The following is a 72,089-nucleotide window of genomic DNA, read 5'->3' as shown; positions in this document are numbered from 1 at the left end:
TTTCTCCCACTCTAGCTCTCTCATGACTCTCTTTCTGTTTTGATTGTTTCTCTTCTACTAACAGCGTTAAATGTGGCTTCAGCAATGAAAACCTCGTTCTGGGCTGCCAGCCATGAAACAATTCAGCTGGCGTTATACTGTTAGCAGTGTGAGGGGTGTTACCATGGATAAACAGAAAGTTCATCAGTCTGTGATCCAATGATAACTGACTTTTGTTCAGATTGATATCCAGCATTTACTTGACAAGAGCATGCTTAACAATCTGCACTGTGTGCTCTGCTGCTCCTTTGGAAGCAGGATGATACAGTGGAACTCGAGTGTATTTTATGCCATTTGTTCTCATGAATTGTGAAAACTGTAATGAAGAAAACTAAGGTCTGTTTTCAGACACAGTTTCCTCTGGGAACCCATAAGCAGAAAACAAACTACACAAAATATTTGGAGTTTTGCCAGTTGTTCCTCGATTCATCGGAAACCCATCAACCCACTTCGAATGTCTCTTTCTCAATGAACATCTGTTGTCCTTCTAATTCTGTGAAATCTATGTGCAGCCTCTGCCACACTCTAGCTGGCCATTTCCATGGCTGAAAAGGTACCGATGGCGGCTTCCTTTCTACTGCTTGACATGTTCCAGATGATTTCATTATGTTTCCAATGTCTTTCTCTAACTCTGGCCACCAAAGATATCTCCTCACTAGACTCTTCGTCAAACATATCCCTAAGTGATCATCATGAAGATCACATAGCAACTGCAATATGTACTTTCCAGGGATTACAACTCTAGCTCCCCACATGACATAAATTTGATCAACTGACAACTCATTCTTATGCATAAAAAATGGCCTGTATTCTAAATCCATTATCTGTGTTTCCCACCCATTTGTGATATAGTGGTATACCCTTTGCCAATATGGAGCCCCTACGAGTTGTTCTATCAATGTCATCTGCTGTGACTGGAAACTCGTCTTCGTCTGAAGGCCACATCCCAGGAACGAGTAAAGAAAAACTGCTCTGTATGGAGAGGAATCACATGCTAGTTTAATCTCTTTGAGCACATCGTAATGCATAAGCATCACACCCTCTACAAGTTGACTTTTATGCCATTTGAATGCCTCATCACCCTCCTTTGTCCAATTCCACGGAAACCCTTCCTCAAGAGTTCATTCAATGGATGCAATAATGTTGCCAGATCTGGTATGAATTTACCGCAGTAATTTATGAGGTTCAAAAAAGATCTGAGATCAGATGTGTTCTGAGGGTGTGGCGCATTTCTAATTACTTGATCTTTACACTTGGTAGCATGCAACCCGTTCTTGTCTACTTTGTGACCCAAGTGCATTACAGAATTTTGAAACATTTCACATTTGTGTTCTGTCATCCAAACTTCATGCTTTTCGAAGCGTTGGAACACCTCTTTCATCTGCCGTCATAGCTTTGCTTGTTTGGAGCACGAATATGATTGTCATCCAAATAACTTACTACTAGCTCCATTCCTTACAAATTTTGGTTCCTCACCCTTTGGAAAATTCCACGGACTGAAGAAACACCAAATGGCAGCCTGTGAAACTGAAATAGACCCATGTGTGTTACGATAGTCAAGAATGACTTCGACTCAGCGTCTGACTCAAGCTGCAGATAGGCATTTGTCAGATCGAAATTTGAAAAAGTCTGGCTTCCTGTCAACGTCGTGAACAGATGCTCCATGTTTGTCAAGTTATTGGGTGGATTACATTCCAGTATCTGTTGAAGGTTACCTTATGCTCAGAGCATACTCTTACACTACCATCTGACTTTGGTACTACCACTATGGGAATAGCACAATTACTCTGCTCTACCTTAGAGATATTGTTCACAGTCTCAAGTCATTTCAGTTCTTGCTTCACCTCCTCTCTTAGAGCATAGGGTACTGGATGCAGCTGACAATACAACGACCTTGCATTCCCCCGAGCTTGTATGTTAGCCTTGTACCCTTGAATTGATTTGCAGATTTCACTGAACACCTTAGGGTACTTCATGTTGAGATATGAATGTCACCTCAATACAAAAAAGCTCGCTCATATTTAACTTAAATGCTGCTAGCCAGTTTCTTCCAAACAAGGCTGGTTTTTCACCTTTCACAACAATGATGGTCAATTTCGCACACTGCTCATTGTGTGTGACCACAACCAATACACTTCCAATTTGGGAAATATTCTCTCCTCCATAACTGTGTAACTCTACTCATGATTTTTCCAGGGGATGTTGACTCAACTTTTCACGACACAGTGACTCTGAAATTATACTAACTGATGCACCTGTGTTGACCTCCATGTTGTATTTAGTCGTTTGTGGGACGTGGGCATCGCTGGCAAGGTCAGCATTCTTTGCCCATTCCTAATTGCCCTTGAGAAGGTGATGGTGGTGGTGAGCTTCCTTCTTGAACTGCTGCAGTCATTGGGGTTTAGGGACACCAACAGTGCTGTTGGAAGGGAGTTCCAGGATTTTGACCCAGTGACAATGAAGCAATGGTGACATACATCCAAGTCAGGATGGTGTGTGGCTTGGAAGGAAACTTGCAGGCGGTGGTGTCCCCATGCATCTGCTGTCCTTGTCTTTATAGGTGGTCGAGGTCACGGCTTTGGAAGGTGCTGTTGAAGGAGCCTTAGTGAGTTGCTGCAGTTTACTGGAGCTTCATCCAACGATACTGGGACCACGATGCTCTGTGAATTTTCATTGGACATCCTTGTGCATCTGATCACATGGATCTCAAATGATAACTCATCCATCTGCTGCTGTTTGACAACCGAATGCAGTGAATGATGTTTCCTCCTGCCTGTGTTTTCACCGATGACCTTCTTGCGACATGCCTTGGCAAGATAACACTTCTTCTTGCAGCTATGGCACTCTGCCTTCACAACGGGACAATTCTGGGCTCAATGTTGGCCTCAGCACCGGTAACAGGATTTTATTTAACACTGCTACTACCCTGATGGCCTCCTCCCATTTTCTAACTAGCAACACCCACATGACCACCACCAGTTGCCATCACTGGGACCTTCTGCTTACTTATATGCAGCTTATTTACTTCAGCAGATGACTGACGGTTGTTAACTCTCACTTCTCTCGAGTGAAATTCAGCCATGTCCATTGACAGTGCTGATGAAAAGCTATGTCAAAACTCACCTTTGGCAATGTCATCAACTTACTGTGAATGTGCTCACCCTTTAATCTGCAACCAAATCTGTCACACAACACACGCTCTTGAAATTCTCCAAAATTTACAATGAAGTGACAGCTTTTGGAAGGCCACAATAAACTCCCCAATGTCCTCATTGGGCAGCTGATTCCTTGTTCCAAACTGATAGATTTCTGCAATCTTCAATGGTTTCGGATTGTAATGCTGCTCAAGCTTAATCAAAATGTCCTTCAGCGGCGTGTCCTTTGATTTTGCTGGGGTGAGAAAATTATTGAGCATCTCATACATACCGGGCCTGCTTCAGTCAAAAATATCCCTCTGTCTTTTCCCACACTGCCTGGTTGACAGCTACATTATCAGGATCTTCGAGGGTATTGTTAACAGTGAAAAACATCTCTATCCACTCCACGTACACACTGAAAGACTCTCAGTCATGGTCATACTCCCTCAATCACGCAATAATTCCCTTAGACACAGCCATCTTGGAAGGTCAGTCCAATAATTTAATTACAATCCGACCACAGAATGTAATTTGTAAGCATTAATTTGGGCTTCCAATGGCGGGACTGTTACCCAGCATTCCCAGCGATCTACGAATATGCCCTATTCATTCCACAGGAGCACAGCGCGCAGGTGCAGTGCTAGCCAGTATTTCGAGCATGCGCATTGTCTGGATGATCACAGCCGTGTGAGTTCTCTGGAGGACGCATTTGCAGCTGGTAAGAGATGATGGGGCACAGGAGAACCGGCGGGCGGCCGAAGAGGCTTCAAAAACACCTGGTGTAGGCCTCAAGCCCCGAATAAGTAGCTCCAGTTCCAGCATTTGCGGCTCCGGGGTATTCCCTGAGTTGCCCAGGTTAACGGCTGCCACCTCTCTGAAGGAAGCCAGGAAGGTTTAGGCGCCGCCATCTTGAGCAGAGAGAGATGCGCATGCGTCTCCATCTTATTGCCGGCACTGAGAGTGGGCGGGGCTTCACTGTCCCAGTGAGCAGGAGGGAAAATCATTGACTCTTTGATTTGTTTCTCACTCAGCAAATAGGGGCTGGAATACTGAACCCAGCCAGAGTAGAGGGAGGGAGAAAACTGTCAGCGGAGCAAAGAAATCGTGCAGATGATGCCATTGGTTTGGATGCCCAGGGAGGAGGGAGAGCTGTGAGACGGGGATTTACAGCTTTGGGGAACAAAAGAGGAAAAATGTTGCATTGAAGCTGGAATTGTCTGCTCTGAATTTCTATCCTGCACTTGGAGTGATGACCTTTATAATCTCCTTTATAACAGGGTATTAGAAGAGAAGGATTAGCAGACGGGAAAACTTAAACCAAGCATCACATCAAGATCTGAAAGAATCATTCGATTCATCAGCACCTGAATATCATCGGACTTTGAATGTGGAACAAGAAATGTTTGTTCTGTCTGTGGGAAAATATTTCAAACATCAGTGTGACTGGAAAAACTGCAAGGCACCCACACCCGAGTGAGAGTGTTCCAGTGCACTGACTGTGACAGCGTTCACCAGTCACACAGCCTGAAAAGACATTACACCATTCACAGAGAAGAGAAAACATACACGTGTTCTGTGTGTAGATGAGGCTTCAACTGATCATCCAACTTGGAGAGACACAAGGACATCTGCACCATGGAGAAACCTTGAAAATGTGGGGACTGTGGGAAGGGATTCAATTAACCATCTGAACTCGACTCATCAACGCAATCACACTGGGGAAAAGCTGTTAACCTGCCCTGTGTGTGGGAAGGGATTCCCACCTGCTGTCACACCAGCGAGTTCACACAGAGGAGAGACCATTCACCTGTTCCATGTGTGGGAAGGGATTCATTCACTCATCTAACCTCAATGAACATCAGCAGCTTCACACTGGGGAGAGACAGTTCACCTGCAATGAGTGTGGGAAGGGATTCACTTGTTAACCAACCTCAATTCACACCAACTTCTTCACACTGATAAGAATCTTTTAAATGTTCTGACTGTGAGAAGAGCTTGAAAAGCAAAAATCACATGATGCAGCACCAGCGAGTTCACACTGAGGAGAGACCGTTCACCTGCTCTGAGTGTGGGAGGGGATTCGTTCTGTCAATCAACCTGCTGAGGTTCACAAGTGACTGCAGGGTTTGGATTCTGCTGTTATTGCTGCTGTTAATCACATCCAGGACTGAACCATTTTCATTCTGATAGTTGGGGTTTGTTTTTGCTGATGTTGATTATCCCAGTAACTGGGCTGAAGTTTAATATTTGGATATATCTTCAAGAAATATTAATTTCTTCAAGATAAGTGGAGACTAATTGATGAGGCAGGATCTAACTGAAATGTGCAGCGGGTTTGAGGGGCTGAATGGCCTGCTCCAGTTCTATATGTACTTTCTCCCCAGACTTCCCCCACTCTCTAACTCTGCTCACCTGCTTGTTTCCAGTTGCAGTGCCTTCTCCCCAGTTCTCCCATGACTTTCCATTCATCAGTTGTGTTTCAGTCCAAGTCTATTCAGGACATAGAAACAGGAATCGGCCTTTTAGCCTCTCGAGTCTGTTCTGCTTTTCAATGAGATCATGGCCGATCTATGACTTTACTTCATTATACCCAAATATTATTTTAATACTGGCTTCCCCAGTCTGTTACAATGGGATTTAAAAATGCCTTTCATTTACACTGTACCTTTAAAGTAGGAGAGTTTCTGAAGGTGCATCTCAGAACATAAACGGAAAAATCAGACAAAAATTGACACTGAGCCAAAGAAGGATAATTAGAAGGACTGACTAAAAGCTTGGTCAAAAACGTAGGTTTTTAGTAGGGTCTTAAAGGAGGAGAGATGTGGACTGGCAGAAAGGTGTGAGGACGAAATTCCAGAGCTTCGGGCCGGTGACTGAAGGCACAGGCAATGGGACAGAAAGACAGTGAGGGGTGTGTAAGAGGCCAGAGTTGGAGGAATGCAGAGTTCTCTGAGGGTTGTACGGCTGGAGGAGATTACAGATATAGGGAGGGGTGAGGCCTTGAAGAGATTTGCAATGAGAATTTTAAAATGGAGGCATTAGAGGACCTGGAGCCATTGTAGATCAGTGAGCTCAGTAGTGATGGATGAGTGGAAATTTGTGATGCTTGGAGTAAACAGCAGCAGAATGTGAATGAGCTGCAGTTTATGCAGGGTGGGGGTGGGGGGTCAATCAGAAGAGCATTCGAATAGACAAGCAGGCTGACAACACAGAAACACTGGAGGGGTCAAGAGAGGTGGTGGTGATGTAGAGATATGTGACATCAGCACACATGTGGAACCTGATGTCATGTCTTTGGATGATGTCACTGAGGGGCAGCAGATAGATGGGGGATAGAGGCGGCCATCGATAGATTCTTGGGAAACTCCAAAGGTAATGGGGTGAGAAGAGAAACCATTGCTGGAGATTCTTTGGCTATGATTGGATAGATCTGAATGGCGCCAAGCGAGGTCAGTCCCACTCAGCTGAACAGTGGAGGAGAGGCGTTGGAGGATGGTGTGGTCGACTGGGAGGTGAAGATGTTTGAGGAGCGATGGTGCCCCACATGCACAGAGAATGTCCTTTGTGACATGGATTCGAGCTGTTTCAGTGCTGTGTGATGGAAACCTGATTGGAAAGGTTCAAACATGGAATTCTGGGAAAGGTGGACACGGATTGGGGGCATAGAGACATTCAGTGACTTTGGAAAGGAATGAGAGGGTGAAGATGAGGTGGTAGTTTACAAGGACAGAGAGGTTGAGGGTGGGGGTTTTGAGGAGGTGGGTGATAATGACAGTTTTAAAAGGGAGCAGGAAGTAACTGAGGAAAGGAAACTGTTTACAATGTCAGTCAGCACGAGGGCCAGGAAGGGAAGTTGTTTGATTAGTTTAGTGGTTACATTACAGGGACAACCATTAAAAGCACGGTTCACTGGCCCATATAGATTGATCAAAAGATTGGATACGGTAGATTACTTTATTAACACCCCTGATCACCGGGAGAACTGGTTGTGTCACATTAATATGCTCGAACAACATTACCACAGGGAGGAGAATAAGCCAATACAGGTATTTCAGTTAAACGGGACTGTTGACAAGGAAATGTATTGTGAGGATGAGGCAAAGGCAGGCCTAAGAAATTCTCCGAAGTTCCAAAGAAGGGTCACTGACCCGAAACGTTAACTCTGCTTCTCTTTTCACAGATGCTGCCAGACCTGCTGAGTGGTTCCAGCATTTCCTATTTTTATTTCAGATTTCCAGCATCCGCAGTATTTTGCTTTTATTTTAGTGTTTAATTCACTGCCACTTCTCTTCCAGGAATGCCTACCTTGAAGAAGTTCTGCTCTTCTCTCCGACGGGATTTTCGTTTGTCTCTTTTACCTTGTTCACCTTCATTGCTTTCTATTTCCCTCCTGGTGTTTGATAAGGTGTCTACCAAAACTCGTTTTCACAGCCACATCTCCTTCCTCAGTGACTGTCTCTGGCTCCATCTTATTCCACGTGGATTCCAACTGCAGTTTCACCCATCATGCTTTGAATCCACCCAGGATCACAGGTATCTCCGAGAAATACAACGTTCCTCGCACTGCTACTCTCGCCACATCCTGAGATCCACACTCAGTGCTATGCGCCGCCACATGCACACACTGGACCTCTCTCTCCAGCAGCACCACCTCACCTTATCTCAATGCTGTTCTACTCCGCAGTTTCATTTCATCTTTCGTCTCATCCGAGTTCTGAAGAAGGGTCACTGACCCAAAACGTCTGCTTCTTTTTTCACAGATGCTGCCAGACCTGCTGAGTGCTTCCAGCATTTCTTGTTTTTATTTCAGATTTCCAGTATCCGCAGTATTTTGCTTTTATTATATGGTGTAAAGAAGGCAGACTCCTACCCAAATTCTCATTTAAAGGACTGCATGGACAGAGTGGGCAACACCATATGTCGTAAAGAGACAGATGTGTTGGAGGGATACTGTCAAATTCCTTTGACACCCCAGGGTAAGACAAGATCAGCTTCTGTTATCCAGGACAGGGTTTTCCAGTGTCACGTGATGCCACATAGGTTAAGGGGTACTCGAGAAACTTCTCAGAGAATAGTGAACACAGTAGAGGTCAGTGCTCCGAGCTCTGCAGTGCACCTGGCTGAAGTGATGGACAATAGGGACACTTGGAAGGAAAGCACGAAACAGCTGGAAGACTATGCTTGGAAATTTGAAATGGGTTAATTGGGACAATCTTTGAAAAAATTTAAACTGAAAATGTTCTGGTGGAACTTGTTGCTGTCGTTCCAATATTCTTGAAAAGTGTATATCTGTAAATGTGGACGAAAATGTGTTATCATTTGTTTTTGCAATTTCATTTTTTACATTGTAATGAAACGCATTATCGGAATGGTATTTCATTCCACCAGGGGTGGAGATGTTATGATCCTACTTATTTTTTTTTGGGTCGCGGGGGGTGGATGTGTGCAGTGTGTCTTTAAGAACAAAGAAAATTACAGCACAGGAACAGGCCCTTCAGCCCTCCAAGCCTGCGCCGATCCAGATCCTCTATCTAAACATGTCACCTATTTTCTAAGGGTCTGTATCTCTGTACTTCCTGCCCGTTCATGTATCTGTCCAGATACATCTTAAAAGACGCTATCGTGCCCGTATCTACCACCTCCGCTGGCAACGCGTTCCAGGCACCCACAACCCTCTGCGTAAAGAACTTTCCACGCATATCCCCCCTAAACGTTTCCCTTTTCACTTTGAACTCGTGTCCCCTCGTAATTGAATCCCCCACTCTGGGAAAAAGCTTCTTGCTATTCACCCTGTCTATACCTCTCATGATTTTGTACACCTCAATCAGGTCCCCCCTCAACCTCCGTCTTTCTAATGAAAATAATCCTAATCTACTCAACCTCTCTTCATAGCTAGCGCCCTCCATACCAGGCAATATCCTGGTGAACCTCCTCTGCACCCTCTCCAAAGCATCCACATCCTTTTGGTAATGTGGCGACCAGAACTGCACGCAGTATTCCAAATGTGGCCGAACCAAAGTCCTATACAACTGTAACATGACCTGCCAACTCTTGTACCCAATACCCCGTCCGATGAAGGAAAGCATGCCGTCTGCCTTCTTGACCACTCTATTGAACTGCGTTGCCACCTTCAGGGAACAATGGACCTGAACACCCAAATCTCTCTGTACATCAATTTTCCCCAGGACTTTTCCATTTACTGTATAGTTCACTCTTGAATTGGATCTTCCAAAATGCATCACCTCGCATTTGCCCTGATTGAACTCCATCTGCCATTTCTCTGCCCAACTCTCCAATCTATCTATATTCTGCTGTATTCTCTGACAGTCCCCTTCACTATCTGCTACTCCAACAATCTTAGTGTCGTCTGCAAACTTGCTAATCAGACCACCTATACTTTCCTCCAAATCATTTATGTATATCACAAACAACAGTGGTCCCAGCACAGATCCCTGTGGAACAATACTGGTCACACGTCTCCATTTTGAGAAACTCCCTTCCACTGCTACTCTCTGTCTCCTGTTGCCCAGCCACTTCTTTATCCATCTAGCGAGTACACCTTGGACCCCATGCGCCTTCACTTTCTCCATCAGCCTACCATGGGGAACCTTATCAAACGCCTTACTGAAGTCCATGTATATGACATCTACAGCCCTTCCCTCATCAATCAACTTTGTCACTTCCTCGAAGAATTCTATTAAGTTGGTAAGACATGACCTTCCCTGCACAAAACCATGTTGCCTATCACTGATAAGTCAATTTTCTTCCAAATGGGAATAGATCCTATCCCTCAGTATCTTCTCCAGCAGCTTCCCTACCACTGACGTCAGGCGAACGGTCTTTAATTACCTGGATTATCCCTGCTACCCTTCTTAAACAAGGGGACAACATTAGCAATTCTCCAGTCCTCCGGGACCTCACCCGTGTTTAAGGATGCTGCAAAGATATCTGTTAAGACCCCAGCTATTTCCTCTCTCGCTTCCCTCAGTAACCTGGGATAGATCCCATCCGGACCTGGGGACTTGTCCACCTTAATGCCTTTTAGAATACCCAACACTTCCTCCCTCCTTATGCCGACTTGACCTAGAGTAATCAAACATCTGTTCCTAACTTCAACATCCGTCATGTCTCTCTCCTCGGTGAATACCGATGGAAATAACTCGTTTAGAATCTCACCCATTTTCTCTGACTCCACGCATAACTTTCCTCCTTTGTCCTTGAGTGGGCCAATCCTTTCTCGAGTTACCCTCTTGCTCCTTATATATGAATAGAAGGCTTTGGGATTTTCCTTAACCCTGTTTGCTAAAGATATTTCATGACCCCTTTTAGCCCTCTTAATTCCTCGTTTCAGATTGGTCCTACATTCCCGATATTCTTTCAAAGCTTCGTCTTTCGTCAGCCGCCTAGACCTTATGTATGCTTCCTTTTTCCTCTTAGCTAGTCTCACAATTTCACCTGTCATCCATGGTTCCCTAATCTTGCCATTTCTATCCCTCATTTTCACAGGAACATGTCTCTCCTTAAGGCAGCAAATGATCAGTACTGCTTTAAGAACAAGCAAGCCTCAGGAGTTAGAGAAGGTGCATTCTGGTTGCTGTTGGATACAGCCATACAGAGAGGGAGAACAAGCCAGCCTCAGATGTTACCAAGGAAAGTGCATCTTGTTTGCCCCAGATACAGCCATTATGCAATGCTGTAATTTATTACAAAGGGAATGGAATATAAAAAATGTTTTGCTACAGTTGTACAGGGCATTGGTGAGTCCAAATCTGGAATATTCTGTACAGTGTTGGTCTTCTTACTGAAAGGATATAGTTGCATTGGAAGCAGTTCAGAGAAGGTTCATTCGACTGATTCCTGGGAGAAAGGGTTATCTTTTGAGGAAAAGGTGAACAGTTTGGTTCTGTATTCATTGGAGTTTAGAAGGATGAGAGTTGATCTCATTGAAATATATAAGATCCTGAGGGGACTTGACAAGGTGGATGGTGAAAGGACGTTTCCCCTTCTGGGGAAGGCGAAAACTGGGCAACAGTTTAAAATTAAAGGCTCTCCCATTTAAGACAGAGTGACGTGAGAAATTTATTTCTCTCAGAGAGTCGTGAGTCTGTGGAACTCTCTTCCCCGAACTCGGTGGTGGTAGGGTCATTGAATGTTTTTAAGGCAGAGGTAGACAGAGTCTTGACAAACAAGGGAGTCAAAGGATATCGGGGGTCGGCAGGAAAGTGGAGCTGAATCCACAAACAGATCAGTCATGATCTTGTAGAATGGCGGAGCAGGCTTGAAGGTCTGAATAGCCAACTCCTGCTCTTCGATCATGTGTTCATATGTTCGTACATAGGTCAGACTGAGAGCACGGTAGAGAATTAAAATGAGAAGAAACAGGAAGCACAGGGCCATGCTTGCGGACTGAAGGGAAGTGTTCCACAAAGCGGTCACACAGTCTGTATTTTGCCTCCTCAGTGTAGAGGAGACCACAATTATCTACCACTGTGTCGTGTGATTTGCTTATTTTTTAAGCAATTAGGCACTAATATTGGCTGAAATCCTGCAAAGCTTTTTAGGTCCCAACTGTTGCACTGCTGTGTTTTTTACAGTGAATGATTATTATGATGGTTGTAGGGTTACTAATTCAGCAAATTACTGAGGAAAATTACTTCATTTCAGTCAGCATGCTCAGTCTTGATCAGTTCCATAATGATCTGTATTATCTCATCATCTTCAATTGACTTGTAATTACAAATTACAATAAGCACCTGGTGATAAAACTGTCTCCACTCAAGAAAGTTCTCAAAGAGAACATGCCCTCTTCTAATTTTTTCTGTGGTATTTTAAGATGAAACTATACCATATAACATTTTGATGTCTTAAAAATATACAATTACCCCATCACAGAATATAACCCCAGTTTCTCACATGGTAGACAGGGGCACGCAACATGCTACCAACAGGAACTAATAGGTTCACCACTTGTGCATTACCTACAGTGGTATCAGACCAGAAATCAGACACTGTTATCAGACCTGGACTCATCCAATTGCCCCAGGAGGAGGATTTTTATTCCAGTGTTTGATCTGGGTGAGTGGCACAGCAGCACGAAGGGCCAAATGGCCTCCTCCAGCTCCTATTTCTTATGTTCATTAAACCTCAGTCTGGTTCCTCTCGAGCTGCCGAGTGAATGAATTAAATCTTTCTTGACAAATCACCAAGAAACCAGACTGCAATTCATGCCCGAAACATCACTTATTGGTTACAAATCACATTTGAGTTAAATCTGAGTAGACACATCATGGACATGCATAAAGTGTACCATCTACAAGAAGCACTGCAGCAACACACCAAGGCTCCTTAGACAGCACCTTCCAAACCCACAACCCCTACCATCTAGAAGGACAAAGGCAGCAAATGCAAGGGAACACCACTACCTGCAAGTTCCCCTCCAAGTCACACACCATCCTGACTTGGAACTATATCGCCATTCCTTCACTGTCGCTGGGTCAAAATCCTGAAACTTCCTTCCTAACAGCACTGTGGATGTACCTACCTCACATGAACTGCAGCGGTTCAAGAAGGCAACTCACCCCCACCTTCTCAAAGGCAGTTAGGGATGGGCAATAAATGCTGGCCTAGCCAGCGACGCCCACACTCCATGCATGAATTTAAAAAAGCACATATAAATGTAATCAGAGTTATCCAGCAGTTGAGCAATAATAAGGAGAGTATTTCACAAAAACAAGTTAGAAATGCAAGGGTGAGTGGCCAAAGATCAAAAAGTCTGAAAATTAGTGGCTGAAGACAAAAAGTCAGAATTTTTTTCTGACAAGGAATTATGTAATTTTAGCACTTTTAATGAAGGAAACTAGTTGTGTCATGGTAATTTTGTACAATTTTGCATATGTAATGAATAAAATTGCACTGTACTCAGAATACAATTTCATGAGACTTACCTGACAGCTGATAATTGGGTTTTACAGAGCTTCATGTTCTCAATGTCCTGCTTCTGCCGAATTATAGATTTTTCATGTAAAAAGTGTTCTGTGAAGATGTGTCAACTTCACTGGAAAGCAACATTTAGAAGCATACTAGACTGCACATTCTGCACCTTGGTAAGTGATGTGCAAAAATCAATAGGTATATAAATTAATAAAAACTAAACATTTAACAGATGTTGACAATCCAGAAACTTGACGATAAGTGGGGTCCTTTTTCTTACTTTGTGCTGAGATAATCAACTGAACGAAGCAGAAAGCAAAACCAGGTGCACGACAGCTTTTCCAGATAATCTTAAGCGATGTCAAACCACACGTTAAAAAAAGATGGCCAGAGTTATACTCCTTATCTTCCAGCACTGTGGTGTAAAAGACAGCTTCACACAGACTCCAGGTTTACAGTGTGACTGGGTCAGTAGACAGTGAAAGTGGAGATGAACAATGAATGGAATTCAGCCATACACCTGAGCAAACCGATAAGTGGAAATTCCAGATCACTTCAGTTGCTGCAATGCACAGGACATAGGAAGTTTATACAACTCATGCTCACTGCAGGATATTCACATGCAGCAACCAGTTTGTACAGTGTTTTCAGAAATTACTTTGTATGTACACAGCAGTGTGTGTCTAAACATACAAATTAGGAGCAGGAGTCGGCCACTCAGCCCTTTAAGCCTGCTCTGTCATTCAATAAGCTCATGTCTGAACTGATTACTCCACATTTCCACCTACCCCCGATAACCTTCCACCTCCTTGCTTATCAAGAATCTATCTACCTCTGTCTTCAAAATATTCAAATGTAAATGGAACCAAGTTTCAAATGCCTATTGACAGACCAATGTTTTTGCTGCAGACCAGCGACTTGCCAGCTACTGATCCTGCACCATTAATTTTAAGCCATGTCAAAAGAGCTGTGTCAGTTCTCAGGTGGTCTCTGCGAAGATATCCCATGAAGGCAAAAACAAACATTGGGAATTGGTCTGTGTATACACACACCTCCTTTTTGGAAATTTACAGAACACTAACACACAGAAGTTGTGGAGGAGTATGCAGATCCACCCACTTACTATCCTGCTTCAAGTTCCTTTCCACCGAGTCTAAACAATAAACACAACTTAAAAACTGGTAAAAAGACCACCGAGCAGTTTTGTATTTGGTCAACTTTAAAAAAAGAACATTAGAACTGACTGCTTGATTTTTTGTCACGGTCGGAAAGGGAGAACCTATTGTTGGATTTCCAAAATCCCAATGTTGGAAATCTGCTGTTTCATGGACATTTCTCAGCCCTGAGTTACTTGTGAACTCGCTGGTGTGTCAGCAGGTTGGATGAAATAGTGAATCTCTTCTCACACTCTGGCCTCTCACCAGTGTGAACTCGCTGGTGTGTCACAAGATGGGATGGAGTAGTGAATCCCTTCCTGCACTCTGAGCAAGTGAATGGCCTCTCCCCAGTGTGAACTCGCTGGTGTGTCAGCCGGTTGGATGAAGTAGTGAATCCCTTCCTACACTCTGAGCAGGTGAACGGCCTCTCCCCAGTGTGAACTCGCTGGTGTGTCAGCCGGTTGGATGACTGAGTGAATCCCTTCCCACACTCAGAGCAGGAGAATGCCCTCTCTCGAGTGAGAGCTCGTTGGTGTGTCAGAAGATAGGATGAAGTAGTGAATCCCCTACTGTGTTCTGAACAGGTGAACGGCCTCTCCCCATTGTGAACTCGCTGGTGTCTGAGCAGGTGGGATGAAGGAATGAATCCTTTCCCACACACAGAGCAGATGAACGGTCTCTCTGCAGTGTGACTGCCCTGGTGTACAGTGAGTTCAGATGATTGCTTGAACCCAGCCCTGTGATAAGAACACCTAAACGGTCTCTCCTCAGTGTGAACACGTTGATGGGACATCAGTTCAGTGGAACATTTGTAGCAATTCCCACAATCTGGACATTTCAAAGGTCTCTCCCCAGTATGAACTCGCTGGTGTTTCAGCAGGTTGGATGACTGAGTGAATCCCTTCCCACACTCAGAGAACGTGAACAGCCTCTCCAGAGTGTGACTGCATGGATGGGTTTCCAGCTCAAATGGATGATTCAATCCTTTCCACAGTTCCCATATTTACATGGTTTCTTCCCAGTGTGACTGCACTTGTGTTTCAACAGGCCCGATGATCGGCTGAAACCTCTTCCACACACAGAACACGTGTACAGTTTCTCCCCACTGTGATCAGTGCTTTTTCCTTCCATGTTCAAAATCCAGTGATATTTGGGTTACGATAAATTGGCCAAGTCCTTCAGAACCAGATCAAATGTTTGCTTTGCATTTCACAACTGCAAATCCTCCTCTTCTAAAACCCTGTGAAATTGCTTGAAAACGGAAAAAATGTCTGAGAGAGGCCACAAAAACACAAAGGTTGTGAAATGGAACTGAATGAATCTGGTAATTCATGGGACTGGCAATAGGAAAAAGTGACCATGAAAGCTGCTGGATTGATGTACAACCCCAATTGGTTCACTAATGTCCTTCAGGGAAGGGAACCTGCCAACTAGTCTGGACCTACACAAGACTCTGCCCTCTATAGGAGGAAGGAGGGAGAGGAGAGAAAAGAGAGGGAGGGAGGAGAAGAGGGTGATTTTATGTATGTACAATTGGACCAGAACTTTGACCATAACCTCCCAAACCCTCAACTTCCATCATCTAGAAGGACCAGGGTAGCAGGTGTATGTGAACACCATCACCTCAAAGTTCCCCTCCAAGTCACACACCATCCTGACTGTCTGACATCCAGTATTGGATGAACAGAAATTTCCTCCAATTAAAGATTGGGAAGTCTTCACTTCCTGCCACGAACTTCACTCCCTCGGCACCAACTTTATCCCTCTCCCTGGCAACTGTCTGAGGCTAAACCAGACCATTCATAACCTTGGCATCATATCTGATCCCAAGATGAGCTTCCAACTGCATATCAGCACCATCACTCAGACTGCCTAGTTCCACCTCAGTAACATCGGCAGACTTCACCACTGTCTCAGCTCATCTGCCACTGAAACTTACATTCATGTATTTGTTCCCTCTCAAATTGACTATTCTAACACATTCCTGGTCAGCATCACACATTCTACACTCCATAAACTTTAGATCATCCAAAACTCTGCTGCCTGTGTTCTTACTCGAACCACGTCCTGTTCGCCCATCACAACTGTGCTCACTGGCCTACACAGGCTCCCAGTTAAATAGCACCTCAATTTTAAAATCCTCATCCTTGCTTTCAAATCTCTCCATACCCTCACGCCTCACTATCTCTATAATCTCCTCCAGCTCCAGCAGACAGAGTTTCGAAACACTCAGCAACACAACTCCAGTAAAACATCCTCAGAGGAAAAGGGGGTGCAGTGTGTGATACAACTCACAAGGACCTTCCACGCCGCCATCACTCACACTGCTTGGCATTTCGCTTCCGCGAAAAGCAGTTCGGCACTGCGCATGCTTCGACTCCAATGCCGTGAGCCGTGAACCGTGAACATTTTTTTTTAACGCCGATAATGTTGGGTTGAAGCCCCGCCATTGAACTTCCCAATATAAGCGCTGGAAGGGAGTGGGAGAGCGGAGAGTCATTGAAAATGACGAATCAAAGGGCATCGGAGGGAGCGGGGAAGATAAGCTGTGATTGAACATGAAACTGAATGCGGTGATTGAAGCGAAGATCATGGGAGGGAGCAGGGACCTGGATGCGACCATTGAGGCGGTTTGGATTTCAGTCGTGTTTTGTGTCAAATTCAGCAGCGCCATCTTTACTCCTGGCAGCTGCCTGAGGCACAGTCACGTTTCAGTCGATGCATTTGCGCATGTACCAGTGATGCAGCACCTATTTGGTTACGTTGCTAGCAAACGCGCCATTAATATATGTTTGCTGCTTTATACCATTTTATTTTTCTGAGTATGAACCATGAACTACCCGTCCATTCCCCGACTGGTAAATGGCAGCCTATACGGCCCAGAATGCACCGCGCGCAAAAATACGACCTATCTCCACCCCAAGAACAGCAACACGCAGGCGTCAGAAGGCTCTGCCCCACGGAGTCCGCTTGTCTCCGCGGAGCATGCGCGGTGCCGCTCCCGGAAGCTGAGCGCAGCCTCGGAAACACCGAGTTTCAACGGCTCTCAGGCCCTGAATCAGAGCCGCCGGGTTCGGCGGACGTGCGGCGAGAATCCCGGGGGAAGGGAGGGGCCGCATTGAAGTGATGGTGCAGCGACTTCTCTATCCGAGCCGCCACTTCTCAGTTTCTTCTCCCGTTTCCTCCGAGTCAGGAAGCTTGTGAGTTGATTGGCTGGTAAGTTTTGGAACTTTGTTTCCCTTTCTCCAAAGTTCGGAAGTTTGTCCAAGGAGCTGGAAATTAAACATTCCAGTTTTCATCAGAATAAGGGGCAGCTTCCTGAGATTTAACTGACACCAATAGAAGGGAAGTGAGTAGCCGGTGAGTAGTCTTTTATTTTTAAGTATTGAGGTTTATTATTTATTTATTTAGAGATACACCGAGTCTGTGCCGACCATCAACCAGCCATTTATATTAATCCTACATTAATCCCATATTCCTACCACATCCCCTCAATTCCCCTACCACCTACCTACACTAGGGGCAATTTACAATCGCCAATTTACCTATCAACCTGCAAATCTTTGGCTTTGGGAGGAAACCGGAGCACCCAGCAGAAACCCACGCGGTCACAGGGAGAACCCAGAATCGCTGGAGCTGTGAGGCTGCGGTGCTCACCACTGCGCCGCTCGTAGTAGCAAGTTTATTACCTAATAGCTGGAGCAATTGCAGGGCTGCTGCAACCTCTGCAGTGAACATCCTGTGCAATAGAAAATAGAAAACATAAAACATGGCAGGCTATAAATAAAGAGCGGGGCTCAATGCCCTTACTTATCTGGTAGCGGAGCGACGAATGGTGGACCTGTGAGGAAGCTGATCCAGAGCGACGACAGGCTCCCTGTGCCTCTTGGCATGCGCTGAGACTTGAAAGAGGGAAAAAAAGGACTTAGTGATATCACGGGAAATTTTCAAGATGACGGAAAGCGTCACAGACGGGAGTTTAAGAGAAGTGGTTGCACCCAAAGTGCAGGCAGATAGATGGGTGACCGCTAGAAGGGGCAGGCAGTCAGTGCAGGAATCCCCTGTGGCTATCCCCCTCTCTAACAAGTATACCGTTTTGGATACTGTTGGGGGGGTGGCCTATCAGGAGAAAACAGCAGCAGCCAGAGCAGTGGCACCACGGTTGGCACTGTTGTTCAGCAAGGAGGGACAAAGTGCAGAAGAGTAATAGTTATAGGGGACTCTATAGTCAGGGACACAGATAGGCGCTTCTGTGGATGTGAAAGAGACTCCAGGAAGGTATGTTGCCTCCCTGGTGCCAGGGTCAAGGATGTCTCTGAACGGACAGAGGGCATTGTGAAGTGGGAGGGTGAACAGCCAGAGGTTGTGGTACACATCGGTGCCAATGACATAGGCAGGAAGAGTGATGTCCTGCAGGGGGAGTTTAGGGAGTTAAATAGTAAGTTAAAAAATGGGACCTCTTGGGTTGTAATCTCTGGATTACTCCCTGTGCCACGTGCCAGTGAGGCTAGAAATCGGAAGATAGTGCAGCTAAACACGTGGCTGAGCAGCTGGTGTAGAAGGGAGGGTTTCAGATATCTGGACCATTGGGCTCTCTTCAGGGAAAGATGGGACCTGTACAAGAAAGACGGGTTGCATCTAAACTGGAAGGGCACTAATATCCTGGCTGCAAGGTTTGCTAGTGTCATTCGGGAGGGTTTAAACTAGTGTGGCAGGGAGGTGGGAACCAGAGCAGTAGGACAGCTAGTGAAGTAAATGAGGAAGACATAGTAAATAAGGCCAGTGGGACGAAGAGGAAGAGCAGGCAGGGAGATGTTGCTGAGCACAGCGGGACTGATGGGCTGAAGTGCATTTGTTTCAATGCGAGAAGTATAACAGGTAAGGCAGATGAACTGAGAGCTTGGATTAGTACTTGGAAATATGATGTTGTTGCTGTTACAGAGACTTGGTTGAGGGAAGGGTAGGATTGGCAGCTAAATGTTCCAGGCTTTAGAAGCTTCAGGTGGGATAGAGGGGGATGTAAAAGGGGTGGGGGAGTTGCATTACTGGTTAAGGAGAATATCACAGCTGTACTGCGGGAGGACACCTCAGGGATCATACAGCAAGGCAATATGGGTGGAGCTCAGGAATAGGAAGGGTGCAGTCACAATGTTGGGGGTTTACTGCAGGCCTCCCAACAGCCAGCGGGAGGTAGAGGAGCAGATATGGTGACAGATTTTGGAAAGATGTAAAGGTAACAGGGTTGTAGTGGTGGGTGATTTTAACTTTCCCAATATTGACTGGGACTCACTTAGTGCTAGGGGCTTGGATGGGGCAGAATTTGTGAGGAGCATCCAGGAGGGCTTCTTGAAACAGTATGTAGATAGTCCAACTAGGGATGGGGCCATTCTGGACCTGGCATTGGGGAATGAGCCCGGCCAGCTGGTCGAAGTTTCAGTGGGGGAGCATTTCGGGAGCAGTGACCATAATTCCATAAGTTTTAAGGTACTTGTGGATAAAGATAAGAGTAGTCCTCGGGTGAAGGTGCTAAATTGGGGGAAGGCTAAATATAACAATATTAGGCAGGAACCGACGAATTTAGTTTGGGGGCGGCTGTTTGAGGGTAAATCAACATCTGACGTGGGAGTCTTTCAAACGTCAGCTGATTAGAATCCAGGACCAGCATGTTCCTGTGAGGAAGAAAGACAAGTTTGGCAAGTTTCGGGAGGCTTGGATAACACGGGATATTGTGAGCCCAGTCAAAAAGAAAAAGGAAGCATTTGTAAGGGCTGGAAGGCTAGGAACAGATGAAGCACTTGAGGAATATAAAGACAGTAGAAAGGAACTTAAGCAAGGTGTTAGGAGGGCTAAAATGGGTCATGAAAAGTCATTGGCAAACAGCATTAAGGAAAATCCCAAGGCTTTTTATACATATATTAAGAGCAAGAGGGTAACCAGGCAAAGGGTTGGCCCACTCAAGGACAGAGATGGGAATCTATGCGTGGAGCCAGAGGAAATGGGTGAGGTGCTAAATGAGTACTTTGCATCAGTATTCACCAAGGAGAAGGACTTGGTGGATGATGAGCATAGGGAAGGGAGTGCAGATAGTCTCAGTCATCTCATTATTAAAAAGGAGGAGGTGTTGGGTGTCTTGCAAAGCATTAAGGTGGATAGGTCCCCAGGGCCTGATGGGATCTACCCCAGAATACTGAGGGAGGCAAGGGAAGAAATTGCTGGGACCTTGACAGAAATCTTTGCATCATCATTGGCTACAGGTGAGGTCCCAGAGGACTGGAGAATAGCCAATGTTGTTGCTTTGTTTCAGAAGGGTGGCAAGGATAATCCAGGAAATTATAGGGCGGTGAGCCTTACATCAGTGGAAGGGAAATTATTAGAGAGGATTCTTCGGGACAGGATTTACTCCCATTGGAAACAAACGAATTTATTAGCGAGAGGCAGCATGGTTTTGTGAAGGGGAGGTCGTGTCTTACTAATTTGATTGAGTTTTTTGAGGAAGTGACGAAGATGATTGATGAGGGAAGGGCGGTGGATGTTGTCTATATGGACTTTAGTAAAGGCTTTGACAAGGTCCCGCAGGGCAGACTGGTGCAAAAGCTGAAGTCACATGGGATCAGAGGTGAACTGGCAAGATGGATACGGAACTGGCTCAGTCACAGAAGACAGAGGGTAACAGTGGATGGGTATTTTTCTGAATGGAGGGATGTGACTAGTGGTGTTCCGCAGGGATCAGTGCTGGGACCTTTGCTGTTTGTAGTATATATAAATGATTTGGAGGAAAATGTAGCTGGTCTGATTAGTAAGTTTGCGGACGACACAAAGGTTGGTGGAGTTGCGGATAATGATGAGGATTGTCTGAGGATACAGCAGGATATAGATCAGTTGGAGACTTGTGCGGAGAAATGGCAGATGGAGTTTAATCAGGACAAATGTGAGGTAATACATTTTGGAAGGTCTAATGCAGGTGGGAGGTATACAGTAAATGGCAGAACCCTTAGGAGTATTGACAGGCAGAGAGATCTGGGCGTACAGGTCCACAGGTCACTGAAAGTGGCAACGCAGGTGGATAAGGCAGTCAAGTAGGCATACGGCATGCTTGCCTTCATCGGTCGGGGCATAGAGTATAAAAATTGGCAAGTCATGCTGCAGCTGCACAGAACTTTAGTTTGGCCACACTTAGAATATTGCGTGCAATTCTGGTCACCACACTACCAGAAGGACGTGGAGGCTTTGGAGAGGGTACAGAGGAGGTTTACCAGGATGTTGCCTGGTCTGGAGGGCATTAGCTATGAGGAGAGGTTGGAAAAACTCGGATTGTTTTCACTGGAACAATGGAGGTGGAGGGGCGACATGATAGAGGTTTACAAAGTTATGAGCGACATGGACAGAGTGGATAGTCAGAAGCTTTTTCTCAGGGTGGAAGAGTCAGTTACTAGGGAACATAGGTTTGAGGTGCAAGGGGCAAAGTTTAGAGGGGATGTGTGAGGCAAGTTCTTTACACAGAGGGTGGTGAGTGCCTGGAACTTGCTGCCAGGGGAGGTGGTGGAAGCAGATACGATAGCGACGTCTAAGAGACATCTTGACAAATATATGAATAGGAAGGGAATAGAGCGATATGGGCCCCGGAAGTGCAGAAGATGTTAGTTTCGGCAGGCATCAAGATTGACGCAGGCTTGGAGGGCCGAATGGCCTGTTCCTGTGCTGAACTGTTCTTTGTTCTTTGTTTGTGATTGGTTGGGTAATTAACAACTGTTAGTCAATTTAATTAGCTTTAAAAAATAAGGGGAAAGTTGTTTTTTGTTTGAAAAAAGACCTCGAGTGATAAAGTGAGTACTAAGAGTGTGTTTTTTTTCAATTCGAGTAATTTAGATTGTCGTGGGTAGTGTTTGGAGTAGAACAAGCCTCCAGTGTAATTAATATCTTTTAAAGGGAGTAACTAATCAATCTAAAGGTAAGGCATGGCAGGAGAGCTCAGCCCCGTGATATGCTCCTCCTGCGCTATTTGGGAAATCAGGGATGCTTCCAGTGTCCCTGACGACCATGTGTGCAGGAAGTGGATCCAGCTGCAGCTACTGACTACCCGCATTATGGAGCTGGGGCTGCAGGTGGATTCACTGTGGAGCATCCGCGATGCTGAGGACGTTGTGGATAGCACATTTAGAGAGGTGGTCACACTGCAGGTAATGGCTGCACAGGCAGAAATGAGATGGGTGACCACCAGATGGAGTAGTAGGCACAGGCAGGTAGTGCAGGAGTCCCCTGTGGCCATCCCCCTCTCAAACAGATAGACCACTTTGGATACTGTTGGGGGGAATGACCTCCCAGGGGAAAGCAGCAACAGCCAAGTTAGTGTTACCACGCATGGCTCTGCTGCACAGCAGGGGAGGAAAAGGACTGGAAGAACTATACTGATAATGGATTCTATCGTTAGGGATACAGATAGGCATTTCTGTGGCCACAAACGTGACTTCAGGATGGTATGTTGCCTCCCTGGTGCTTGGGTCAAGTTAGTCACGGAATGGCTGCAAGACATTCTGAAGGGGGGGTGAACAGTCAGAGATCGTGGAACACATTGGTACCAATGACGGAGGTAAAAAGAGGATGAGGACCTGAAACAATAATTGAGGGAGCCAGGTAGCAGATTAAAAAGCAGGACCTCAAAGGTTGTAATCTCTGGATTACTCCAGTGCCACATGCTAGTGAGTATAGGAATAGGAGGAAAGAGCAAATGAATGCGTGGCTGAAGAGATGGTGCAGGAGGGAGGGCTTTAGCTTCCTGGATCACTGGGTCTGTTTCTGGCAAAGGTGGGACCTGTACAAGTTGGATGAACATCCTTGCCGGGAGGTTTACGAGTGCTGTTGGGGGCAGTTTCAACACATTTGGCAGAGGAATGGGATACAGAGTGGAGGTATAGGAGCGGGTGATGCTCAGTCAAATATAGAAGAGAAACTGAGTCAGTCTGTTAGGCAGAGCAAATATAGACCTGTTAAGGCACAAGTGACAAATGCAAGGTTGTATTGCATTTATTTTAATGCATGACAGATGAATTGAGGGCGTTGATTAGCACATGTGATTATGATATAGTTGCTATCACAGAGATGGTTGAGAGAAGGGCAGGACTGGCAGCTCAATATTCCAGGCTATAGAATCTTCAGGTGTGACAGGAGAATGGATAAAAGAGGAGGTCGCATTGCTCTGTTGATCAAGGAGTCAATTACTGCTGTAAGGAGGGATGATATCTGAGAAGGTTCTTCACATGAGGCCAGATGAGTAGAACTTAAAAACAAAAAGGGGGCAATCACTTGGCTGGGAGTGTACTACAGGCCTCCAAACAGTCAGGGAGAGATAGAGGAGCAGATATGTAGGTAAATCTCAGAGAGGTGTAAAAATAATGGAGTAATAATATTAGGGGATTTCAACTAACCTGATATCAACTGGGATGGTCTGAGTGTAAAAGACTTAAAGGGGGCGGAATTCTTAAAATATATACAGGAGACTTTTTTGAGCCAGTACCGAGAAAGTGCAACACGAAAAGGCGCAGTACTGGACCTAATCCGAGGGAATGATGCTGGACAAGTGGTAGAAGTGTCAGTGGGGGTGCATTTCGGGGATAGTGACCATAACTCTAAGAAAAAGACAAAGGCGGGCTGGAAATAAAAGTACTGAATTGGGGGAAGGCTGATTTCAATATGATAAAACAGGATCTGGCCAAAGTGGACTGGGAGCAGCAACTTGTAGGAAAGTCTGCATCAGACCAGTGGGAGTCATTCAAAGAGGAAATAGTGAGGGTTCAGAGGCAACATGTACCCGTAAAAGTGAAGGGTAGGACCAACAAGTCCAGGGAACCCTGGATGTCAAGGGATATAGAAGATTGGATCAGGAAAAAAAAGGAGGCTTATACCAGATTCAAAGTGCTGAAAACAGCAGAGGACCTGGAGGAGTATAGAAAGTGTAGTGGGGTGGCGGCGGGGGGGGGGGGGGGGTGGGGGGGGGGGGGGTAAAAAAAAAGTAATTAGGAGAGCAAAGATGGGGCATGAAAAAACACTGGCGGGCAAGATCAAGGAAAATGCGAAGGCATTTTCTAAGTATATTAAGGGCAAGAGGATAAGCAGTGAAAGAGTGGGGCCCATTAGGGACCAAAGTGCCAATCTGTGTGTGGAGCCGGAGGACATAGGTGAGGTTTTAAATGATTACTTTGCATCTGTTCACTATGGAGAAGGATGATGCAGGTGTAGAGATCAGGGAGGGGGATTGTGATACACTTGAACATATTAGCATTGAAAGTGAGGAAGTATTAGCTGTTTTAGCGGGCTTAAAAGTGGATAAATCCCCAGTCCCAGATGAGATGTATCCCAGGCTGTTATGTGAGGCAAGGGAGGAGATAGCAGGGGCTCTGACATAAATTTTCAGATCCTCTCTGGTCACAGGAGAGGTACCAGAGGACTGGAGGACTACGAATGTGGTGCCATTATCAAGACGGGTAGCAGGGATAAACCAGGTACTTACAGGCCAGTGAGTCCAACATCAGTGGTTGGGAAAATATTGGAAAAAGTTCTGAGGGACAGGATTAATCTCCAGTTGGAGAGGCAGGGATTAATCAGGGATAGTCAACATGGCTTTGTCAGGGGGAGATCGTGTCTAACTAACCTGATTGAATTTTTCAAGGCAGTGATTAGGTGTGTAGATGAGGGTAAAGCAGTTGATGTAGTCTGCATGGATTTCAGTCAGCTTTTGATAAGATCCCACTTGGGAGAGTGGTTAAGAAGGTCAGAGCCCATGGGATCCAGGGCAATTTGGCAAATTGGATCCAAAATTGGCTGAGTGGCAGGAGGCAGAGGGTGATGGTCGAGGGTTGTTTTTGCGAGTGGAAACCTGAGATCAGTGGTGTGCCGCAGGGTTCGGTACTGGGACCCTTACTGTTTGTAGTGTACATTAATGATTTATATGTGAATATAGGAGGTATGATCAGCAAATTCGCAGTTGACATGAAAATTGGTGGTGTCGTAAATAGTGAGGAGGAAAGCCTTAGATTACAGGACGATATAGATGGGCAGAGCAGTGGCAAATGGAATTTAATCCTGAGAAATGTGAGGTGATGCATTTTGGGAGGACTAACAAGGCAAGGGAATATACAATGGATGGGAGGACCCTAGGAAGTAATGAAGGTCAGAGGGGCCTTGGTGTACTTGTCCATAGATCACTGAAGGCAGCAGCACAGGTAGATAAGGTGGTTTGGAAGGCATATGGGATACTTGCCTTTATCAGCTGAGGCATAGAATATAAGAGCAGGGAGGTTATGGTGGAGCTTTTATAAAACGCGAGTTAGGCCACAGCTGGAGTACTGTGTACAGTTCTAGGCACCACACAATAGGAAGGATGTGATTGCACTGGAGAGGGTGCAGTGGAGATTCACCAGGATGTTGCCTGGGCTGGAGCATTTCAGGTATGAAGAGAGACTGAAAAGGCTGGGGTTGTTTTCGTTAGAGCAGAGAAGGCTGAAGGGGGATATGATTGAGGTATTCAAATTTATGAGGGGCATTGATAGGTTCGATAGGAAGAAACTTTTTCCCTTCGTGGAGGTGTCAATAACCAGGAGACATTGATTTTAAGGTAAGGGGCAGGAGGTTTAGAGAGGATTTGTGGGAAAAAACAAGTTTCACCCAGAGGGTGGTTGGAATCTGAAAAGCACTGCCTGAAGAGGTGGTAGAGGCCGGAACCCTCACAACATTTAACCATGTATTTAGATGAGCACTTGAAACACCATAGCATACAAGACTATGGGCCAAGTGCTGGAAAATGGGATTAGAATAGTTAGGTGCTTGATGGCCGGCACGGACATGATGGGCCGAAGGGCCTGTTTCTGTGCTGTGTAACTCTCTGACTCTATTTACAGCACAGGAGGAGGCCATTCTGCCCATTGTATCTGTTCATCCCACTTTCCAGTTGTTCCGACCTCACAGATTGTCAATATGAAAAATGAGATATGAATCCCCAGACCACACTAATAAATTAGACAAGATTTCACATTTTAAGTCTTTTGTTCTAATAACTAAACTAAAAGAAATCCACAATTATCTCAATAGCACTTTGATTGTAAATTGTGGTGACAGCTATTTACAAAGATATTTTCTTTACTTATTCAACACTTGACTATCTCACACCACACTGATACATTACACAGTCCTTTTTGATGACAAAAGCCTTTGCAGTTACAAGTCCCAAATTCCTGCCAATGGTGGGGCTGCTCCGACCTCTGGAGTGCACATCCTGTGTAATGTGCCAACTCCAGATAACCATTTGTGTAGGAGGTATCATTGGGGGAGGTGGTGACATCGGGGTAATGTCACTGGAACATGGGTTCGATTCCCACCACGGCAGATGGTGACATTTAAATTCAATTAATAAATCTGCAATTAAAAAATCCATCTGGTTCATGAGATGGGAAATCTGTTGTCATTACCTGGTCTGGCCGACATGTGACTCCAGATCCACAGCAATGTGGCTGACTCTGAAATGCCCTCTGAAATGGCCGAGCGAGCCTCTCAGTTGTCAAGGGCAGTTTGGGATGGGCAATAAATACTGGCCGAGCCAGCAACACCCACATCACATGGATGAAGATAAAACAAGTTGCAGCAGCTCGAACTCCGGTTTTCGGAGCATGAACTGCAGCTGGTGTCACTGCGGTGCATCCATGAGGTGAGAGATTTGTGGATAGCACGTTTATAGATATGGTCACCCTGCAGCTTAAGAGTATGCAGGGAGAGAGGCAATGGGTGGCCAACTGACAGTCAAGAAGAAACAGGCAGGGAATGCAGGAGACCCCTGAGTGCATCTCACTCTCCAACCAGTATTCAGTTCTGAATACTGATGAAAGTGATGGTTCATCTAAGGAGTGCAGCCAGAGTCAAGGCCATGGCAGCACCGTTGGATCAGCTTCACAGAGGGTCACAAAGCTGACTGACTGAGCAATAGTGATAGGAGATTTGATAGGGGAATACACAGGCGTTTCTGCAGCCGCAGACGTGAATCCAGGCTGGTGTGTGGCCTCCCTCAGGACAATGTACAGCAGGGTGCATGCACAGTCATCCTGGGCCAGGAAGCAGGAGGAGAGAATGTTGTGAATTTCTATCCTGGACTGACAGTGATGGTTTTTGTAAACTCCTTTTACAGGGGCTGAGAAGCAGGGGATATGCAGATGGGGAATCTCGAGCCAAACATCACATCAAGATCTGACAGAGTCACTTGATACATCAGGACCTGAATATCATCGGCCTTTGAATGTGGAAGGAGAAAGGTTTGTCTGTTCTGTCTATGGGAAAAGATTTCAGGTATCAGTGAGAGTGGAAAAGCACTGAGATACACAAAGCCCTGGTTAGACCACACCTGGAGTATTGTGTTCAGTTCAGGGCACCACACCTTCGGAAGGATATAATGGCCTTGGAGGGAGTGCAGTGTAGATTTACCTGAATGATACCTGGACTCGAAGGGTTAAATTACGAGGAGAGATTACACAAATGAATCAGAGTCATTACAGCACAGAAGGAGGACATTGATCTTTTTGATTCCATCCCAGCTCTCTGTAGAACAATCCAGTCAGTCCCATTCACCCACTCTATCCCCGTAGTCCTGCAGGTTTATTTCCCTCAAGTGTCCATCTAATTTCCTTTTGTAATCATTGATCGTCTCCACTTCCACCACCCTCGTAGGCAGTGAGTTCCAGGTCATTACCACTCACTGTGTAAATAAACTGCTTCCTCACATCCCTCCTGTATCTCAAAACCTGAATCTGTGTCCACTAATCCTTGTATCATCAGCTAATGGGAACAGCTTTTCTTGGTCTGCCTTATCTAAACCTGTCATCATTTTCAACACCTCTATCAGATCTCCCCTCAATCTCCTTTGCTCCAAGGAGAACAACACCAGCTCCTCCAACCTAACCTTGTAGTTAAATTCTCTCATCTCGGGAACCATTCTGATAAATCTCTGCACCCTCTCAAGGACCTTCACATCCTTCCTAAAGTGTGGTGACCAGAACTGGATACAATACTCTAGTTGTGGCCGAACCAGAGCTTTATAAATGTTCAGCATCACTTCCTTCCTTTTGTGTTCAATACCTCTATTTATGAGGCCCAAGATCCCATTTGCTTTGCCAGCTGTTCCCTCAACACATCCTTCCACTTTCAGTGATCTCTGCACATGAACCCTCAGGTCCCTCTATCCCTGCAAACTCTTTAGAACTGTACCATTAAGTGTATGTTGCCTCTCCCTATTCCTTCTGCCAGAATGATTCACCTCACTGTGAGGGTTGTAGTCCCTGGAATTCAGAAGATTAAGGGGTGATTTAATCAAAGTTTTCAAGATATTAATTGAAACTGATAGGGTAGAGAGAGAGAAACTCTTCTCCATCACCTGCAATACTCGGCAGCATCGTCTAAAACTTAGAGCCATAACTTTCATTAATCCACCCCTGGGCCCAGTGAACCTGAGCATTAATCCACCCAGGCTGAATGTACACAGAATTACAGCCCAGAAACAGGCCGTTCAGCCCCACTAGTCTGTGCTGCTGTTTATAATCCACATGAGCCTCCTCCCAATCTGATTACCTTGTCCCACTCTGTCCCCATATCCCTCTAGTCCCTTCTCCCTCATAAATGTATTGAGCCTCCCCTTAAACACATCATTGTTATCACCTTCAACCACTCCACATGGCAGTGAGTTCCACATTCTCACCACTCTCTGAGTAGAGAAATTCCTCCTAAGTTCTCTATTTGACCTGTTAATGTCTGTATTATATTGCTGCCCCCTTGTTCTGACTGACTGATAATTTTAAAGACCTCTATCAGATCTCCTCCTAGTCTTCTCTTTTCCAGAGAAAGGATCCCCAGCCTGCTCAATCTTGCTGGATAGTAACATCCTCTCTGGTGACATCTTTGTAAATCTATTCTGCACTTTCTTCAGTCTTCAATATCCTTTTTTAATCTGGAGACCAGAACTGCTCACAGTCCTTCTTAGTGAGGTTCTCTATAAATTTAACATTCCCTCCCTGCTGTTACATTGTATTCCTCTAGAAAAGAACATCAACTCTTTCTTTGCTCTCTTATCCACTTGTGTTGCTCCTTTTAGTGATTTATGTGACTCTGTTCCCAGATCTCTTTGCTCCTCTGCTCCATTTAATTTCTTACATTCTAACCAATAACTGGCCTCCTTATTCCTCCTCCCACAATGAACCAGTTCACATTTCACTATGTTGAATTTCATTTCCCATTTATCTGTCCAGTCTGCCAGCCTGTTTCTGTCTTCCTGGATTTCAATGCACTCCTCCTCATTATTAGTTCTATCATCCAGTTTGGTGTCAACTACAAGTTATGAAAACATCCCTCTAATTCCTGAGTCCAAATGTGGGTGAAGAACAGAATTCCCAGTGTACTTCACACTATAGTTGATGTCCCGGGCACTCGGGTTTCTGTATAATTTATTTAATAATTTTCTCCATTGTCTCTCTGACCCTGATCTCAATGGGATGACACAAAATCATCCATTCAATATTTGGAGCTTTCAGTGCAGGATTCATTACCCAGGACTCCCGTGATAAGGGTCAGTCCCTTTTCAATGACCACAGGGGCTGAGTGCATTGGCGTGGGATCGAACTGTGCACTGAGCATGTCCAGCGTAGGTAATGGAGATGGACCAGGTGGCTCGGGAGGTGAGAGGAGATGTGGGGACAGGGGAGGAATTGGAGCCTTGGGTGGACTGGTCGGCCAAGAGGCCCCGTGTTTACCTCATGGTGACAGGTCCGGGGGAGAGGGGTCACTGGCCGCTATCTTGGACAGGGCGGGGTCAGGGTGCAAGCACAGCCATCTTGGTGAGGGCACAGAGAGCAAACAGGACCTGACAAATTCTGTTTCCAACTGGGTCCGAGTGCCCAGGAGATGGGGCATCCTGGACAATAGGGTTTTAAGCAGCTTCACCCACTCTCAGGCTGCATCTGATGTTTGCAGCCTTGAAGAGTCCATGGGCCATGTATATATTCAGTGTGAGAGGTTACAGCCCCTGTATCATTACCTGAATGGGCTGCTCCTCAACTTAGAATCCTGGAAATTTACAGTACGGAAGGAGGCCATTCGGCCCAGCGTGCCCTCGCTGGCTGAGCCATCCAGCCTAATCCTTCTTTCCAGCTGTTGGTCCATCGTGTTATGATCCTGTATTTTTTTTCTAGGAAGAATGCAGTGTGCCTTTAAGGCTGGAAAAGGAACAGTACTGCTTTAAGGCAACAAGCTCCAGAGACTGAGTCAAAGAATGTATTCTCGTTGCCCCGGGATACAGCCACTCAGAGTCTGAAGATCGAGAGGTACATTGTTTCCAATTGACATTTGAAACTGGTTGAAAAACTAGCATTTGAGACACCGTTAACAGAGACAGACACAGATGATCATCCAGCATATACTGAAGGAAAAGAGAGCTCTCTCTTGGTTTATTTAGACCCTAATTATTATACTCTCAAAATTTTTTTTATATCAAGTCAGATTAATTTCATAAAAGAAGATAACCAATTCCTTTAACTACTGAACTGTAATTGTTGAAATTTATCGCTGGAGAAGAACAGCATCAATTCAACTGCTGAACTAGACTATGAACTGCTCTACTGTTTTATTTTCTCCCCCCACCACCTCCCCCCCCACCCCCAATCAGACGGCTGTAAGGACTTCAAGCAACCTTGGACTATTCCACTTAGGAAGATTTCACTTCAGCAGGAGCGTAAATATGCAAAGACACTATTTTTTCTGTTTAAAATGTTTATATGTTAGTAGTGTTTAAGAAGTTAGTTTTTCGAATTAAACACTTAATTCGTTGATCTAAAGACACCTGGTTTGGTTTGCCTTATTCGGGGGTTAATAGATGGTACAATTTGGCTGGATCTTTCCTTAATTTGGAATGTTTAAAATGTCAGGCGATCTGTGAGGGACAGGACTGAATCAACAGTGTGTTTCTCCCACCACTATCAAAACTGTATATTTTGATTGGGGGGCTTTGACTTGAGCGGTTGGTCGTAATAATACACTTGTAGGTTAGGGCACTAATTGTTTTGAAGGTTTCTGCCTCTACCACCCTCCCAGGCAGTGAGTTGTAGATCCCCACTGCCCTCTGGTTGAAAACATTTCCCCTCAAATCCCTTTTAAATTTCCTACCTCTTACCATAAATCGATGCCCCTGGTTATGGGCCCCTCAACCAAGGGGAATAGGTCCTTCCTAACCACTCTATTTCGACCCATCATCATTTTCTACACTTCAATTCGGTCTCCCCTCAGCCTCCTCTGTTCCAAAAAAAACAACCCTCACCTATCCAATATTTCCTCAGAACGAAAATTCTCCAATCCAGACAACATCCTCGTAAATCTCTTCTGTACCCTCTCTAATATAGCCACATCTTTCCTACAGTGCAGTGACCAGAACTGTACACAGTCCTCCAGCTGTGTTCTAACCAGTGGTTTATACATTTCCAGAGTAACCTCCATGCTCTTATGTTCTCTGCCTTGGCCAATAAAGGCAAGTATCCCTTCCGCCTTATCTACCTGCCCAGCCATATTCAGGGATCTATGAACATGCACTCCAAGTTCCCTCTGTTCCTCTATACTTCTCAATATCCTACCATTTATTGTGTATTCCCTTGCCTTGTTGGCTGTCTCCAAATACATTACCTCACACTTGTCCGGATTGAATTCCATTTGTCACTATTCTGCCCATCTGACCAGTCCATTGATATCTTCCTGCAGTTTACAGCTTTCTTCTTCATTATCAACTACATGGTCAGTTTTTGTATCATCTGCAAAGTTTTTAATCAAACCCCCTACATTCAAGTCCAAACCATGGATATATAGAACAAAAAGCAAAGGACCCAGTACTGATCCCTGCAGAACCTCACTGAAAACAGCCTTCCAGTCACACAAACACTCATCAACCATTACCCTTTGCTTCCTGCCTCTGAGTCAATTTTGGCTCTAACTTGCTGCTTTGCTTTTATTTTCATGACCAGTCTGCCTAGTGTGACCTTATCAATGGCCTTGGTTACAGTTTAACCCCATTCTCCTAATCTCTGGCCACTCGGTGTGGAGGTGGGGTGGGGAAGTTGGAGGATCTTTTCTGGGACCTGCTCTTGGGCCTGGTTAAAACTCCACCCACACCCACAGCCCTTTCGATCACATGCCCTTCCAAAACCCCCAGTCCCCCCAATGCCCTCCTCTCCCTCACCTCATCCACCCCAAACCCACCCAGGTTTGTATATTTGAACACTCAGTTCTCACCTTCTCCATCTCTCTCTCGCTCAGGCTGAGAAACAATGTGTAGGTCCAGGATGTACAGGGACCATGTTGGGAGTGGGGGTGTCACTTTAGCTGCTGCCCTGTCTTCCGTGGTCTTGTCTGTGCCAGGGTGGCCTTCTGCAACCGGTGGACACCTCAGGATACGGAGTGTCTCGTGGACACTGGGAGCAATGTTCTGGTTTAGTTGGGAAGGTTCCCTTTGCTTCTGTTACAATTTGTTGCTTAATTTGGCTTCTTTTAGTTTGAATGGACCACATGTTTGGGGGAAACAAGAGAGGAAAGAATGTTCCATAGAAACTAGAACTGTCTATTCTGAATTTCTACCCTGGACTGACAATGCTGACTTTTGTAAACTCCTTTTACAGGGTATTAGAATGGGAGTATTTATTGACGGGAAATTCAAACCAAGCATCACATCAAGATCTGACAGAAACACTCGATTCATCAGGACCTGAATATCATCGGACTGAGAATGTGGAAGGAGAAATGTTTGTCTGTTCTGCCTGTGGGAAAAGATTTCAAACATCAGTGTGACTGGAAAAGCACCGAGACACACACACCCGAGTGAGAGTGTTCCAGTGACTGACTGTGGAAAGAGCTTTAACCAGTTACACAGCCTGAGAAAACATCACACCATTCACAGCGGGGAGAAACTGTACACGTGTTCTGTGTGTGAACGAGGCTTCAACTGATCATCCAACCTGGAGAGACACAAGGACACCGTCACCATGGAGAAACCGTGGAAATGTGGGGACTGTGGGAAGGGATTCGGTTCTCCATCAAAGCTGAATATTCATTAACTCAGTCACACTGGGGAGAGGCCGTTCACCTGCTCAGTGTGTGGGAAGGGATTCACTCAGTTATCACACCTGCTGACACAGCAGAGAGTTCACAAGGGTAGGTTGGAGAAGTTGGGGTTGTTCTCCTTGGAGCAAAGGAGATTGAGGGAAAATTTCATAGAAATAAACTTGCAGGGCTTTGGGCTGATGTGGGGCAGTGGGACTGGGTGGATTGCTCCCTGGAGAGCTGACATGGAATTGATGGGCCAAATGGCCTTGTTCTGTGCTGTAAATGATGCTGTGTCTCTGTGACTGTGTTTTGAGACAGGATATCCCAGCTCTCCACCCTGGGATTCTCAGTATGAACAGGATTCGGAGTGGGGAGGACTCACTAACCATGGTTTACTGTAAATGTTAAAGTTAATATCAAAATTAAAGGAATGGAATTGCACAAAGATGGGTGGCAGGTCAGAATGTTGGACAGAATATAGAAAAACAGTAAAGAATGACTATAAGGAGTGCAGATTGTAAACAGAGTCTGGAGGTATGTGTTTGCTGAGTGGTGAGTTCAGTGAAGGGGAGAGGAGGTGCTCCTTTTTTTTCTACTTTTTCAGTCCTCCAGTATTTGGTTCTTGTTTCTGTGCAGTGGAAGGAGCTGGTTGGTGAGTAACTGGTCAAATATTCTCCTTCTAAATAGTCGGTTAAGTTAAGGTCTGGCACGGCAGCTTGGCTGAGTACAAAGCACAGCTTGTGACATGTGGGATGTCGTGGACGCACCATGTGTCCTAGACAAACACATCTGCAGGAAGTGTCACCGGCTGCACAAGCTTGAGCTCTAGGGTTTGGATCTCGAGCAGTGGCTGGAGTCACTGTGCAGAGAACGACATGGATAGCAGGTTCAGGGAGGTGATCACACCACAGGTTAGAAGCATGAAAGAGGATAAGGAATGGGTAACCGACAAACAGTCTAAGAGAACCAGGCAGGTAGTGCAGGAGTCCCCTGATATGATCTCACTTGATAATCGGCTTTCCATTTTGGATACTGGTGAGGGTGATGGTTCCTCAGAGGAGTGCAGACAGAGCCATGTTTTTGGCACCACAGGTGGCTCAGCTGCACAAGAGGGGAGGAGGAAGAGTGGAAGAGCAGTCGTGATGGGGCATTCATTAGTCAGGGGAACACAGAAGTCTTTCTGCAGCCGTAGGTTGGACTCCAGGATGGTGTGTTGCCTCCCTGGTGCCAGGATCAAGGATGTCACGGAACGGCTACAGGACATTTATCTGGGGGAAGGTCAACAGCCAGAGGTCGTGGTCCACGTTGGCACCATTAACATAGATGGAAAGGGTAAATGAGGTCCTGACAACAAATTTTAGGGAACTAGGAAGGGGATTAAAAAAGCAGGGCCTCAAAAGCAGTTATCTCAGGATTACTCCTACTCCCATGTGCAAGTGAGCATGGGAATACAAGAATTGACCGATTGAACAGGTGGTTGGAGAACTGGTGTGGGAGGGACGACATCAGATTTCTGACGCACTGGGACTCGTGCAGGGGCAGGTGGGACCCGTACAAGATGGACGGGTTGCTTCTTAGCAGGACTGGGACTAATATCCTCACAGGGAGATTACTCGTGCTGTTGGGGCGGGTTTAAACTAGATTGGTAAGGGGATGGAAACCTGAGAGGGAGTTCCAATTGGAGGGAAGCAAAACTGGTAACTTGTCAGGGGTATGGCAACCAGGGAAAATATCAGACAGAACACCAAGGTGCACAGAATACTGGGAGAGATAGATAGCACTTGAGTGGGAATAGCAAGTTCTCAGGTGGGATCAGAGTCAGGGAGAAAGTAATAAAGTCTAAATCAGGGTTAATGTGTATGTATGTGAATGCACACAGTGTGGCTAATAAGATTGGTGAGGTCCACGTGCAGATTGCCATGTGCAAATATGATCTTGTGGCGAGAACAGAGACATGACTCAAAGAAGGGCAGGACTGGGTGTTAAATATTCCTGGATACAAGGTGTTCAGGAAAGGGAAAGGGGTGGCGGAGTATTGATTAATGAGAACATTGCTGTGTTGGAGAAAAAGGATGTCCCATTGGTGTCCAGAACAGAATCAATTTGGCTAGAACGAAGGAACAAAAAAGGTGCATTTACATTGCTCAGTGTTGTCTATAGGCCACCAGCTAGTGGGAAGAACGTGGAGGAAAAATAATGCAAGGAAATTACAGAGAGGTGCAAAAATTATAGGGTAGTTATAATGGGGGACTTTAATTATTCAAACATATAGTGGGATAGTAGTAGTGTAAAGGGCAGTGAGGGACAAGTGTTCCTCGAGTTGTTCAGGAAAATTTTACACAGCAGTATGTTGCTCGTCTAATGAGAAAGGAGGCATTCCTAGACCTGGTTCTTGAGAATGAGGTGGTCCAAGTGGATCAAGTATCAGTAGGGGAGATTGATCATTGTATCAACAGAGAACAGCACAGGAACAGGCCATTCAGCCCTCCAAGCCTGCGCCGATCTTGATGCCTGCCTAAACTAAAACCTTCTGCACTTCCGGGGCCCATATCCCTCTATTCCCGAAAATAAAAGCAAAATACTGTGGATGCTGGAAATCTGAAATAAAAACAAGAAATGCTGTAACAGCTCAGCAGGTCTGGCAGCATCTGTGAAAAGAGAAGCAGAGTTAACGTTTCGGGTCAGTGACCCTAAGGTTCCGAAGAAGGGTCACTGACCCGAAATGTTCACTCTGCTTCTCCTTTCACAGGTGCTGCCAGACCTGCTGAGTGGTTGCAGCATTTCTTGTTTTTATTCCCTCTATTCCCTTCCTATTCATATATTTGTCAAGATTAAAGAAGGCAACAGACAATCTCATAATTACTCATTTCCAGCCACCCTGACATCCACTCCCTGAGATTGTATTTTTATTCTTTCATGGGATGTGGGCATCGCTGGCAAGGCCAGCCTTTGCTGCCCATCCCTAATTGCCCCTAACAACTGAGTGGCTTGCTAGGCCATTTCAGAGGGCAGTTAAGAGCCAACCACATTGCTGTGGGTCTGGAGTCACATGTATTCCAGACCTGGTAAGGACATTAGTGAACCAGATGGGTTTTTACGACAATCGATGATAGTTTCGCGGCACTATTTCTGCGACTAGATATCTTAATTCCAGATTTTTTCTATTAATTAATTGAACTTATTAATTAATTGAATTCAAATGCCACCAGCTGCCGTGGTGGAATTTGAACCTGTCTCCCCAGGGCATTGGCCTGGGCCACTGGATTACTTGTTCAGTGACATTATCACCATGCCATTGTTTTGCCCCAGAAGGCATAAGATTTAGGCTGACTATTGAAAAGGACAAAGAACAATCCAGAGAAACAGTAATTAACTGGGGGAAAGACAACTTCAATGGCGTAAGAATGGAGCTGGCTGAATAAGTGAGATTCAAAAGTTGCCAGGAAACCTGATAGCTGAACAATGCGTTACCTTCAAAAAAAATACAGTTCGGGCACAGTTAACATATGTTACCTCGAAGTGGAAACGTAAGGCAAATAAATCCAGAGCTCCCTGGATTATAAAAGAGGTAGAGATTACGATCAAGAAAAAGTGTGCTGTTTTCCTTGAAGAGAAGGCTGAGAGGTGATTTGGTCGAGGTATTCAAAATCATGAGAGGTCTGGACAGAGAATCATACCTGACAGACAATGTCCCAGACACTGACATCACCATCCCTAGGTGTCCCACCAGCAGGACAGACCCAGCAGAGGTGACGGCACAGTGTTATACAGTCAGGAGGGAGTTGCCCAAGACGTCCTCAACATGGGCTCCGGACCCCATGATGTCTCATGGCATCAGGTCAAAGAGAGTAGATGGAGAGAAACTGTTCCCACTGGTGAAAGGATGGAGGACGCGAGGGAACAGATTTAAAGTAATTGGGAAGAGAAACAAAAATAACATGAGGAAAAACTTTTCCACCCAGCGAGTGGTTAATGTGTGGAATGCACTGTCTGAGAGTGTGGTGGAGGCAGGTTTAATTGAAACATTTCAAAGGGAATGAGACAGTTTTATGAAAAGGAACTAATGGAGCTGCGGGCTGACAGGTCCCGGATGCTGATGGATTCATCCTCGGGCTTTCAAAGAGAAGCAAATGAGGGAGGAACTGCGCAGAATCTGTCCTCCTGCCCCGCCCCCTTTTCCAATTGGTCCGGAGCTGTTGTTAATCACCCAGACATTGTGAGGTCAGAGATTAAGTCCCGGGTGCGCAGGCGCATTGCGGACCAGTGTTTGAAGCCAGAGGGTGAAGGCGGCGGAGAGACGTTTCTGCAGCCGGTAAGTGGCGGCTGGTGGGCGGGGAGGATTCAGAAATACCCGGTGTAGGCCTCAAACCCCCCCACCTCCCAATAACAAACTCCCGGTCCTGTGTTTGCACCGAGCGGGCGGGAGCTGCGGGAAACTGAGCTCAGTTATAAAGGGGCCTGGGGGAGGGGAGGGAGGGAGGAACCATTTGGGACACAGCACAGGGCAGGAGGTCCCCCCTCCCCCACTCCCTGGTTCCACAAAGACTCCCCTTGGACTGGGCCACACCTGGGCAGGGCTGGCTCAAGGTGCAGGAAGCTGATAGGCTGAGCTGTGGAGTGGGGGGTTTGACTGACAGGCCTGGGGAGGGGGATATCAGGGCAGGTACACACACTGATCCCCCTTTTCCTCCTGGGATCTTTTACTGGAGTTGTGTTGCTGAGTGTTTCTAAACTCTGTCTCCCTGTCCCGGTAATGTCGGTGGATTGTAGGTTGCTGTGAGTGTTGGACTATATTGTCTCTCCTCATTCTTCCTCCTCCCACTCCGAGTTCCAGGCTGCAGGCACCAGCTGTTTGATGTGCCTGAAACATTAAATATGTTTCTCTCTTCACAGAGACCTGCTGAGTATTTCCAGCATTTTCTCCTTTTCTCTCAGATTTCCAGCATCTGCAGGACTTTGCTTTTGTTTTATTGCACGAGTTGCTCACAGAATCAAAGGCAGTGAAGGTGCTCGAGCTGGACGGAAGCAGTCGTGTCAGATCCTCAGTGGGTGAGAAATCGCCGAGTGCAGGGGAGGAATGAAGCTGGTGGATGTGCAGGGAGGCTTCAGAAATATCCGGTGTTGGCCTCCACACCCCCAGTAAGTAGCTCCCAGTCCCGCGTTCCAAGGAGAACAATCCCAGCTTCTCCTTGTAGCTAAATTCCCTCATCCCTGGAACCATTCTGGTAAATCTCCTCGACACCCTCTCAAGGACCTTCCCATCCTTCCTAAAGTGTGGTGATCAGAACTGGATGAACCAGAGTTTTATAAAAGTTCCCCTTAACTTCCCTGCTTTTGCACTCAATACCTCTATTTATCAAGCCCAAAATCCCATATTATTTGCTAACTGTTCTCAATATGTCCTGCCACCTTCAATGATCTATACATATAAACCCCCAGGTCCCTCTGTCCCTGCACGCTCTTTAGATCTGTGCCATTAAGCATTTATTGCCTCTCTCTATCCCTTCTGACAACCTGGAAATTTTCAGGATGTTAGAACTGATAGTATAGATCAGGAGTGTCCAGCCTTTATGCATTAGGGGCAACATTCTAAATGTTGTCCTGCATAGGGGGCTGGAGGTGAACAACTTTCGGAAAGGTAAACGTATTAGAAATTTATTTTACTGTTCATCAAAATAACAATAATGTGCATTTTTGTGAATAAGCTTTAAATGAGGAAACTAATGTATTAACTTACTTTCCCAACTCTATGTTGAACACTGATTTAGTGAGTTACCTGGCATGGTTTTTGCTTGCAGTAGCAGACATTGTCTGCCTGCACACTTGATGTAGCGATGCAGAGAATTCCAGATAGATTCCATTTGTGAGGAGAGATCTTGATCTCGCACTCTCCCTTTCTCCTGCTCTCTCTATTTTATTTAGAGATACAGCACTGAAACGGGCCCTTTGGCCCACCGAGTCTGTGCCAAGCAACAACCACCCATTGACACTAACCCTACAGTAACCCCATATTCCCTACCACCTACCTACACCAGCGGCAATTTACAATGGCCAACTTACCTATCAACCTGCAAGTCTTTGGCTGTGGGCGGAAACCGGAGCACCCAGCGAAAACCCACGCGGTCACAGGGAGAACTTGCAAACTCTGCAAAGGCAGTACCCAGAATCGAAGCCAGGACCCTGGAGCTGTGAGGCTGCAGTTCTAACCACTGCGTCTCTCTCTCGCTCTCTCTCTCTCTCTCCCCCCCGCGCGCTCTGCCCCGTTCTCTCTCTTTCCCCCCCCCCCCACCGCTCTCTCTCTTCCCCATATCCCCGCGCTTTCTCTCTCTCCCGCTCTCTCTCTCTCTCTCCCTCTCCCGCTCTCTCTCCCTCTCCCTCTCCTGCGCTCTCTCCCTCTCCCGCTCTCTCTCCCTCTCCCGCTCTCTCTCTCTCCCTCTCCCGCTCTCTCTCTCTCCCTCTCCCGCTCTCTCTCTCTCCCCCTCCCGCTCTCTCTCTCTCCCTCTCCCGCTCTCTCTCTCTCTCTCTCCCTCTCCCGCTCTCTCTCTCTCCCTCTCCCGCTCTCTCACCCTCTCCCGCTCTCTCACCCTCTCCCGCTCTCTCACCCTCTCCCGCTCTCTCTCCCTCTCCCGCGCTCTCTCCCTCTCCCGCGCTCTCTCCCTCTCCCGCGCTCTCTCCCTCTCCCGCGCTCTCTCCCTCTCCAGCGCTCTCTCCCTCTCCCGCGCTCTCTCCCTCTCCCGCGCTCTCTCCCTCTCCCGCGCTCTCTCCCTCTCCCGCGCTCTCTCCCTCTCCCGCGCTCTCTCCCTCTCCCGCGCTCTCTCCCTCTCCCGCGCTCTCTCCCTCTCCCGCGCTCTCTCCCTCTCCCGCGCTCTCTCCCTCTCCCGCGCTCTCTCCCTCTCCCGCGCTCTCTCCCTCTCCCGCGCTCTCTCCCTCTCCCGCGCTCTCTCCCTCTCCCGCGCTCTCTCCCTCTCCCGCGCTCTCTCCCTCTCCCGCGCTCTCTCCCTCTCCCGCTCTCTCTCCCTCTCCCGCTCTCTCTCCCTCTCCCGCTCTCTCTCCCTCTCCCGCTCTCTCTCCCTCTCCCGCTCTCTCTCCCTCTCCCTCTCCTGCTCTCTCTCCCTCTCCCGCTCTCTCTCCCTCTCCCGCTCCCTCTCCCTCTCCTGCTCTCTCTCCCTCTCCCGCTCTCTCTCCCTCTCCCTCTCCCGCTCTCTCTCCCTCTCCCGCTCTCTCTTCCTCTCCCTCTCCCGCTCTCTCTCCCTCTCCCTCTCCCTCTCCCGCTCTCTCTCCCTCTCCCGCTCTCTCTCCCTCTCCCGCTCTCTCTCCCTCTCCCGCTCTCTCTCCCTCTCCCGCTCTCTCTCCCTCTCCCGCTCTCTCTCCCTCTCCCGCTCTCTCTCCCTCTCCCGCTCTCTCTCCCGCTCTCTCTCCCGCTCTCTCTCCCGCTCTCTCTCCCGCTCCCTCTGCCGCTCCCTCTCCCTCCCCCGCTCCCTCTCCCTCTCCCTCCCCCGCTCCCTCTCCCTCCCCCGCTCCCTCTCCCTCCCCCGCTCCCTCTCCCTCCCCCGCTCCCTCTCCCTCCCCCTCCCCCTCTCCCTCCCCCTCTCCCTCCCCCTCCCCCTCTCCCTCCCCCTCCCCCTCCCCCTCCCCCTCCCCCTCTCCCTCCCCCTCTCCCTCTCCCTCCCCCTCTCCCTCCCCCTCTCCCTCCCCCTCTCCCTCCCCCTCTCCCTCCCCCTCTCCCTCCCCCTCTCCCTCCCCCGCTCCCTCTCCCTCTCCCTCCCCCGCCCCCTCTCCCTCTCCCTCCCCCGCCCTCTCTCCCTCTCCCTCCCTCCCCCGCTCTCTCTCTCTCGCTCCATGTCTGCCGGCCTCTGTCTCTCTGCTCCGCTCCCAGGGCCCGGTCACCCTGGCACCCTGCTCCCAGGGCCCGGTCACCCCGGCAGCCTGCTCCCAGGGCCTGGTTACCACTGCACCTTGCTGCTGGGCCTGCACCTCCTTAGATGGTGATGAAGAGCCTGAGGCCCAGGCTGAGTACATACGCAGGCAGAGCCAGTGCTTGGCCTGGGTCCTGAGCTCACGTCCAGGAAGGCTGCACTGGATATGGAGTTTGGGCGGGAAGCGCCAGCAGAGAAGCAGCTCAGCCCGCGCACCGCCATCTCACTAAAGGAGCCAAAATATCAGGTACGGAAGCTTGTCTGTCATCTTGGTAAAGGAGGACGTGTGCAGTGATGTGTCTCCGCCATGTTGGTAAAGGAGCTGTAACCATTGTCAGGTGCGATGGATACCATTGACAGGCTGGATTCTGGCCCATGGGCTGGATGTTCTGGAGTGTCGAACTAGGAGGCGTAGAGTAAAAGTTAGAGCCAGACCTTTCAGGAGTGAAGTTAGGAAACATTTCTACACACAAAAGGTGGTAGAAATTTGAAACTCTCTTCCACAAACAGCAGTTGATGCGAGATCAATGTTAATGTTAAATCTGACATTGATAGATCTTTGTTAACCAAAGGTATTAATGGAAATGGGACAAAGTCGGGTATATAGAGTTAGATCACAGATCAACCATGATCTCATTTCCTGGTGGAACAGGCTCGAGGGGCTAAATGGCCAACTCCTAGAATCATAGAAATTTACAGCACAGAAGGAGGCCATTCAACCCTTTGTGCTTGTGCTGGCCCTTTGAAAGAGCAGTTGTGCTTAGTCCCACACACCCACTTGGTGTTTGTAAGCCTGTAAGTTCCTCATTCTCAAATACCTGTCAACTCCCTTTTAAAATGACTGATAGAATCAGGTTCAACCACCTTTTTCAGGTGGAGCGTTCCAGATCCTGACAACTGTCTGTTGTTACAGAAACTGCTGAACTCAATGTTGAGTCCGGAAGGTTGTCAAGTCCTGTTCCTCGAGCTCCCATTGAGCTTCATTGGAACAGGGCAGGAGGCCGAGGACAGAGAGGTCAGAGTGGGAGTGGGACGGAGAATTAAAATGGGAAGTGACTGGAAACCCAGGAACATGCTTTCAGACTGAATGGAGATGTTTCTCAAAGTGATCACCCTATCTGTGTTTGGTCTTCCCAATGTAGAACAGATCTCATTGTGAGCAGTGAATATAATATACAAAATTGCCAAAAGTACAAGTAAATCACTGTTTGGTTTCATCCCACAAAACCCTGAGAATAGCCCAAAGGGAGCTACTTTATTTGAAGAGTAAAAGTTACAAAGTAAAGCAAATCAGTTGCTGGAATATTAAACTCCACCCCAGCTAGAAAGAATATTAACACAGCAGATATAAACCCCACTGTCAGAATGAATATGGTTCAGTCCTGGATGTGATTAACAGCAGCAATAATTACAGAATGCAACAGCTACAGTCACTTGTGAACTCACTGGTGTCTCAGCATTTTGGATATCGATTAAATTCCTTCCCACAGATGGAGCAGGTGAACGGCCTCTCGTTATATTATTATAATATAATACTATCTTTAATATCATCTAATAAGATATTCTTTCTTACAGTTCAGTGGGATGTAAACAGTGACCCCAGCACCTTCAGGAGAGATGGTGCGAAAGCCCCTGTGTGCAGAGTGAGCATCAAATCAATGTGTGTAAATCCTCTCCTAATACCCTGTAAAAGGAGGTAATAAAAGTCATCACTGTCAGTACAGGATAGAAATTCAGAACAGACAATTCGAGATCCGATGGAACATTTTATTCCTCTCTTGTTTCCCCAAAGCTGTAAATCGCAGTCCCACACACTCTCCCTCCTCCCTGTGCTGAAATCCAAACCCATGACACCATCTGCACCATTTCTTTCCTCCTCTGCCAGTTTTCTCCCTCCCTCTACTGTGGCTGGGTTCAGTTCTCCAGCCCCTGTGTGCAGAGTGAGAATGAAATTAATGAGTCAATGATTTTCTGTCCTGGTCACTTGGACCCTGAAGCCCCGCCCACTCTCTGTTCTGGTCCCACAAATTACCAGATTCATTCAGCTCAATTTCACAACTTGTCTTTGTGTTTTTGTGGGTTCTCTCTCACTCCCTTTTTCCTGTTGTAACTTCATGTTACAGGATATTAGAAAGGGAGGATTTGCGGAAGGAAACTCAAACATCACTTCAAGATGTGACAGTCACTCGATTCATCAGGATCTGAATATCATCGGCCTTTGATCATGGAAGCAAAAAGTGTGGAGAAACCGTACACGTGTTCTGTGTGTGGACGAGGCTTCAGCCGATCAGCTGGCCTGTCGGTACACAAGTGTAGTCAGACTGGGGAGAAGCTGTGGAAATGTGGGGACCGTGAGAAAGAATTAAATTACACGTCTGAGCTGGAAACTCATCGACACAGTCAAACTGAGAAGAGGCCGTTCATCTGCACTGAGTGTGGGAAGGGATTCACTCATTCATCCTCCCTACTCGCCCACCAGCGAGTTCATACTGGGGAGAGGCCATTTACCTGCACTGAGTGTGGGAAGGGATTCATTCATTCATCTTCCCTACTCACACACAAGCGAGTTCACACTGGGGAGAGGCCATTTACCTGCACTGAGTGTGGTAAGGGATTCATTCGTTCATCTGCCCTACTAAAACACCAGCGAGTTCACACTGGGGAGAGGCCGTTCACCTGCACTGAGTGTGGGAAGAGATTCTCTCTGTCATGGAACCTGCTCGCACATCAACGAATTCACACTGGGGAGAGGCCATTCACCTCCTCCGATTGTGGGGAGGGTTTTACTCATTCATCCACCCTGCTGATGCACCAGCGAGTTCACACTGGGGAGAGGCCGTTCACCTGCTCTGAGTGTGGGAAGGGATTTACTCAGTCATCCACCCTGCTGATGCACCAGCGAGTTCACACTGGGGAGAGGCTGTTCACCTGCACAGAATGTGGGAAGGGATTCACTCAGTTATCAATCTTGCTGACACACCAGCGAATTCACACTGGGGAGAGGACGTTCACCTGTACTGAGTGTGGGAAGGGATTCATTTATTCATCCGCCCTACTCACACACGAGCGAGTTCACACTGGGGAGAGGCCATTTACCTGCACTGAGTGTGGTAAGGGATTCATTCATTCATCCGCCCAACTGATGCACCAGCGAGTTCACACTGGGGAGAGGCCATTCACCTGCTCTGAGTGTGGGAAGAGATTCTCTCTGTCATGGAACCTGCTGGCACATCAACGAATTCACACTGGGGAGAGGCCATTCACCTGCTCTGATTGTGGGGAGGGTTTTACTCATTCATCCACCCTGCTGGTACACCAGCTAGTTCACACTGGGGAGAGGCCATTCACCTGCTCTGAGTGTGGGAAGGGATTCACTACTTCATCCAAGCTGGTGAAACACCAGCGAGTTCACACTGGTGAGAGGCCATTCACCTGCTCTGAGTGTGGGAAGGGATTTGCTAATTCATCCGCTCGGCTGAGGCACCAGCGAGTTCACACTGGGGAGAGGCCATTCACCTGCTCCGTGTGTCGGAAGAGATTTACTCAGTCATCCCACCTGGTGACACACCAGCGAGTTCACAGATAATTACAGGGGTTGGATTCTGCTGTTGCTGCTGTTCATCACATCCAGATTGAACCATGTTCATTCTGACAGTTGGGGTTTATTTCTGATGTCAGTTGCTCCTCTTGGACTGAGCGTCTGGCCCACAGCATCTCTCATTCATGTGTGAACAGACCATCATGTCTTCAAACCTCATTTTCAATTTAAATCCACTCAGTCAATGTACTGAACAAAAGATGAACAATAAACAGATCACAGGCCAATCCTGTAACTCTATATCAGCTCAAAAATGAGGCTGTTTAAGCTCTATGTTTCTGAGCACTCGTAGACTGGAGCTGTTGGATAGACAGGCTGTTCACAACTGTTAACATGTCAGATAGTGAAGGAATTGCTCTTCAAGTAAACTCACCAATTTATAAGCTCAGACTCCGGTCCCTGCTGTAATTAATACTCAGCATCCATTAGTGTTGATTTACAGTCAATCACTGAATCGTCTGGTTCATCTTTGTTACTTGTTTTGTGAAATACTCTCCCTATTAGTGCTGAACTGCTGGATAACTCTGATTACATTTAAATGTGTTTATACATGTTTATAAAGTGTCTGTGTGTCCAGATTTAACTAAGTTGTGATTTGTAACCAATAAATGATGTTTCGGTCATGACTTGTCATCTGGTATCTTGGTGATTTGTCAAGAAAGATTTAATTCACTCACTCAGCAGCTCGAGAGGAACCAGACTGAGGTTTAATGAACATAAGAAATAGGAGCTGGAGGAGGCCATTTGGCCCTTCGAGCCTGCTCTGCCATTCACCCAGATCATGGCTGATCATCTCAACTCCACCTTCCCGCACTATCCCCATATCCCTTAATTCCCTCAGTACCCGAAAATCTATCAATCTCTGTCTTAAATATACTCAATGACTGAGCATCCACTGCTCCCTGGGGAAGACAATTCCAAAGATTCACAACCCTTTCAATGAAGAAATTTCGCCTCATTTCAGTCCTAAATGGCTGATCCCTTATCCTGAGACTGTGACCCGGTGTTCTAGATTGCCCAGATAGGGGAAACATTTTCTCAGCATCGACCCGGTCAAGTCCCTTAACAATTTATGTCTCAGTCAGATCACATCTTATTCTTCTAAACCTCAGGGAATATCGACCTAGTTTACTCAACCTCTCCTCATAGGAGGAGATGGAGCAGAGTGGGGGTGCTGTACAATAGTGGTTATGTTATTCAACTAGTAATCCAGAGGCCTGGACTAATGATGCCAAGACATGAATTCAAATCCCACCACTGCAATTAAAAAGCGAGGATCAATATTGGTGACCATGAAACTACGCATTGTCCTAAAAACCCACCTGGTTCACTAATTTCCTTCAGGGAAGGAAATTTGCCGTCCTTACCCGATCTGTCCTCCAGATGCACAGAAATGTGGTTGACTCTTAACTACCCTATGAAATGGCCCAGCAAGACACTCAGTTATATTCAAGGAGGTAGCTCACCACCACCTTCTCGGGCAGTTAGGGATGGGCAATAAATGCTGGCCATTTCAGTAACACTCACAGTCCATGAATAAATAGAACAATCGCCTTATCCCAGGAACCAGACGAGTGAACCTTCATTGCATTCCCTCAGTAGTGTTATGTCCTTCCTTAGGTAAGGAGACCAAAACTGCACACACTGCTCCAGGTGGGGCCTCACCAATGTCCTGTATAATTGTAGTAAGACTTCTTTACCCTTATACCCCAATCCCTTTGTAACAAAAGCTAACATACCATTTGCCTTCCGAATTGCTTGCTGTACGTCCATGTTAACTTTCTGTGATTCACGTACAAGGACACTGTTATGTGTACTTTGCTTTTAAAAAAGAAAAATACTTGGAGTTCTGTGTTTTGCAAGACTGAGAAAATTGAATGCTGAACTGAGTGGGGCACAGTCTCCAAGGCAACTTGTTTCCAAGCAACAACAGCAAGGAAAATGATAGGTCACATGACATTGTTAAGAGTTCAATTTCACTTTGCTTTGTGAAAGACCAGTGCTGGGCAGGCAGGAGGCAGAACAAACTGGCTGGGACTTGTGTTTTTTGGCAGACTAGAAAAAGACCTCTCCCTGAAAAGAAGGCATCTCTTGTAGAACGAAATTCCACATTTGAGTTGTGTCTGTGTTCTGCCAGGAGAGGAAAGGACCCAGAGAAAGAGGAGTTGCTGCTCTCTGTGGAGGAAACCCTGCATTGTTAAAGGTAGCAAATTCCTATTGCCTCCAGTCTCTGAAAAATCTCTGCCTCAAGAGTGATTCCTGTTCCTCCTGTTTTTTTTGGGTGGGAGATCCTGAAATCTCAAAAAGGCTTCCATTGCTGGACTGCTACTTTAAAATTTAAGTAGACTTGTTGCTACATCTTTTGCTGCATCTTTTGCTGAAAGATCTGTGTGATGCCTGCTGCAGACAAATTGCCTTGTTAGTCTACCCATCACAGACTGTTCATCAAACTCGCCTGGAGAGACTTTGAGTGGCATCTGACGATTTGTCTCTGGGACACCTCACCGATTCACAAATAACCCACCAGACCATGACCACCAATGATTTTATTATTCCGAAGAAACAGTTGAACACCAAAAACCCTTTTGCCCCAGTTAACCAGTTTTTCAATGTATGTGCGTGTTCAGGAAGCTTAGGAAGAATAAGAAGTTATAAGATCTTTTTATATGTATGGATTCATCCCATTATTGTTTAAGATTTCGTTTATTAATAAATAGTTAATTTTATTGTTGTTTGAAGAAATCTGGTTTTGTGTGCTTCATTCTAGGAGATAAATAAAATGTTTAATTTGGCTAATTTCCAGTAGGTGGGAAACTTTACTAATATGCAGTGGGACTGAATTAACAGTGCATTACTCCCACCTTGGTCGGAACAACACCCAGGTCCCTCTGAATGCAAACATTTCTCAGTTTCTCAACATTCAGAACAAAAAGTTTTTTTAAACATTTTTCTTATCAAAGTGGATAACTTCACACTTCACTATATTGAATTCCAACTGCCATGTTCTTACCCACTCACCCACCCAACCTGTCTGTATCCCTCTGAAGCCTCTTTCTGTCTTTCTCATTTCTTGCTTTCCCACCTAACTTTGTATCTTCAGCAAACCTGCAGACATTACACTTACACTCAATCCCTTCACTTGAGTCATTTCTATAGATTGTAAATAGCTGAGGCCCAAGTACTAATCCTTGCTATACCCTGCTAGTTACAGCGTGCCAACCTGAAAATGGCCCATTTATTCCTACTCTCTGCTTTCTGTCCATTAACCAAACTTCAATCCATGCTCATATATTACCTCAATCTCATGATTCCTAATTTTTTTTTTATTCATTCATGGGATGTGGGCGTCGCTGGCTAGGCCAGCATTTATTACCCATCCCTAATTGCCCTTGAGAAGGTGTTGGTGAGCTGCCTTCTTGAACTGCTGCAGTCCATGTGAGGTAGGTACACCCACAGTGCTTTTAGGAATGGGAATTCTACGGTTTTGACCCAGCGACAGTGAAGGAATGGTGATATAGTTCCAAGTCAGGAATGTGTGTGACTTGGAGGGGAACTTGCAGGTGGCGGTGTGCCTATGCATTTTCTGCCCTTGTCCTTTTAGTTGGTAGAGGTTGTGGGTTAGGAAGGTGCTGTCTAAGGGGCCTTGGTGCGTTGCTCCAGTGCATCTTGTAGATGGTACACACTGCTGCCACTGTTTGTCAGTGGTGGAGGGAGTGAATGTTTGTAGATAGGATGCCAATCAAGTGGGTTGCTTTGTCCTGGATGGTGTCGGGCTTCTTGAGTGTTGTTGGAGCTGTACCATCCAGGCAAGTATTCCATCACACTCCTGACTTGTTCCTTATAGATGGTGGACAAGCTTTGGGGAGTCAGATGAGTTACTCGCTGCAGGATTCCTAGCCTCTGACCGGCTCTTGTAGCCACGGTATTTATATGGCTACTCCCAGTTCAGTTTCTGGTCAATGGTAGCCCCCAGGATGTTGATAGTGGGGGATTCAGTGATGGTACTGCAATTGAATGTCATGGGGAGATGGTTGGAGTCTTTCTTGTTGGAGATGGTCATTGCCTGGCATTTGTGTGACTTGAATGTTACTTGCCACTTATCAGCCCAAGCCTGGATATTGTCCAGGTCTTGCTGCATTTCTACATGGACTGCTTCAGTATCTGAGGAGTCGCAAATGGTGCGGAACATTGTGCAATCATCAGCGAACATCCCCACTTCTGAACTTATGATTGAAGAAAGAATTGTGTGTAATAACCTCTGGTGTGGCACCTTATCAAATGCTTCTTGCTTCTTGAAAATCCAAATAAACTACTGTTTCCTCCTTATTCACCTGACTAGTTACATCCTCAAGAAACTCTTAACAGATTTGTTAAACATGATTTCTTCTTCACAAGTCCATGTTGACTCTGCTGAATCATATTATGATTTTCTAAGTGCCCTGTTACCATTTCCCCAGATAATACATTCTAGCATTTTGCCTACAACTAATGTGAGGCTAATTGGACAATAGCTCCCCATTTTCTCTCTTTCTCCAAGGTTATTACTGAACCCTTTCTCAACTGATTATTTCATAAAGTGCTGTACTTGAGTCTTAATTTGGCCTTGTGCCATCTCCTAGTGGGCTTGTCCTGTCCTGTCAGTGCTGGGTCAGGCCATTGTCCAGCTCAAACAGCCCAGATAACAGGAGCCAACGAACCTTATTTCACTCCTCAGGGTGGTTTGTTTCTTGAGTTTCAGATTATCATTAAAATAACAACACGCACTGTGTCCACCCATTGTTCTCCCAGACGCACCGTCACCTCACAGTCAGGATCATGTGTCTATGAAGGGGAGATTGTTGTCCTGTCTAGACCACCCTGAATACCCTTGCTTCATAATGGTCAGGAGTAGAAGGTCCCAGTATTGTGAGAAGAGCCTCAGGGAATCAGTCCCAGTGATCCTGTAAAACAGAGGAACACATGAGTGGGAAGAGGCCATTCAACTCCTCGAGCCTGTTCCTCTATTCAGTTATATCATGACTGATCCATATCACAACTACCTTTACCAGAGTTGGTTACATATCCCTGTAACCTTACCCAATAGGTAACTCACAAGTTTTGACATTTTCCTTTTCTCCCCATCCACAGCAGCTTTTTGGGGGGACAGTGTTCCAGATTTCACTATCCTTTGTGTGAAGAAGTGCTTCCTGACAGCACCCCTGAATGGCCCAGCTCTAATTTTAATGTTGTGCCATCTTATTCTGCATTCCACCAACAGAGGAAATCATTTTTCTTTATCGACCCTCTTAAAACCTTTAATCTTCTTTAATACCTGAATTACATCACCCCTTAATATTCATACTCTATGAAATACAAGCCCAGTCTATATGACCTGTCCTCACAATTTAACCCTTTTAGCCCTGATATCATTCTGGTGAATGTGCAGTGTACCTCCTGCACAGCTGATATATCCTTCCTGAGATGTGCTGCCCAGAATTAAACACCTCACTTCAGATGATGTGTAACCAGAGTTGCATATAACTGCAGCATTACTTTCACCCTTCAGATAAAGGCAAACATTCCATTAGACATTTTAATTCCCTTTTCTCCCAGTCCAGTAGTTTTTCGTGATTTCTGTGCATGAAACCCGAAATCTCTCTGTCCCTTCACAGTTCCTAACTTTTAATCATTTAGAAAATATTCTGATTCATCTTCCTTAGATCTAAGTTACCAGAATGGTTCCAGGGATGGGAGATTTTAGCTACAAGGTGAGGTTGTAAAAGCTGGGGTTGTTCTCCTTTGCACAAAGGAGATTGAGGGGAGATTTAATCAAAGTGTAAAAGATTATGACAGGCATGGATAAGTTAGACAAGGAAAACTGTTCCCATTAACTAATGGTACAAGGATTAGGAGACGCAGATTGAAAGTTTTGGGCAAGAGATGCAGAGGGAATATAAGGAAGCACTTTTTTTAGACAGTGGGTAGTAATGATCTGGAACTCGCTGCCCATGAGGGTGGTGGAAGCAGAGACAATCAGTGATTTCAAGAGGAAATTGGATGGTCACTTGAAGGAAATAAACTTGCAGGACTACAGGGGTCAAGCAGGGGAGTAGGACTGAGTGGATTACTGTGTGGAGAACTGTCATGGACTTGATGGGCTGAATGGTCTCCTCTGTTCCATACATGACTCTAATGTTAATGACCTCACACTTCCCCACATTGACCTCCTGCTGTCTCTGTTATCTCCACTCGCTAAATCTATCAATGACACAATGCAATTTTTTGCTCCCTTCCAGAATACTCAATATGTCACCTAACCCAGACTGCAACAATTCCTCTTCACTGGACGGGGAAATGCTGGAACGACAGCCCCTTCAAAAGAGGCGGCAGAACTCCGAGATGGATGATAAAGCATCCCAGCCCCCGGGCACTGGAAGCTGTGATGGGCCCGGCGTGCCCCAACCCCAATTCCCCACACGTAACGACGTGGCCAACGCATCTCAGCTCCGGGACACCGGGAGCAAAGACACGTCTGGCGCACCTGAGCTCCGGGAGACCGGGAGCTGTGATATTTTCGAGGAGGAACAGATGGAAGCAGCTGAGGACAACCCAATGCTCTCTGCCTACAAGACCCCCCCGATGTCACCCGAGCGGCACAAACCCTGCATGAAAAATCAGGAGGGGTTTCTGAGCCCAACCAACGTGAAACTGCTTGCGCATACGATGGGTATGCAGGAACATCCCGAAGGGGAAGGACTGGGACTAGCGAAGACAAATGGTATGGGAAGCAACAACTAATTTTTAGTAAAAAATGGGTGTAAGAATTGCTTTCATTAATGTGCGTAGCATTAAATCTACTACGCGATGTGTTTCAACCTTGGATTACCTTGCCAAGGTCAAAGCTGACCTACTGTTTCTGCAGGAGTGTGGAATACCACACCTCAGCACCTACAGGCAGTGGTCGCGATGGTGGTCCCACGGGCCATCGATCTGGTCGGGGGGTAATGACTGCCGTTCCTCCGGCCTGGGTATTCTGCTGCGGGGAGGTAACTTCACCATCTCCAAAGTTAAGGAGGTGGTGGGCGGCCGCCTCCTCGTAGCAGACGTGATGTACAACAACGCTCCGCTCCGGTTGATCAACGTGTACGCCCCGGTACAACGCAGCGAGCGGCTGACCGTCTTCCAGCAGCTCCCACTGCTGCTGGCGACGTCCAGGCCGGTCATCCTAGGCGGTGACTTCAACTGCATCATCGATGCGGCTGGACGATCCGGCAGTGACGACAGCAAACTGGACGCTACGTCCAGATTCCTAGTAGAAACAGTTAAGGATGCCAAACTGCACGACGTCTTCAGCAAACCTGCAGACGGAGCGCAGCGCAGATACACATGGTCAAGATCGGACGGGTCTGCCCGTTCCAGGATTGACTTCCTGTTTGTGTCCCGGGCTGTCACGGTCGGATCCACCGACGTCAAGCCGGTGTTCTTCTCCGACCACTGCCTCTTACTGGCCGACTGTCACTTACAGGACGACCAGCGGGTTGGCAGAGGGACGTGGAAGCTCAATGCGACACTGCTGACCCCAGAGAACGTTGAGGAACTCAAAAGGGATTACAAAGGTTGGAGGACCGTGAAACCCCTCTTTGAGTCTCCAGTTCACTGGTGGGAAGCGATAAAGGAGAACATCAAGAGGTTCTTCATCCACAAAGGTGTTCAGAAGGCGAGAGAGAGACAGAGGGAACTGTCCCGACTCCAGAAAATTATGCAAAATCTACTCCGGTTGCAGTCAATGGGGGTCGAGGTCAAGGAGGACCTCCAAGAGGTGAAGAGCCAGCAGGCCTCGCTCTTTGCCAAGGAGGCCTCCAAGATCATCTTCCGGTCCAGAGTCCGCTCCATCGAGCAGGATGAGACGTGCTCGCGTTACTTCTTCCAAAAGGTACACAGAGAGAGCTCTGTTATCAGCAGCCTGAAGGAAGAAGATGGCTCGGTAATGTCTTCGCAGTCCGACATACTAAGGATCAGCAAATCCTTTTATGCTGGGCTGTATGACGCGAAGCCCACAGACAGCAGAGCCTCCCAGTCCTTCCTGTCATCTATCACAGAGGTCCTAGATGACAGCAGGAGGGAGAGACTGGACAAGCCGCTAATTCTGGATGAGCTGACAAAGGCCGTCGAGTCTTTCGAGACGAGTAAAACCCCCGGGAGCGACGGCTTACCGGTCGAGTTGTACTCGTCCCTGTGGGACTGGGTCGGCCCGGACCTGCTGGAAGTATACGAGAGTATGCTCCTGGCCGGCAGCATGTCAGAATCCATGAGAAGAGGCATCATCACCCTCATTTACAAGCAGAAGGGGGAGATGGCAGAAATCAGAAATTGGCGGCCCTTCTCACTGCTTAATGTTGATTACAAGATTCTGTCCAAAGTCATAGCCAGTCGAGTCAAGTCTGCTCTGGAGTTGGTGATTCACCCCGATCAGACCTGTACTGTACCCGGCAGGAAGATCTCTGATAGTCTCGCGCTACTCAGGGATACGATCGCCTACGTACGGGACAGGAGGGTGGACACCTGCCTCATCAGTCTGGACCAGGAGAAGGCTTTTGACAGGATATCGCACACCTACATGATGGACGTGCTTTCCAAAATGGGGTTTGGGGAGGGAATCTGCAATTGGATCCAACTGCTCTACACAAACATCAGTAGCGCAGTGTCAATCAATGGGTGGGAATCTGAAAGTTTCCCGATCAAATCTGGAGTCAGACAGGGCTGTCCTCTGTCCCCGGTCTTGTTTGTTTGCTGTATTGAACCCTTTGCTGAGTCTATTAGGAAGGATGCGAGCATAAGAAGGGTGACAATCCCAGGCAGCGGAGGCACTCAGGTCAAAACCTCCCTGTACATGGATGACGTCGCCGTCTTCTGCTCGGATCCGCTGTCCGTGCGCAGACTGATGAGCATCTGCGACCAGTTCGAACTGGCCTCGGGAGCCAAAGTTAACCACGGCAAGAGCGAGGCCATGTTCTTTGGGAACTGGGCTGACCGATCCTTTGTCCCCTTCACCGTCAGGTCAGATTACCTGAAGGTGCTGGGGATATGGTTCGGAAGTGCCGGGGCGTGCACCAAAACATGGGAGGAGCAAGTAGCCAAGGTACGACAAAAGTTGGGCATGTGGGGGCAGCGATCTCTCTCCATTGTGGGTAAGAACCTGGTCATCAGGTGCGAGGCGCTCACGTTGTTGCTCTACGTGGCGCAGGTCTGGCCCATACCCCACTCCTGCGCCGTGGCAGTCACCCGAGCCATTTTCCGCTTCGTCTGGGGATCTAAAATGGACCGGGTCCGGAGGGACACGATGTTCAAATCTCTGGACATGGGCGGGAAAAATGTACCCAACGTGGCCCTCATCCTGATGACCACCTTCGTGTGCGGCTGCATCAAGCTATGTGTAGATCCCCAGTACGCAAACTCCAAGTGTCACTACGTGCTGAGGTTCTATCTGTCCCCGGTGTTGCGAAGGATGGGCCTGGTCACATTGCCGCGGAACGCACCGTGCAGTTGGGCGGCGCCGTACCACCTATCCTTCGTGGAGCAGTTTCTGTGGAAAAACACCTTTGACCACCGGTCCATCAGGCAGTGGTCTGCACGGAATGTCCTCAAGGCCCTACGGGAAAAGGAAACGGTGGATCCTGTCGGATGGTTCCCTGAGCAGACCGTCAAAGTCATTTGGCGGAATGCCTCATCACCAGAACTTTCAAACAAGCACCAAGACGTAGCTTGGCTGGTGGTGAGAAGGGCCCTCCCCGTCAGATCCTTCATGCACACCCGAAGTCTCGCCCCCTCCGCACAGTGCCCCCGCGTTGGCTGTGGTGGGGAAGAGACGGTCGCCCACCTCCTCCTGGAATGTGCCTTTGCAAAGCAGGTGTGGAAAGAGATGCAGTGGTTTTTGTCAAGGTTCATCCCAAGCAGCTCTGTAACACAGGAGTCTGTGCTCTACGGGCTGTTCCCAGGGACGCACACCGAGACAAACATCAACTGCTGCTGGAGGACTATCAATTCGGTGAAAGACGCCCTTTGGTCTGCCCGAAACTTGCTGGTCTTCCAGCGCAAAGAGTTGTCCACCACCGAATGTTGCAGACTGGCACATTCCAAGGTCCAGGACTACGTGCTGAGGGATGCACTAAAGCTTGGGGCAGCCGCAGCAAAGGCTCAATGGGGAAAGACCACAGTGTAAGGTTCCCCCACCAAGCTGGACTGAGGGGCTGGAACCATGGGAAACCTCTCGAACTGTATCGTTAATATTCTCAATTGCTGTAAATGTAAAACTGTAATTGACATGACAATTGTGAAATGGAAGGGTTGGGAAGAAACTCATGACATTATTGAAAGAAACTGATCTCTTTTGCAATGTTTGTATTTTTTCGTGCTGTTTGGAAACTGTTTGGCAATGTAATTTTTACAGATTTTTATGAATAAAGTATATTTTGGAAATTAAAAAAAAAAAACAGTTGCTGCAGCAGCTTGGCAACAGACGCCAATGTCAAACACAACAACTCACAGCATCACTTGGCAGCTTCATGTGCAGCACTTGTGGCAGAGCCTGCGTCTCAACGGTTGGCTTTTACAGCCATCAGCAAAGGTGAACCAAGAGAAGATAAATCACCTAAATAGATTGTTTGCTGCATGTCCATCATCTTTTACAGGTGAAAGGATGACAGTCCACTGTTTCCCTCACTCTCTCCTTTCTCTATTTCTCTATTTCTCTCTCTCTCCCACTTCTCTCATTCAGAGAGAAAGATAGGGAGAAAGAGAGAGACACACAGAGAGAAATCCACAATCAGAAACTAAACAAATGACCTCCTTCTATGCTGTAAATGACTCTTTGACTCTAAAATGAGTTAAAATGGCTGCTGTACATTGCATTTAAACATCAAAATACATCTCACTGCCTAAAACACAAACATTATTCAGGAATTATAACAAACAAACGGACAAAGAAGGACCAGAAATAAAGGTACTGAATTGGGGGAAGGCCGATTTCAATATGATAAAACAGGATCTGGCCAAAGTGGACTGGGAGCAGCTACTTGTGGGAAAGTCTAAATCAGACCAGTGTGAGTCATTAAAAAAGGAAATAGTGAAAGATCAGGGCCAACATGTTCCCAAAAGGTGAAGGGTAGGACCAACAAGTCCAGGGAACCCTAGATGTCAAGGGATATAGAGGATTGGATAATGGGGGAAAAAAGGAGGCTTATGGCAGATTCAGAGGGCTGAAAACAGTGCAGGTGCTTGTGGAGTATAGAAAGTGTAGGGGGTGGGGTACTTAAAAAAGTAATTCGAAGAGTGAAGAGGGGGCATGAAAAATCACTGGTGGCCAAGCTAAAGGAACATCCCATGGCATTTTATAAGTATATTAAGGTCAAGAGGATAACCAGGGAAAGAGTAGGGCCCATTAGGGACCAAAGTGCCAATCTGTGTGTGGAGCCGGAGGATGTAGGTGAGGTTTGAAATGATTACTTTTCATCTGTGTTCGCTATGGAGACGGATGATGTCAGTGTAGAACACAGGGAGGGGGATTGTGATATACTTAAACAAATTAGTATTGAAAGGGAGGAGGTTTTAGCGGTTTTAACGGGCTTAAAAGTGAATAAATGCCCAGGCCGAGATGAGATGCATCCCAGGCTGTTATGTGAGGCAAGGGAGGAGATAGCAGGGGCTCTGACATTATTTTCAAATCCTCTCTGGCCACAGGAGAGGTGCCAGAGGACTGGAGGACAGCGAATGTGGTACAATTATTTAAGAAAGGTAGTAGGGATAGACCAGGTAATTACAGGCCAGTGAGTCTAACATCAGTGATAGAGAAACTATTGGAAAAAATTCTGAGGGACAGGATTATCTCCACTTGGAGAGGCAGGAGTTAATCAAGGATAGTCAGCATGGCTTTGTCAGGGGGACATCACGTTTAACAAACTTGATTGAATTTTTTGAGGCAGTGACGATATGTGTAGATGAGGGTAAAGCAGTTGATGTAGTCTACATGAACTTCAGTAAGGCTTTTGATAAGGTCCCGCATGGGAGATTGGTCAAGAAGGTAAGAGCCCATGGGATCCAGGGCAATTTGGCAAATTGGATCTAAAGTTCGCTTAGTGGCAGGAGGCATAGGATGATGGTCGAGGGTTGTTTTTATGATTGGAAGCCTGTGACCAGTGGTGTACCGCAGGGATTGGTGCTGGGACCCTTGCTCTTTGTAGTGTACATTAATGATTTAGACGTGAATATAGGAGGTATGATCAGTAGGTTCGCAGATGACACAAAAATGGGTGGTGTTGTTAATCGTGCGGAGGAAAGCCTTAGATTATAGGATGATACAGATGGGCTGGTAAGATGGGCAGAGCAGTGGCAAATGGAATTTAATCCTGAGAAATGTGAGGTGTTGCATTTTGGGAGGACTAACAAGGCAAGGGAATATACAATGGATAGTACGACCCTAGGAAATACAGAGGGACCTTGGTGTACTTGTCCATCGATCACTGAAGGCAGCAGCACAGGTAGATAAGGTGATTAGGAAGACATATGGGATACTTGCATTTATTAGCTGAGGCATAGAGTATAAGAGCAGGGAGGTTTTGATGGAACGGTCCAAAATGCTAGTTAGGCCACAGCTGGAGTACTGTGTACAGTTCTGGGCACCACACTGTCGGAAGGATGTGATTACATTGGAGAGGGTGCAGAGGAGATTCACCAGGATGTTGCCTGGGCTGCAGCATTTCAGGTATGAAGAGAGACTGGATAGGCAATGGTCATTTTCCTTCGAGCAGAGAAGGCTGAGGGGGGACCTGATTGAGGTAAACAAAATTATGAGGGGCATAGATAGGGTAGATAGGAAGAAACTTTTTCCCCTTAGCGGAGGTGTCAATAACTAGGGGGCATAGATTTAAGGTAAATGGGCAGGAGGTTTAGAGGGGATTTGAGGAAAATAAAATTCACCCAGAGGGTGGTTGCAATCTGGAACTCAGTGCCTGAAGGGGTGGTGGAGGCAGGAACCCTCACTATATTTAAGAAGTATTTAGGTGAGCACTTGAAACGCCATAGCAGACAAGGCTATGGGTCAAGTGCTGGAAAATGGGATCGGTAGGTAGGTGCTTGATGGCCGGCACGGACACGATGGGCCGAGGGCCTGTGTCTGTGCTGTGTAACTCTATGACTCTAAGACAAAAGCAGAGATGTAATGCTGGAATTGTTTAGGCCACAGTCGGAGTACTGCGTACACGTCTGGTCACCATATTACAGAAAGGACATTATTGCTCTGGAGAGAGCAAAGAGGAGATTTACAAGAATGTTGCCAGGGTTTGAAAGTTACAGCAATGCAGAAATACTCGATCGGCTAGGGTTGTTTTCCTTAGAACAGAGGAGTCTGAGGGGTGAATTAATTGAGATGTACAAAATTATGAGGGGCCTAGATAGAATAAACAGGAAGGACCTGGCTCCCCTAGTGGAGAGGTCAATTACCAGGGGACACAGATTTAAGGTGATTGGTAGAAGGATTAAAGGGGATATGAGAAAAACCGTTTTCACCCAGAGGGTGGTGGGTGTCTGGAATTCACTGCCAGGAACAGTGGTGGAGGCAAAAACTCTCAAAAAACTCTTTCAAAATGTACCGGGAAGTGCACCTGAACTGATGTAACCAGCAAGGCTGCAGACCAGGTGCTGGAAGAGGGGATTAGATCGAGCAGGTAGTTTTTCCAGCAAGCACGGACACAACAGGCTGAATGACCTCCTTCAGTGCCATAATTTTTCTATAGTTTTAAATAACATTAGCAAATGCGAAGGGTTTATCCAGTAATCAATGATAATTTCTGCCACCTTCAGTGAGCTGAGTTGAAAAGAAGACCAGATTTGCCTGAGATAATGAAGTCCTGAATACAGCACGGGCTGTCATGGTGGGATAGAACTCTCAGCCTCTGACAACAACCCATGGCCTGTGGATGATAAGTGCAATGACAACACAACAGCATCATGTATCCAAACAAGGCACTGACAGCACCCCGGGCTAAAGCCTTGGCCTGTATGGGAATTAAACCCATGATCATTGTGTTATTACCACAGTGCTCTACCCACCTGAGCTACCAGGTCTTGCTGTATAATTGTGATGTTAATGTTACTGTTTCAGGTCTGTGACCTTTCATCAGAACTCTGTTTCTCTCTCAGCAGATGCTGAGTATTTCCAGCAGTTACTGTTTTGATTTCTAACATGTACAGAATGTTGCTTTTATTTCTATTTTCAAATGTCTTTGAGAAAGTCGATCTATCCAGAAACCCTGGATTACCAACTCAACAATGCAACCACTTGGCCTGCAGTTTGAATGAATTGTGCTTGGAAATTCATCTCACTTCCATCTTCCAAAGCAAAGACCTCGATTGATAGGATAATCCTGAAGAAAATAAATGTCAAAGAAATCAGCTTTTGTTTAAACACATTGTTGTAGATTTTTCTCTTTCCCACCTGAGTGTTTAGCATCACCTGGCTGGAGTTCAGAAAGGACAATCTGGGGGAGGATCGTACAGCAGGAACAGAACTTCAGCCTGAACACAGTCCTTCAGGATCACACTGAGAGGGACAAACAGCACTTTGGTCTTTCTTGTCTCTCTTCACTGACAGCAAAGTCACCTTGTGGGTTGATCCTGAGGCCTGTAAGCAATGTGTTCCAGCCGCTCTCTTCTATGTTCAGAGCTCCTGGGCACGAAACAGAAGGCTCCTTTACAACTATATGTAGAGTCAAGAAGAACAACAGTGAATGCTGGAAACGTGCTGTCAAATCAGAGATTGGTGTAAAACTGGGTTTTGTTCTTGACTGAAAGTGAAACGGCAGGTTTAAGTTTCCAGTCTGAAAATCAAGATTGTATTACTCTGTGGAGATTGAATGTGTTTGTGTGACAGTCCTGAGACTACAATTTTAACACTGGTTACTTAATTTCAAACAAACCTTTTGAAACTAAATAAATTCAAGTCTGCATTAGTAGCAGAAGGAGGAGTTCACTTCTGGTACAATTATACAACAGATATTTAATATCCAGATAAAGAAGGACCTGCAGCGTGTTGCCAGGAATTACATATTTTATTGAAGTATGAGTGTTAGACACCAGGATAACTAGAAATACACAGAACATCCACAGGGGTGCTATCACTTCAGTTACTCTGGGATCACTCCCACTGTGGAACTCCACCACTGCCTCTGCTGAAGGTTGTAGGCTGAGGGAGTGGAGCCTCCAGGAGTGGACTGTGAGAAAGCTGGGTTTCAGTATCCTTTCAAATATAAGGTGAGGTGCCAGAGGAATCCTTACTAAGGATCTGTCTGGGGTTTTATTTGCCCATGTCAGTCTATGGGTGAATGATGCCTGACTCCCCGAACTGTTTTACATTGAACCCAATTTGGAACAAGCTGAATTCTGTTTCCAGGAGAATCGGGACGAATTTCACCCACAATTGAGGAAGACAAAAACAGCCATTAGAGAAGCTGAGAGATATTTGGAAAAGAATATGGTGCACAATGGTGGTAATAGTGGCAAAAGCTTTTCCAGCTACATCAGGAGTGAGAAGTTGGATACAGATGGTTTCGAGCCACTGAGACACAGTTCAGGACAGATTGAAACAGATTACCAGGCTATGACAGAACTGTTAAATGACTGTTTCACATCAGTCTGCACTCCTGTGGATGATGCTCAGATTCCAGCTGTGGGATGTGCTGTCAACAATAACATCATAAATATTAAATTAGAAAGGGATTGTCATCCTGAATAAAATAGGAAATCTCAAACCTGATGGTTTTCCAGGTCCAGATGATATCTACCCAAGGGTATTGAAAGAGATGGGATGGGTGATCTGTGAGCCCCTTGTCTGTATCTTCAACAGCTTAGTAGAGTCAGGGATTGTTCCCTGAGATTGGAAGGTAGCTCACGTAGTTCCCATTTTCCAAATCAGAGACAAATCAGAGCCAGGGAACTACAGACCCATCAGTGTGAGCTCGATCACAGGGATGTTTGCAGGGATCCGAAGAGACGCTGTTTCTGATCACTGGGGAAGAGGAGTCATTAGAGATACTCAACACAGCTTCGGAAAAGAAGATCATGTCTTACAAACGTGTTTGTGTTTTGTGAAGAAGTTGCTGTGTTGGTGGGTGAGGGGAATCTGTTTACATTGTCTATCTCAGGGTGTAATCCAACAACATAGAGGTTGTGGGGCTGAAGGAGGTGAGCTGTGGTCTAACTAGTGTTTTGTTCCAACATAACCACTCTCCCATTTTCCATTGACTTCAATGTGATGGAAACTGGCAGTTTGAACCTGTCAGCATTTGAACGATATTTGCAAATGATATGGGGATCTCTTGCAGTTGGGATCTTTCTTTATTCTGTCCCCTCGAGGTGTTAGAGAACAGACATTCTCCTGTACTCAAGGAGCTGCAGTGTTATGGTGATGGTGGCATAGTGGTAATGTAATGGGATTTCAGCCTGGGGGCATGGGTTTAAACCATGGCAGCTGGTGGAATTTAATTTGAATTAATTAAAACTTCAATTAACTAAAAAATCTGGAATCAAAAGCAACTCTTAGTTATGATGTTATAAAACTGTCATTGATTATTATAAAAACCCATTTGGTTCACCAATGTTCCTTCGGAATGAAATAATGCTGTCCTTACTTGACCTGGTCTACATGTGACTCCAGACTCACAGCACTGCTTGGTGTAGCGTCTTGAAGAGTTTAAGCTTAATAAGCAGTGATTATTTGTAATAATTCTTTCAGATATTATTAAAGTAACTATGCTATGTGTAAGCTGAGTTAAACATGGTCTGAGGCTGAGAAGCAAAGCCTGATGCTGAGCCACGGCTGTGTTAAAAACTGGCAGGACAGCAAGAAAGAAACCTTGAGTTAAATATGAAAAGAATGTCCTGATATGTTTGAAACTAACAGATAGTGAAAGACAGAATATTAATTAAATTACAATAAAAACAGAAGATTAAAGCTTCTAAGACCTGTTCTCACTCGAGTAAAAGACATTGCTGGACCTCATGTAACAACTGTATGAATTTCGAGATAAGGAATAACAAAGGTGCAAGAAAATGGAACAAAGAGATACCAGAAAATTAAGCATAAATTTCATTTTAAAGTTTTTTTAAAATGATGATTAAACAGAATGAGTGAGATAGTCCAGGCATGTGTCAGCTGCCACGGAGGCTCAAAGGCAAAAAAGGGTATAAAAGAACAGCTATTGAATATGAGAAGCAGAACGAGAAACCCAGAGGAAGAAAGAAGAGAATCTTCAGAGAACAGAACCCAGCAAGAGAAAGAGAGACCACAGTCACTCGGAGGGCTACCGCCGAGGTTCTGAGTATCAGCCTGTGATTATTGTCTTTGTTAAATATTACTTCTCTGCACTGAATGTAAACTGCTGAATAAATCTACAACACTGATAACCATTATATATCTGTACCCAAAGTGATTTGTTGTAGTCACGAACAAGTCGCCCTTGTTGGCTTAAATTGAATTCTGAAAGTAGCAGGAAAGCCACAATTGGCACCCCAGAGATGGGACTCTGACTGACAACTGAAACTAGTTTTTGTTGAGTATAAGGCAGCAGACACCAGGGTTTTCATCTTCACATTTTTTTAAAACAGCGAGACACGATCTACTCAGTACACCAAGATACCTGAAGGAGATCTTTGGACAAAGAAGCTGAATGCACCGCATTTGCAATTTATGGATCAGAACCTCAGATTCTTGGTGGACACAAAAGATCAATGAACTACAATGACTCATATAAAACATATGAGGGGGATCTCCCGGTTTGGACAAGAAATAGTAAAAGAGATAGTGTAACCACATAATAGTTTGTGGTCTTCTCCCAGGAAGAGTTTCCATGTGAGAAATAAAAGAGGGATATGGAGTGGGTTTTCGGTGCAAGGTAAAGGAGGCCCGAGCGTGTGGAAATTTCTGGGAAAGAATAAAGGGACTTGGGAGCAGATAAAAGAATCAAACCAAGGCCCAGTGGTTTCAGAGAGTGAAGGATACATCCAATGTGTTGGCCATGATGGTGGAAGAGACACAAAGGGCAGTGCTCTTGTTTTGGGTCAAATGTATGGTCCGATAACAGAAATTGGGACAACGAAACTTTTTAGTAAATTTGAAGCAATGGGGAGGATATAGCTACTCTAAAATTGATTTGGGGGGGGGGGGTGGGGAGGGGATGTGGAATAGCTAGAGTCAGGATAAGATTCAAGGATACAATAACTGCATGCACAAGACCAACGGGTAGCTCAACAGTGTAATGCTCATACTGTATGAGAAGGAGGATAGTTCAGATGTTTGGGGTCAGGGCCAAGAGAGGAAATGTCCTCAATTAGAAGCAGGACCTGGAAATGGCCTTGTAATTATCCCCACCCACAAAGCAGTATATCACTGGGTAATACCAGAAGTGGTCCCTGTCATTTTAAACTTAACTGATTTAGTATTGCCCAAATGGTGTCCCAATAAAACAATAGAGTTAACTCAAGGGATGATACAGCAGATTTTTGACTGGTATTGGGAAAAGACTACCTTGTCCCAAGTGTAGAGGATGTACAAAATGCATTCCTCGATGAGAACAATACTAGAAATGAAATGAATCAAACAAGAAGTAGGCGAAAGAGAGGCTTGATAAATGCTGGATTTACTGGTTTAAGACAGTCACCTCAATGATTAACTCTATGGATTTGGCAGTTTCACAGATACAGTTTTGGACGGTACAGGAGAAATTGATAAATATACTCAGTAAACAAAATAGCACAGACCATGAAGAGCTGGGAGAGGATCAGACAATGGGCGTGCACTTACGAGACATTATACACTAGACAGAAAATCATGTGAGAAAGATTAATAACATTACCCGAGAGGACAGAAAGGCCGCTGGCCAAGCAACGCATAATGATGTCTGTGTCATGTATGGGAATTGGTTGGTAGAACGGTTCAGAGACAACCTAGAAGTTATTAATGAAGGACGTCTTCCCACTTGGGTAACAAATAGACATTTATCAGGATGATCCTGCTAACAGGACAATGCAGAATGCTGTAAAATTAGGAGTCTGATTGAGGTTCGTCGGTCAAGCACAAATGTTGCAAGGTGGGGAACCAGAAGCTATTGGGATTAGTAGTACACATGTCCAGTCTTATGAATCGAACCATGCCTAATCCTCTGTTTAGAACAGAAAACATAGGGATTATGAGGGAAAGTGTCAATAATCGATTCCTGACATCACTCCAATAGTTTATCAGGTTAGAAGAACTAACTCGGATAGAATGAAACCTACAGGGATACAGAACAATCATGGATGCCCTCATTTGCCCCTATGATTTATATGATCATTAAAGAGACACATGTGCTTTCAATTGGAATGGGAAGGGGCTGAACTGTACTGTGGAAGTTACAGGTTCATCAGATGTGAGAGCTAGAACGGCCTATGTACAAGAAGGGAAGTCCTGTTTTATCACCTTAGAAGACTATTAGCATCACGGGAAATGAAATGTTCAAATTGGGACCGACTGTATTCCACCACCCAAAACCACAGTGACAGGGGGGAGAAACCCTCCTCGCCATTGCTTTGCCTGACCAACGGGTCTTACAAGTAAAAGATGGCTTGAACATAAACCTAGAGGTTTATGTCACTAAATTTGGGTACCACATCCCTGAACTACCCAGAACCTGAACAACATTAATAAGTCAAGTGAACACCTCCCAACGCTGTTATTACACACTACAGCAAGGAAATAAAACTATAGCTAAGGAAATTCCAGGGGTAGGGGATTTATCACATTGGTGGGAAACAGGGTTAAACATGGAAATTCCCCTCTGGATTAGAATAATTTCACATGTATTGATTATAACCCAGTTATTGGCACTAATATACTTACTGTTCCACACTTGCTACTTGAAATACCTGGTGTGCCAGAAAAGATCACAATTAAACATAATCACTGCACAAAATGTCTTGGAAATGAGTAAATATGTAAGTTCAAAGTATACGAGAATTTAATTTGAGTGGTCGGCATAAATGCCTTGCCCTCAGGGTGGGGATCTTGTCAGATAATTCACTGCTTGGTGTATTGTTTCAAACCCACTAAGATCACCCAGATAGGGAATGATATCATGTTCCCTGTACCTACTTAAAACATCACTGAAATCAGAGTCGACTTTGGAATGCAGGAGGAAGCATTAAAGACAATAATTCAGTGGAGACACCCCATACCCCCTCTATCCTTAGATTTATAATCCATAATTAAAATATTGCAACATCCCAAAAGCACTGGTTTAAGATGTGACAAGATAATGAACATTGAGAGAGAGGAATTGGAAATTTGGGAAATAGACATAGGTGGGAAACAGTTGTGAATACAAGTCAACATCCCTGGCTCAGAACTATTTCTATTCTGTTCACTTTGATACAAACGATGGTCACAATTGTAATAATAGCCGTCCTCTGTTACTTGAGAAATCTTACCTCAAGACAGCTGAAGAACACTGAATTGAGCTGGAACCCAGCTCTTATGTCTAAAAGAAAGTAATAGTCAATGAAAAGTAGTGAGGGGTCAATATATTGTCATATATTTCACCCACAAACTGGGGAGTTGTAAGTAGGTTGGGTAGCTAGATTTTTAGCTTAACTTGACTATTTTCACACTGTATCCTCTGTAATAACTAACAATATCAAGGAAATCATCTTAATACTAACATATGAACAAAGAAGTTAATTTTGTGTCTTGTATCAGCAACTACATGTATATATTAAGCAGCAACCCATCAAGAAACAATGATTACAAAGCAATGGACCTTGACTGAGTTATAATTAATGAATTAAGAATCATGTTAGAAAGAATGGGCTTTAATTTAAAAGTATTAAGTTTAAAAACTAAGTCTGACGCTTGTAAGAAATTCAGTATCAGTAGGACTTTGTAACTCACTGTGACACAGTCAGCAGAAAAAGTATTGTGACCCTGATAAGATTCATTAACTTTGCTAAAAAAGAATCAATTTCTGTGCAAATTCATACTGTCCAAGGAGATAACAACCATAATGAATAGAACTCTTCATAGGTTTTTATCGCAATTATTGTCAACATGTTTTATCGATTAAGCCTCAATTAGAGTAGGGCAGTAACTGACTTCACAGGACCTGGACCAACCATCAGGGAAACTAGAAAGGTGGTCTGATGGCCAAAAAGGGTATAAAAGAACAGCTATTGAACAAAAGAAGCAATACAGAAAATCCAGAGCAAGAAAGAGTATCTTCAGTCAACAGAACACAGCAAGAGAGAGACTGCACCACAGTCACTCAGAGGGCAACCACCGAGGATCTGAGGAACAGAAAGCCACTATTGTCGTTGTTAAGTATTACTTCTTTACACTGAATATAAATTACTTAATAAATCTGCTACACTTAAACCCAACATATACCAGCACCCATAGTAGTTTGTTGTAGTCAGGGACAAGTCACCCTTGTTGGATTAAATGGAATCCTGAAAGAAGCAGGAAAGTACACTTTCTTGACAAATCACCAAGATACCAGACTACAAGTCATGGCCAAAACATCATTTATTGGTTACAAATCACAACTTAGTTAAATCTGGGCACACAGACACTTTATAGACATGTATAAATACATATAAATGTAATCAGCAGTTGAGCACTAATAGGGAGAGTATTTCACAAAAATAAGTAACAAATACCGGGGTGAGAGTGGCAAAAGATCAAAAGGTCTGAAAATTAGTGGCTGAAGACTAAAAATGACTGATTTTTTTTTTTACAATGAATCATGTAATTATAACACTGTTATTCAAGCAAACTAGTTGTGTAATGGTAATTTTGTACAATTTTGCATATGTAATGAATAAAATTGCACTGTACTCAGAATACAATTTCATGAGACTTAACTGACAGCTGATAATTGGTTTTACAGAGCTTCATGTTCTCAATCTCCTGCTTCTGCCTATTTATAGCTTGTTCATGTAAAAGGTGTTCTGTGAAGATGTGTCCACTTTAATGGAAAGCCTTTCCTTGGGCCTTGCTGCCTGAGCATAACTGAGGCAGGTTTTGTCGAGGTGGCCTGCCCCACCACACATGAAAGTCAAGTCAAGAAGGCTGAGAAGTCTAGTTCTCCATGAAACTACATTTTCACAAGATCAGTTTGAGTCAGCAGACCACCTGTATGATTCAGAGACTGAAGAACATCATCGTCAATGTGTGTGTAAATATTTTTAAAAGTCATTTCACTCCATCATTTACATAGTTGTCTTTTATGTGTCTCCATTTTAGGAAAGGGGATGTTGTGATATGGTTTTTACAGTTTAAATGCGATACACCATCAGAGGAAGTGATGTCACAAAAACACGTGATCAGTTCACTGGAGTTGAACGTGACACCTGGTCACATGTGTGAGACAAGCTCTCCTGTAAATGTGTTACTATACCAATAAAGAACTCACAGTTTATGACAACTCAACTGAAGATTGTTTGGTTCCTTATTGCTATATAAAAGCAATAAACACAGCAAGACCACCAGGGAATTGACTGCACTGCCCGGCAAGTTAACTGACATGCGCTGCTATTCCTGTTCCTTCACTTCAGTCTACTTTCACCACAGAGATGTTTCTCATACAAAATGGCCTGTTTAGTTTGAACAGAAATGATTTATCCAGGTAATGACAGCACTGAGTGATGAAGGCATAAGCATTAAATGGACAGTAACATGAAACAGAACCACAAGCTGCGGATGTACAAGTTTCAATTTCCAAAACGCAACAACAGAATCAATGCGGCTCCTGTGAAATGTGCAAGGAAACACATGGGCTGTCATATATCAGCAGAAACAACTGACACACATCAAATCCTGTTAGTTTCATGTGGCATCTCCTTCTGCTTCTATCACTGCTTTTCCTCCAGCTCCCTCTGCTCTTCCAGCTCCCAGGTGAATGAGCTGCTTAATGCAAACAGACCAAATTCGTGAAAGCCAGCCTGACCTGGAAAGCAGGGAGTGGGAATGAAAGATGCAGGACATTGAGAAACGATGGGTTTCACAGATAACAGGATAAATAAGCACCAGGATCTCATCTTCCTGCTTCTTCCAGATACTGAACGCATGAATATACAAGAGTTGTTCCCATTCGCAATTAGACACTGTCACCCTCTTCCAATCTTTTACAAGTTGCTTAGCTTTGAAACTGCATATTTCTGACAGGCTTTCAATGTGAAGAAAGTGGAGCTACAAGAAAGTAATGTTGTTCAGCAGATGTAGTGCAAGAAGATACCGAATAGGCCAATGATAACAGTGAATGTTTGATGAGTTGAGCTGCAGTAAAGGGTTGGCACCATTTAAAATGTCATTCAGCAGGTTCCAGATCTGGTGATTGAAATGACAAGAAAACTTCTCACTGAATTTCCTCATTGTCATGAGATCAAAAGGAAAGGGCACAAGGCAAGAAAGTATATTTGGCTATAATGGGTTGTGAGATGGCAGAATGAAGGCAGCATTAGTGGTGTTGAGAAACATACAATTATAGAAAGGTACAACACAGAAGGAGGCCATTCAGCCCAGCGTGCTTTTTGACAGAGCAGTTGTGTTTGGTTGCTCAGGAGTGATATTTGTGCCAGTTTGTATAGCAAGCAGAAAAAGCTACCCCATTACCAGCAACATTTTGCCTTGCACTATCATCCCTTTAGTCAGTATATCACTCCATGTTGCAACTTTTCCACAGCCCTTAGCTTGCTTTCTTTCACTCACCAACTGTATCTGTAATTGTTCATGTCAAGTTACATCACTGATTCTCCAGCTCTGATCAAAAATCACCAACCGAGAGCTTTAAGAGCGTTCTTCACTCCGCATTTTCTGTTTTCATGCAACAAGTAATTGAAAGTTGCCACAGCAACAAGAAGTTCTGATTTACCTAATCAAGAATGGAAACCAGAGGATGGTATTAAGAGGATTGAATCTAAACCACTAGACGACCAGGGAAGCTCTGCAATGCTCCTCAGGTTAGCTGCTTTTCCTATTTCACTGTCAGCAGGAAACTTCTATGATTTGAAGAAGATTTGAGTTCTGCCACTGTCATTTTACACAAAGAAATCTGGTTCAACTTATTGAAACCAAACAGTATTCCCACTCATTCGCTGAAGGTGCTATTTTTCCTCTAAATTTTGCAAGGATGTTTAGGAAAACACTTTTTTCTGGTTGTTTTCAGTGTTTATTTCTCACCCAATTTTACATTTGTCATCTAACAAAACTACAATATGTAGTTAATACATTTCAATGTTTAAAATTGGAAAAATGAGCTTTGCATCAATTGGTTTGATAGATTATAGCAGATGCAGATTTGATTGGTAAACAAGTCTGTGATCTCACCAGGCAGGTAACTCAAGAGAACAGATGTAAAGTTTGCTTTGAATAGGCCTTGAACCTTCACAGGGAAAGCCCCATTAAATTTCAAATCCAATGCCTTAACCACTCGGCCATCATAGCTTAAAAAACTGTCTGCTCTGTAATTAAATTATCCATACAAAGCATTAGAGAACTGCCCTTTTTTGTATGTTCTTTCATGAGATGTGGCGTCGCTGGCAAGGCCAGCATTTATTGCCCATCCCTGAACATATTCTGGGCATCATTGTCTTTGAGCCTTGAGTTGTGTTGTATCTCCCAGTTGATGTGATAATGAACATGATGGAGTCAGTGAATTTTAGAGCACAGAAGGAAGCCTGTCGACCCACCGAGCCTGTGCAGGCTCTCTGAAAGAGAAGCGACGACCCCATAACTGCTGCCTTCCGTGTTGTTTTGGTCGCTGTGAGGTGACTATGGAGTGACCTGCCCATGGCGCATTCCTGGACAGAATGTATGGAGGTTGTGAGTTGCTCAAGCATCAAAACACCTCTCTCAGCCTTCCTAGTGGGGTCCAAAGGAGGGCAGAGCTCAACGTTTGGCACCAGTTTGGCTGCAGGAACTGCTGGAAACATGACAAAGGTGACACATGACCGCATTAGGGTTTCCTCTCATGATTTTCTGTGAGGGTTTACTCCCCCGGCCTGAGTCTCTCCTGAGACAACCACAAGGCAGTGGGGTTGTTAGCTCGTATCCCTCAGCAGGGGCCCTAACAAGTGGGAAGAACAGTCAGTTTAATACCATAATCCATCTTTTCCCCATCACCCTGGAAATTTGTCCTCTTGAAGAATGTTGCTGTGCAATCTGATTGCAACATCCATTCAGACGGTACATTCCAGATCTTAACAACCCTCAGTCTGGAGAAATTTCCCTCAATATTCTTCTACTTCTGGGTCAAAATCCTGGAACTCCCTTCCTAACAGCACTGTTGGTGTACCTAGCCCACATGGACTGCAGCGGTTCAAGAAGGCAGCTCCCCACCACCTTCTCAAGGGCAATTAGCAATGGGCAATAAATGCTGGCCTGCCCAGCGACGCCCACATCCGATGAATCAATGTTTTTAAAAAGCTTCTTTTGGGAACGATTTTAATTTTCGGACTCGTTTGCTGCAGATGCGCAAATGCACCATCATCGTCCAAAACGCTGTTGTCTGCGACGTCACAGGCAGCTGCAAAAAGATGGCGCTGCTGAACTGGACACGAAAAGCAAATTAAACCCAACATCACCTCCACAATAGCGCAATCGCCGCATCAGTCGCCGCATTCAGGTCCCTCCTCCCTCCATCCCGCGATCGCCGCGTCGATTCCTCGCTTCTCCCTTCCGGTTTGCTCCGCCGCTCGAATTGGATCATTCAATGGCGCGGTTTCTACCCAAGATTCTCCGCGGTTAAGAATATTCCCTATTGAGAACGCAGGAGAGCAGTACGCAGGCGCAATACAGCGTTTCGCGCAAACGCGGTACCGAACAGTGCGTGAGGATGCGCAATGCCGAACAGTGTTTGAGCAGGCGCAGTCCCAGTGATGGTTTCAGAGACAGCCGTTGCAGCCTCAATACCCCCAAAAAGAAGCTCCCGGTCCCGCGTTTGCACACGACCGGCGGCGCGGGGCAGCTGCCGGGCTTCTCTTGGTGACGGTAATGGCCGCCAGATTTCCTGCTCTTTTGCAGGAACTAAAGATTACTAAACTTTAACATCACAGGGCAAAACTTTGAAGGAAACTTATCTCGGTTAGAAAGGGGCCTGGGGGACACAACACAGGGACACATTTGGGACACAGCACAGGGGAGGAGGTCCCCCCTCCCTGCTTCCACAAAGACTCCCCTTGGACTGGGCCACACCTGGACACGGCTAGTTCAAGGTGCAGGAAGCTGCTAGGCTGAGCAGTGGAGTGGGGGGGGTTAGACTGACAGGCCTGGGGAGGGGGATATCAGGGCAGGTACACACACTGCTCTCCCTTTTGCTCCTGGGATGTTTTACTGGAGTCGTGTTGCTGACCATTTCTAAACTTTGTCTCCCTATCCCGGTGATGGAGGTGGACTGTCGGTTGCTGAGTGTTGGAATATATTGCCTCTCCTCATTTTTCCTCCTTCTCCCATTCCGAGTTCCGGGCTGTCGGCACCGGCAGTGGTTTGATGTGCCTGAAGCGTTAACTCTGTTTCTCTCTGCACAGATGCAGCCCGACCTGCTGAATATTTCTAGTATTTTCTCCTTTTATTTCAGATTTCCAGCATCTGCAGTATATTGCTTTTGTTTTATTGCAGGCATTTCTACAGAACTGAGTCGAGAAACACAGATGGACGAATTAAGAGCCAGTTTGAATCAGGGTGGGTGTTGGATGTGGAAGTCAGTCCCTGATGTCCTGTGTTGGTCTTTTTTGTTCCATCAGTTTGAGCTGGAGTGGGGATGGGGGAGCAACTGCTGGCTTTAATTCCGAGTACTTTTGAGCCCAGTCGGGTGCAACAATTTTCATAGTGAGGCTGTCAAGGGAGGTAGAATTCAGGGGAGATGAGGTTGCTAAACAGACACCAACCACTCGATGTAAAAGAGTATTATTTCAGTAACAAGTATTTCTGTAGAGGCTTTCAATCCAGTTTACATATACACACGTTATTACTTCATTCCTGTGATATGGGCGTCACTAGCCAGACCAGCGTATATTGCCAATTCGCAGTTGCCCATTGAGAAGGTGATGGTGGGCCTTCATCTTGAACCACTGCAGTCCTTGTGTTGAAGGTGCTCCCACAATGGTGTTAGGGAAGGAGTTACAGGATTTTCACCCAGTGATGATGAAGGAACGG

General features: G+C 45.9%; 1 protein-coding gene and 1 long non-coding RNA gene across 3 annotated transcripts; both read left to right on the top strand.

Annotated features, from left to right (window-relative positions):
* The first annotated feature begins 17,277 nt into the window (after positions 1-17,277).
* On the top strand, positions 17,278-33,829 carry LOC137349385 (uncharacterized). The gene is made up of 4 exons (XR_010969369.1): positions 17,278-17,479; positions 27,432-27,555; positions 30,478-31,016; positions 32,944-33,829. It is a non-coding gene; the product is annotated as an uncharacterized lncRNA (long non-coding RNA).
* A 3,774-nt stretch (positions 33,830-37,603) lies between these two features.
* LOC137349382 (zinc finger protein 229-like) lies at positions 37,604-45,496 on the top strand. 2 transcript variants are annotated; one of them, XM_068014889.1, is made up of 2 exons: positions 37,604-37,679; positions 43,407-45,496. In XM_068014889.1, exon 2 carries the CDS (start codon positions 43,508-43,510, stop codon positions 44,867-44,869), a length of 1,362 nt encoding a protein of 453 aa, XP_067870990.1. In that variant the 5' UTR covers positions 37,604-37,679; positions 43,407-43,507; the 3' UTR covers positions 44,870-45,496. The 2 variants fall into 2 exon arrangements, with proteins under 2 accessions (XP_067870990.1, XP_067870992.1); XM_068014891.1 differs by lacking the exon at positions 37,604-37,679 and adding an exon at positions 38,446-38,506.
* The last annotated feature ends 26,593 nt before the right edge of the window (positions 45,497-72,089 follow it).

The sequence above is a fragment of the Heterodontus francisci genome, chromosome 34, assembly GCF_036365525.1.
Source record: "Heterodontus francisci isolate sHetFra1 chromosome 34, sHetFra1.hap1, whole genome shotgun sequence".
Lineage (NCBI taxonomy): Eukaryota > Metazoa > Chordata > Chondrichthyes > Heterodontiformes > Heterodontidae > Heterodontus > Heterodontus francisci.
Note: the sequence above shows the minus strand (reverse complement) of the source record. Positions and strands in the feature narration are given on the sequence as shown.

Coding starts and splice junctions, on each gene's coding strand:
- LOC137349382 (XM_068014889.1), top strand. CDS start 43,508: ATGGAAGCAAAAAGTGTGGAGAAACCGTACACGTGTTCTGTGTGTGGA.